The sequence below is a fragment of the Phaethon aethereus genome, assembly GCF_964289735.1.
Source record: "Phaethon aethereus genome assembly, chromosome: 16".
Taxonomy (NCBI): Eukaryota; Metazoa; Chordata; class Aves; order Phaethontiformes; family Phaethontidae; genus Phaethon; species Phaethon aethereus.
Window position 1 is genome coordinate 713,319 of NC_138592.1, and position 67,473 is coordinate 780,791.

The 67,473-nt window shown below is 61.0% G+C and overlaps 4 protein-coding genes across 4 annotated transcripts in view; 2 read left to right on the forward strand and 2 right to left on the reverse strand.

The window, feature by feature from the left end:
- Positions 1-6,561: 6,561 nt before the first annotated feature.
- KIAA1755 lies at positions 6,562-17,029 on the reverse strand (the record flags this gene model as incomplete). Its single annotated transcript, XM_082007128.1, has 13 exons — positions 6,562-7,572; positions 7,652-7,843; positions 8,569-8,691; positions 8,976-9,114; positions 10,130-10,278; positions 10,525-10,623; positions 11,356-11,472; positions 12,159-12,245; positions 13,369-13,462; positions 13,890-14,013; positions 14,672-14,839; positions 14,946-16,245; positions 16,778-17,029. 13 exons carry the CDS (start codon positions 17,027-17,029, stop codon positions 6,562-6,564), a joined length of 3,855 nt encoding a protein of 1,284 aa, XP_081863254.1.
- Positions 17,030-26,719: 9,690 nt separating this feature from the next.
- LOC309410759 (bactericidal permeability-increasing protein-like) lies at positions 26,720-36,259 on the forward strand (the record flags this gene model as incomplete). Its single annotated transcript, XM_082007205.1, has 15 exons — positions 26,720-26,904; positions 27,824-27,938; positions 28,527-28,655; positions 29,396-29,551; positions 30,034-30,097; positions 32,105-32,168; positions 32,663-32,754; positions 32,909-33,085; positions 33,313-33,372; positions 33,503-33,670; positions 34,084-34,151; positions 34,380-34,422; positions 34,803-34,866; positions 35,410-35,486; positions 36,206-36,259. The coding sequence occupies exons 1-15, from the start codon at positions 26,790-26,792 to the stop codon at positions 36,257-36,259; spliced, it is 1,446 nt and encodes a 481-aa protein (XP_081863331.1). The 5' UTR covers positions 26,720-26,789.
- Positions 36,260-36,957: 698 nt separating this feature from the next.
- Positions 36,958-43,805, forward strand: CDK5RAP1 (CDK5RAP1 mitochondrial tRNA methylthiotransferase; the record flags this gene model as incomplete). The annotated part of the gene is made up of 13 exons (XM_082007232.1): positions 36,958-37,183; positions 37,933-38,036; positions 38,601-38,635; positions 39,362-39,462; positions 39,649-39,859; positions 40,679-40,799; positions 41,095-41,325; positions 41,584-41,681; positions 41,795-41,850; positions 41,967-42,097; positions 42,858-43,007; positions 43,440-43,580; positions 43,725-43,805. 13 exons carry the CDS (start codon positions 36,958-36,960, stop codon positions 43,803-43,805), a joined length of 1,686 nt encoding a protein of 561 aa, XP_081863358.1.
- Positions 43,806-61,235: 17,430 nt separating this feature from the next.
- The window catches only part of LOC309410684 (uncharacterized protein), a gene marked incomplete at both ends in the record, with an annotated part of 12,242 nt that continues 6,004 nt past the window's right edge, over positions 61,236-67,473 (reverse strand). The window contains 7 exons of the mRNA XM_082007129.1: positions 61,236-61,411; positions 61,730-61,853; positions 65,228-65,910; positions 66,299-66,362; positions 66,997-67,039; positions 67,190-67,257; positions 67,396-67,473. The exon at positions 67,396-67,473 is cut by the window's right edge and continues 93 nt beyond it. Coding sequence (XP_081863255.1) covers positions 61,236-61,411; positions 61,730-61,853; positions 65,228-65,910; positions 66,299-66,362; positions 66,997-67,039; positions 67,190-67,257; positions 67,396-67,473 — 1,236 coding nt within the window. The remainder of the gene's footprint in view (positions 61,412-61,729; positions 61,854-65,227; positions 65,911-66,298; positions 66,363-66,996; positions 67,040-67,189; positions 67,258-67,395) is intronic.

The following is a 67,473-nucleotide window of genomic DNA, read 5'->3' on the forward strand; positions in this document are numbered from 1 at the left end:
CGGCGACGGGACCTGCCGGTGGGCGGCAGACACGTGTGCAGGGGAGACGGCTTCTCCAGCCGTGTCGAGGCTTTCCCAGGCAGCGGCCCTGGGACGAACACGAGGCTGGTCCCAGCCGCCGGCAGCGTCCCGTGGCGCGAGGGGGTGGGCTGCGGTGCCGCGTGGGACGGACACGTATCTGCTGCCGGGGGAGCCGTGAGCGGGGACACGGTGTTTTGCAACCTGAACTGGCTGAACCTGGTATGAGCTGAATTCCAGTCTCGCAGTGTCATTTCCCAGCAGTTTGCTGGAAACCCCCAGCCCTCCTGCCCGCAGGGTGCCTGCTCTGCCGAGGCGCCTGTCCCCCGGCCCCCCACCGCCTTCACCGCGGGCAGGCTCCGACCGGGCTTGTGGGAGGGGAACAAGAGGGGTCTGCGCTCCCCGGCCGCGGCTTCGGCGTGTAGCGTGCTTGCGCTCCTCCGTGAGCGCACGTGTCCAGGTTGAAGCGCCTGAAGCCGCGCGATCCCCCCGGACTCACGCGCGAGCGATGCGCTTCCCCACGCAGGGCTGGCCTGTGCCCGTCTGTCCCGCCAGCGGCTTCCTGGGGGTGGGCGTCCGCCGGGCCCCCGGGCAAGCACCGGCACACTCGCGTTTTCCAGCAGTCGCTCAGGACGGGGCACAGCTGGGATTTGGGCAAGCACAGCCTGGCTGGCATTGCCCCGGCCAGCTCAGACCAGACTGGAGTTAACGTTTGGCTCTCGGAGTCCAACCCATTACCTTTCACCCTTCCTCTTCTCCTTTGGTATCGCTTGTTTCTTTGCTTTTTCGTTTTTTTTATGGCCACCCTGCAGCTCCGCGGGGGCACCAGCCACCTCGGCTTGACGGCGGGTGAGACCCGAGTTTGCTCTGTTGGAGCAGGAGCTTGGAGGTAATGAAGCTGCTTTGGGACGCCTCTGCTTGCAGCCACTTCCCAAGCGCCCGCCGAGCCGAGGACGGTGCTGCATGGCTTTGTGTTGCCCTTCAGCTTCCTCTTGCGCTAAAGGCTCCCTCTGCGTGTGCCGGCGGAAAGCAGACCCGGCGCCGCGGTTGCCCCCGAGGAGGACAAATCCAGGCATGGCTGCGTTTCCGCTGCAGCGTGGGCCAAGTCCACATCCTGCGCTTCGAATCGCCTGCGGCCGTTGGCGGCCGAGCCCCACCGCCGGGGGCTGCCGTGACAGGAATGGGCTCGCAGCGGCAATGCTGGCACCAGAACTGCTGGGGGTCCCAGCCGGGGGGTTCGTGCTGTCCTGCTTGCGGTTACCCCTCTGCCTTTGCCTTGCCACCCGTCGTCCACGCTCTCCTCCGTGCCTGGGATGAGGGCACGGCCGCGGCTCTGGCCGGGAGCATTGCAGCCCTGGTGCCTCTTGCCCTGCCCATTTCTTCCCTCCCGCTCCCTCCGTCTCGCTGCGGTTGGGAACTCGGCATCGCTCCTGCCCCCGTGGTCTGCAGGACAGGGCTTGATGGGCACTTGGCAGCGAGGAGGAGGAGGGAGCTCCCTGCTTAGTCCCGATCCGGGTACCGGCTGCTCCGCTGGGGCAGGGAGTGAGGAGCCGTGGGGGGACGGCTGCCCCCGAGAGCTGCCGTGGAGAAAAGGAGGGCAGTCGGCCCCGGGGCTGGCATCCTTGCCTGACCCACGGCCCGTCTCTGTCTCCGGGCTGGCTTCGTCTTCTGCATTTCACATTTATTACTTTTTTTCCTTCAGGAAAAAGTATTTCTCTGGGCCCTGCGGGAGCTCCCTCCACGGGCTGGGCTGGCCGTGGTGCCCTGTGCCGCGGCACTGCCGGACCCCCGCCCGCCCGGCCCTGCCGGACACCCCCCGCCAGCCCGTGACAAATGATCTTGCCATTTCACGGGTGGGAAAGAGACGTTGATTAACTCCTGCACTTGCTTTTCTGGAAAGGTTATAGCTTAATTGGTCAGACTTGGAGTCATAAATCAGGTGCTGAAGGATCAGCAGAGATAAGAAAATTTTTGCAGAATGTTGCAAAAACAGTTTTTGGTAGGAGGTACCCAGCTGTGCCCACCCAGCTGTGGGGGCTGAGGGCACCGGGAGCACAGGGCTCCTCTGAGGAAACGATTCACCCTCCAGCGAGGGGCCGGAAATTCTCCCTTCTGTTATCAGTTATTCTCAGGATTTGCAAAATATGTGGGTTTTTTTTTTCTTTTGGAAAAACAACAGGAAAGTCATTGTTTGCTTTATTGAGAAGAATCTGAATCCCATCTGTTTTGGAAGATGGTTCTGTTTCTCCACGGGAAGTGCTATTCCCCCTAACCTAAAAACTAAAATTTAAAAAGTCCCAAATTTTTCCTAGCCAAGGAAGGCAGGGGAGGAGGGAGGAAACGGCTCTTCCCACCAGGGCAGAGGAGAGCGGACTGATGGCAGCACCGGGCATGCCGGCTGGTTCGGGCATCCCACCGCCTTGGGTGCTCCCGCACCGCGCGGGCCTGAGCGAAGGCGAACGCCGGCCAGTGCTGGCCGAGCCCGGAGGTCCCTGCTGCCCGGGAACCCCCCGTCCCCAGGGACCCGCCGGCGCTCCCGGCCAAGCGCTCGGAGCGGGCAGGGAACGGTGTCGCAGCTGTGAAGCATTTATTATTCGTGTCAGTAATGATTTCTTCCCCGATTCTCCCCAGCATTTTAGTGAGGAATTGGGATGTTAATCTGAGGAACCTCACAACCACGCTGCAGACATGCCTAGTACTGCCGCCGCGCCGCTGCTGCTCAAAACCCGCAAATTAGAAAATGGCCCCAACTCGCCGGGTTCGCCCCAGCCCCGGCTCGATGCCGTCAGACCCTCGTCTCGATGGGCAGCAAAAAAGGGGCTTGGTACGGCCTGAGCACCCGTCCTGCTGCGGGACTGGCGCCTCTCGGTCTTGTCGCGACTGTTCTCTTTTCTTCCCAGCCTCCAGGCTTTTGCTTTGCCCGAGTTTATTTCTTAAACCCCCCATCCAGGTCTCCCCGGATTTACCTCGGGCCCCCCCCCAGCCTTTGGGGCAGCCTGTGCCCCCCGGCGCGGCCCGGAGCCGAGACCCGGCTGCCGCGGGCAGGGCTGAGCCCAGCGAGCCCGGCAGCCCGCGGGGAGGGGGCGAGGCGCCGCGCCCCTGCGCAGCCTGCGCCCAGGTGCCGCAAGCTCTGCGGCGAGGTTGGGGGATGCCGAGACGCAGAGACGGGCTCCATCCACGTGTGACGGTGACAACGGAGAGCAGCACGGATTTGAGTGCCTTTTCAAAGGGCTCCCAGGACACTGGCTACTCAAAGACGGGTCAAATAAAGGAAAAATGGCGAGCACCTCTTTCACTGCAGTGTGGGAGCTAAAGCAGACATTGCTTGCCCCAGTTAAGAGGCAACTTCCCGGCACAGGGCCGTCAAGCCCAAGGCTCGGTCCCTGCCACTTCTCCCCTTCCCAGATTTGGGTCGTTTCAGCCCCTGACCTCGTATCACCGCTGGAGGTGGCGCAGGAGAGCAGCAAAGCATAACCCCGCTCTGGGGCGCTGGCGGTGTTATTCCTACACACAAGCAAAGCACCCCGGAATCAATACGAAGTTTTACTCGCGGCCACTAGCGAGGTTTCATCTCCTGAATTATGTGACGGGACAAATGAGGTCCCCGTCTGGCTGCCACCCCGCGTGCCCGCAGCTATCTGTTCACAGCCGGGCTGAACGGCTCCCAGAATTAATTAGAATAATCGATCCCCAAAATGACAAAAGTATCGATTAGCATTCTTGTCTCTCCACAGCCTGCCAGTGCTGTGACACCGGGAGCGCTGCGGAGCGGTAGAAAGCAGCCTGAGCCGTGGCCGGGGGATGCTCACCCAGCGACGCCGCATGACGGCGCAGCCGCGAGGGGTTTATACAGCAATGGCACCACCCAAACGCTTCCACGTGCTACTATTTCAGCAATAACATTCTCATCTCTCTTCCTTGCTCTTCTTTCGTTTAAAAAGCGGTTCATTTTTGATACCCGTCTATTTACTACTTTCCTGGACGTGGTAAGAAAGCAGGGGCGGCCGGGAGGGGACCCTCCACACCCGCTGGTGCCGGCTGGGCGATGCAGGCAGCTGCCCGGGTTTTGGGCAGCTCGGCCCCAGCAGACCCCAGGCCGGTCCCAGCCGTCCCTGCCGGCCGCCGCCGGGCGCGGAGCTGCCTTCCCTCGGCGCGGGTCCCCGCAGAGGCGTCCCTGCCGAGGAGCCGGCGTGCTGGCGGCGGTGAGGGCGTCGCAGCGCCCAGCGCCCGCACGCAGGCTGCCTTTCCCAAGGGAGGGGAGCAACGCGGACGGCGTCCGGCCCGCCAGGCACCGGCGCGGGCCCGGGGTGGGGCGCGCGTGCTGGGCTGGGCGCAGCGGGCTGAGCTCAGCCGCGCGTGGCCGCACGCTGATGACGAGGACTTGCGAAGCCACGAGCTTCCGTGAAATGGCGGGCAACACTTGGTATCCAAAGCGGAATTTGGGAGGCGTGCCGTTTCTCCAGCGCGCTGCAGAGGCAAGCGCAACACGGGGTGACACAACAAATCGTCCGTCGGTAAAGCAGAAAACTGAGTGAGGGAACTGCCAGGCCGGGCGTTAAATGCTTTTGGAGGTAGAAGAGGTTTTTGGCTCTCACGATGAGCTGGGCACCGTCCAGGCAGGCACGGCTTTTGCCAGCCGGGAGCGGGTGCGCGCGGCCGGCGCGGGGACAGCCAGCCCCGGGTGGCTCGCGGGGACGACGGGGCGGGGGAGGCGCGTCCATCTGCTCCTTCTCCGGATTTACGCACCCCCTCATCTCTGCAGCGCGGGCTTTTCTGAAGCCCTTCCAACGCGGTGCCGGGCCAGACGGGCGGGCACGGGCGAGCGTCCTTACACCAGGAGGTAGGAAAAGCGGCCTTGGGACGTGGCGTCAGAACGGAGCAAAGCGGCCGGGACCACCCGGGGCGCACCGCGCAGCCCTCCCGTGTCTGTGATACCACTCTTAAGCCACAAGCAGGGCGCTGGGCCTCGCCTCGCGGAGGGAGGTGCTGCTGGGGGAGCCAGCACCGCAGGCAGCCGCTGGAGCTCCAAAGAACTGCGAGCAGTGAGGAGCGGGACACGGGCAGACCGGGCAGGAGGCCCCAGGCAGCGCCTGGGGAGCAGGCCGGGATCGGCCTTCGTTAACGCTGCCATTAGTGACCAGGGCAGGAGGAGCGCGGCGCCGCGGGGGGCGGCTGGGACTGCCGCCTCCAGAGAGGAGCTCAGCGGGGCTCGGCTTGAGGATTTGGCAAAAACAAGGCTGAGGGGGGTATGAGCGACGCTCATGAACACTGGGATGGGCAAGTGCCCTTCGCCGAGGCGCAGCGAGGCGCGGGGCCGCGCGCCATGAGCGCACCGTGGCTGGGAGGGGGAGAGTGTTTTTCTGGAACAGCTCCTGCGTGAGATCTTGCTTTTTCTACGCTGTCTCGATTAGCTCACGGTGCGGCTGCCTGCGGTGCTGGGCGGCACAGCGCGCCGGCCCGGGCAGCCCGTCCCCCGCCTGGCGTCACCCGCTCCCGCGCGCCCAAAGAGGCGGTGCGGCCCAGTGGGACACGCCCGCGGGGACGGGATCCCCGGGGACCCCGGGCTGTTTCGGACAGCGATTGGCAAGGTCGCGCCCAGCTCAGCCGGATCCCCGAGGCTTTGGGACAGCGCGTTCCCAGCAAGCGGGGGGGCTGGGCGGGGTGACAGCACCCTCGCCCATGTACCAGGGAGGGGACAGGATGGGAGGGAGGACTGGAGACAGAGGCATTTCTTTTAACCCCGAAAGAAGGGAGAGGGACTCCTTCTGCAAAGGGCTGCAGCCCGGCAGCGGGGGCCAGCGGGGCAGGGCACAACAGGGACGGGCCAACAGTGGTTTGAGCGGGACCATCCTACCGGCAGCAGGGCGTTTGTGGGGCAGGAGAGCCAGGCTGCGGCCACAGCCCACGCAGGCGGCACGGGAGGCTCTCGCGGTGGCACCGGCTGCCCGGTAGCGCTGGGCTGGGGCAGCGGCAGGGAGCCCGGACGAGCAGCCCGGCACCTGGCTCTGGGCAGGACACGGCTCTTCGTTCTGCCCCACGCGGACCACGCTGGGCGCTTCTCTTCAGGTTTATTAACATTAATGACGTTAGTCCCATGTTAATGAGTGCATGTGAACAAAACGCCTGTCACCGTCACTCGGCCAGGGCTGCAGCAGCCGCGGCGCAGGGGACGGGAAAATCGCCGGGCAGAGAGGGGAGCACGGCAGAGCGGGCGGGCAGAAACGCCTCGGCTGTGGTTTGCGCTCCCATGGGATGCTCTGAGCGTGGCTGCTGATTGCAGGAAACCCTCCCCGCTGTCCTGAGGCAAACGTGGCGCTTGTAGGGGTAAAGGTGAGGATTGCTACACACCTAGCAGATTATTAACAAACCTCGTGAGGCTGGTGATGGCGTTACTGCCGCTCCACAGGCGGCGAGTGCTGGGCACGAGGAACTGAACAACTCTGGGACCGAGAGCTCAGCGACGGCTCCCAGTGTCCAACCTCCAGACACGGGACGTCCCATCCAGTCGGTGACTGAGACTTCCCCAACTGGAACAGACTGGTTTTACTTGGCATTTGCTTTAGCTGGACTGTCAGTGTGGTGGTTCTCCAGGTAAACAATGTGGGGAGGCTTTTCGGAGGGGCAAGGTGGTCTGGGACTCTGGAGGTCCAGGGGCAAAGCCAGGCTCGCTGCTGGGGCTTCTTCGGTGGAGTTCTGAGAGTCTGAGTCTTCAGAGGAGAAACTGCTCTGGCTGGAAACCTGGAAGTACTGGGCGGCTTCTGCCCGCTTTTCTGCAGGCAGACCTTGTGTGCTGGGGGCTGAGACAGTCCCGTGGGGCACAGCGGTGGGACACAAGGGGTCGGCCCCTGGAAAACGCACCCGGGGAAGCAGGGTGAAGGGATGCCGCTGAAGGGGCTGGCTGCGCTCCTGCGAGAGGTGTCCTGCAACTGCCAGGCAGGGTTCGCTCTCGGGTTTTTGGAGGGAGGTATCAGCAGAGACACAGCAGGGAAAGGCACGGTCGCCCTCCGGCGCCTGCCAGCAGCGGGGCTGTGGGGAGCGCGGCAGTGGGCAGGTGGCCGTGCTCAGCTCCGCACCCCGCGCGGGGCCGGGAACGCTGCTGGGCCGGGGCTGTCCTGGCCCCCGGGGCTGTCCTGGTCTCCGGCCGCTGGGCTCTGGCTGCTCTGCCGCACCCCGGCCCCCCGACACCGCTGGCTCGGGCCTGGTGATTGCTTCGCAGACCGGGGCTTCCTTGCAAGGGGCTGCAGACCCCGAGCCAGGAGAGCTGAAGGCATCTCCCTGCCCGTTGGCTTGTTCCCCCCAGGCCTCCTGCAGCTCTGCCAGCATCTCCCCCAGGATCTGCCGGCTCTCCCGATACCTGTGCCGTGCCTCAGTCCAGGCTGCCAGCCCTCGGCTGCTCTGCATCCTGCGCACCTGAGCCTTCATCTCCTGCAGCTTCTCTAGGGCGAACTCCACCGACAGCTTCTGGAAGGAGCTCTGCAGGCACTGCAGCGCCTGGCCCTCCCCGCGCTTCACCCGGGCTGAGCACTGCCTGCAGTCCAGCTTCAGCCCCGTGACCTAGAAAAGAAGGCACGAGTGGCCGCTTTTGTGGCTGCCCAGCCGGCACCTGGTCCTGCAGGAGAGCCCGTGCACCCACCTTGTTGGAGAGCCGGCCGAGCTCCTGCAGCAGCTCCCGCTCAGCCTGCCGCCGCTCCACCTGCCTGGAGAAGCTCAGCAGCTTCGTCCGGAAAAGGGCTGCAGCCACCTGGAAGGGGTCTGCCTCGGGGAACGCCGCATCTCGGACCTCAGCCGCCTCCTGACACAGGGCCAGGCCGTGCCGGTACTGAGCCTGCAGGGATGCCAATAAGGAACAAGCTCCGCACTCGGGGAATGGCGCTGACCTGCTGCGCCGGGACGCGTGCGCAGGATGAGGCTCTCTGCAGGGTAGCACTTGGCATTGCTACCACAACAATACGGGAAATATTTCTGGGCAAGTGAGAAGAAACAGAGAAGGGGGATTCTCCAACTCTCTGCTCTGTCCTGGCTCGGCTCAAAATGTGCAAAATGCATCGTCCTGTCCCGAGCGCAGTCACCTTGCCCTCCGTGCAGTGCACGGAATTAAAGGTCCTCCACACCTCGGGGTATGGGAGGAACAAATCCTTGTCACCACACGGTTTGTTGTCTGATGGACATCCAGGCTCTGCAGCCCAGCCCTGCGGGAGGGAGGGGGCTGAGAGGGACGGAGCGCAGCAGGGGTCGGGAGCGGCAGCCCCTGCCCAAAGCGCACCAAGGAGCGGCACAACCGCCCCCTCACTGGAGCAAGGCTGCCCAAAGACCCCGGCAAAGCTGGGCTTGAAAACTGGAGCTTGGCCCAGCCAGCCTGGGGACACCCAGTTTTGCACACAGAAGCCTCGTTCCAAACTTGGGGCAATTTGGCCTGATTTTATCAAACATTGATAATTTGGTGTTTTTGGTTTGTGCCGAGCGCCAGGCAGGGGCCAGAGCCACCAAACGGTGCTGCTGGCAGCGATACCCTAGGGATGCACGTTACAGAAAAGCCCCCTCCAAACATACTGCTGCCTGGATGAAGAACTCGTCAAACCGCTCAGCAGAGTCCTGGAAGCTGTCGGGGCTCCCGTCCTCGGCGCCCATCTCCTGCAGCCGCGCCGCTGCCTCCCCGTCCAGCCAGCACCCCAGCTGCAAGAGAGAGCGGGGCCAGGGGTCAGGCGGGACCGACTGTCGGCAGCGGCGCTTCCGCGGCACCTCCCTTTCCTTCCCCGGCCAGGGCATCCCATCCCAGGCGTGGTTATGCACAGTCACCCCGTAATGAAAATCAAAGCTCAGGCAATCCTGTTATTCTCTGCTTCCTTCATCATCAAAATCCGAGGAAAGGTGCCCAAAATGCTCAGCCATGGGAACACCACAGAGGACAACTTCCACTTGCTGCACTCAGAGCGGCGCCCCAGGGATGCCCAACTCACCTTGCCGAACTCGGCCTCGAGCTCCCGGACCTTTCGGAGGAACTCCAGGCGCTCCAGGCAGCTGTTGGACTGGGATACCAGGTCGTGAAGCTCTTCCTCCAGCTGGCTGTACAGCCGCTCGGCCACCTCCATGCTGGTCCTATGGGTGGGGGAGGAGAGGGGCCATCAGCACCGGGTGCTGCTGGGTGAGCTGCCAGCTCCTCCTGAAGATGCCGGCCGAGGCAGGAGCCTCCAGAGGGGCCAGCTCCCCATAAGTGGGCACTGGCGTGCGGCCACATGGGCAGCCAGGAGCCAAACGAGCGGATGGGCAGCAACTCAGCACTTGCGGCCGGCGAGAGCCCGGCAGGTGCCCAGGTCGGGAGCCGACCAAGAGACCTTCTCCCCACCCGCCTCGTGCATCCTCAGAGCACACCTGGGACGCGCCGGCACCCACACGAGGGCACCCACACGAGGGTGCGCTGGGCAGCGGGCTCCGGGCCCTGCACGCCAGGCATGCCGCAGCAGAGCACCCTGCACCTCCGACACCTCCCATCCCACACAGCAAGCTGGGTGTCAGGGACCACGGGACGGAGCGCTAGCCCAGCCCAGCCGAGGGGAGGGAGCAGAAGGGAGCGGTGGGATTAGTGCTGCATGTGTGCCTGGGCTGCTGGACGAGCGCAGCACCGCCAGGCACGTGCGGCATCGCCGGACGAGTGTGGCACTGCCAGGCACGTGCGGCATCGCCGGACGAGCGCAGCACCGCCAGACACGTGTGGCATCGCTGGACAAGTGCAGCGTCAGACATGTGCAGCATTGCCGGACGAGCGCGGCGGCGCCAGGGCTTGGCCCCATCTAGCGGCCTTGCCTGAGACCAGCCTGGAGGGCTCGCTGCAGGCCTTGCTGAGCAGCCCCATGTCCTGGACCCGGGGCAGGAGACCCTCCCAAGGCCCCGAGCACCTCACCCAGCCGGGATGACGGGAAATCCTGCAAAGGGCTGTCGAGACGCGAGCTCCAGGCTCGGCGGGGGCACGGCACCAGCACTGAGGCTTGCTGGAGAGAAGCTCGTGCTCGTGGGGACCGAGCTGTCCCCAGGGAGGTGGCTCTGCCAGCCAGCAAACGAGGCTGAGGGTCCCCAGCGTTGGCACCCCTCTCCCGGTGAAGCCGCCCCGTCCTACCTGACATCGGCTGAGGCGCTGAGCCGGGCGGCTTCCCTGCGCAGCCTGGCCAGCACGGCCCCCCCCTCGCGCTGCACAGGCACCAGCTGCGGGTCGCTCAGCACCCTCCGCATCAGCTCCTGGTGCCTCCCGATGCTCGCGGCCACGTCCTGCGGAGGGAGGGTCGGACGCGCATCTCACCTGGCAGCTCCCGGGCCAGCACAGGACGGGCACCCGGGGCTGCGCCCTGAGGGGCGAGCGGAGGGCACAGGGGACAGCCTGCGGCCAGGAGCGGCCAGCCCGGGAGCGATCGCACCGAGGCTTTGGGCAACCGGGGCGAAGCGCTGCTGTGTGCTGGACTGCAGACAGGCTCTTCGGAAACGCCTACAGCCCACGGAGCCGCAGCCCCCCGTTACCTGCGTCCCCGCCAGCGCGTCGGCGCTCCGCAGCTCCTGGATACAGCTCTGCAGCAGCTCCAACGCCCGCCTGAGGCCGGCTGTGAAGGGATGCAGCTTCTGTGGGTGGGACACGCAGCGTGTCAGTGGGGCCAGGGCGGCTGGGCAGGCAGTGGGGCAGAGGGGCAGGCAGCGGGGCAGGGGGGCAGGCAGTGGGGTGGGAGGGCAGGCAGTGGGGCAGGCAGGGGGGCAGGCAGTGGGGCACAGGGGCAGGCAGGGGGGCAGGCAGTGGGGCAGGGGGGTAGGCAGTGGGGCACAGGGGCAGGCAGGGGGGCAGGCAGGGGGGCAGGCAGTGGGGCGGGAGGGCAGGCAGGGGGGCAGGCAGGGGGGCAGGCAGGGGGGCAGGCAGTGGGGCAGGAGGGCAGGCAGTGGGGCAGGCAGGGGGGCAGGCAGTGGGGCACGAGGGCAGGCAGTGGGGCAGGCAGGGGGGCAGGCAGTGGGGCATGGGGGCAGGCAGGGGGGCAGGAGGGCAGGCAGTGGGGCGGGAGAGCAGCCTGCCCACACGGAGGAAGAGGAGGAGCAGCGCCAGGCCAGAGCAGGGAATACTGTGGGGCACCGGGTCAAAGCCGAGGAGGAAGGGAGCGTGGAGGTGGGTGGGCAGTTACAGGCAGGAGCAGTCCGAAGCAGGCAGGAGGGGGCTGCCCTCCTCGCTCAGAGCTCTCCCGTTCCTCCCCCTCTCCTGGGCCTTCCCGTCACTGTTCCAGGGATGTCAGTGAGATGCGGAAGCGGCGGTGGGGACGGAGGGGCACCGCGGGGAGGTGAGGCGGTGGCTAACGCCGTGGTAACAGACACCTGGAAGAATTGAACCCACTCGCCGTGGCAGTAGGGGAAGGCGCCGTCCAGCTCCTGCGTCAGCTGGGAGCTGTTGACGTAGCGGCCCAGAGCCTTCAGCGACGTCACGGTCTCCACCTGCGGGGCACAGGGCTCACGAGCACCTCGGGACCGTGCCAGGTCCCTCCCCAGAAGCACGCCCAGGGCCAGCCTGCGGCAAGGGCCATGTCCCCCTCCTCCCCTAAGCACCCTGCCCCGTTAACCCGCCCGGCGTGGCGGCCCCGGGAGCGCCACGTGCCGGCAGGGCCGAGCACGCCATGTGGCAGCTCCGCTCGGAGCATCTCCTGGCGGCTCCGTGGTGTTTGAATTCACAGGAGATTGCCGGGACTGCAATGATCTGCCATGACAGCCAAGCTAGGCGATCAAGCTCATTAATATTTCACATTATATTAATTAAACTGAGCAGCACTAATAAACAGAAATAAGGAGAACAATAAACCCTTTTGAGTTTAGATTTATTACCCCCGTGCCTGTGTCTGCCCACTGGAGGTAACTGGAAAAGCTCTTGGCTGCCCTTGGGCAGCTTTCGCCGCCTGCGCAGCCCAGCGGGCCCGAGGGCCTGACCCTGCACCCGGCGCGGGGGACCTGCCCCAGCGAGGCGCTGCGCTGCCCGGGGTCCCCGGGCAGGGGAACTGGGGTCTCCGAGCAAGGGGACGGAGGGTCCCCAAGGCGTGAGGCTCCTTTCACCCTGTCTCTGCTCTTCCCACAGGAGATGATGTGGGGACACGAGGAGGGGACAGGGACAGGGACAGGGATGGGCTCACCTGCACCCCGGGCAGCTTCTCGCGGTGGGTGACCAGCTCCCTCTCGGCCAGCAGCAGCACGGTGTGGATGCAGCCCGGCGAAACGCTCTGCGGAAGGCAGGGAAGACTCACCATGGCAAACCCAGCAGAGCAGCCCCTGGGTTACCCACGGTGATGCTGGGGCTCGGTTGCCTGAGTCAGCTGAGGCCGGTGAGCTCATTACAAAGGAAAAGGCTCCCGAGCTCACTGGCGTGGGAAATGGAAACAGGTCGCTCAGGCCACAACCCCGTCCCCATCCACCAGCGCCCTGGCAGAACGGACCCGCGGACAGAGCCTCCTGAGCAAACCCCTCTGCTCGCACCAGCGATGCTTCCCTGCGCAGGGAGCGCTGGGGTCGGCACAGGATTTATCGCGCAGGCTGCAGCCGAGCCCCGAGCAGGCAGAGGCACAGCGCGCTGCGGCGTGGGGGACCCCGCGGCCCCTGGGACGGTGCAGGGCACTCCCCTGGCACGGAAACCCTGCCAGGATGAATCGACCGTCGCTGCGGAGCCAATTTCAGCTGAGGTGAGCTCAGCTAGCGGCGTGCTGAAGGGGTTGGGGCCATGCCGCAGTGCCGGGCAGTAGTGGGGCTGCTGGAGGAGCCCCCGCAGTGGGGCAAGGACAGATCCTGTGGGGCTAGAAGAGACCTTTGGTCCCAAATTGCCGGTGCCTCACGGCTGGTGTTCGGGGAGCTGGAGAGATGCAAGCGCCTGGTATGAGCTCGGTTTAGGGGTGTGGGGAAACGGGGTCTCTGTGCCCTGTTGGGGGACAGTTTGTGCCACCAAAATTAGAGGTTTATCAGCAACATGGGGAACAAAGTGGCAGTTGTTTAAGCGCTGCCAGACCTACAGGGAGTCAGGGGCCAGGACCGGCCGCTGGGGAGGAAGTGGCAAGAGGGACATGGGTTTTCTAGATCAGTGCATCGCAGTGCAGCCGCAGGTAGCCGAGAGCTGCCTCGGTAAATTCGCACCGCGATGCTTACGGGTAAAATCTGCAAGCGAGATAAAAACAGTGACCCCAGGCGTGGCAGGGCTGGGGGCTGCTGGAGAAGCTGCTGCCAGCCGAGGGATCGCACCACGTGGTGGGTGCACAGGAGGCTCTGAGGGACCCCCAAAGAGCAGCAGCTCTCCCTCCCGGGCAGGGACCCCCGCCCCGGCACGTCCATGGCAGAGGCACGCGGAGCCCGGCATACCTGGACAGAGCGGAGGGCCGAGAACAGGACGGGAGCGGGCGGCTGCTTCCTGGCATCCACCACGACGGTCAGCCCGCCGTCCTTTGCTTCTCGCCTGGCCAAGGGGAGATACAGTGAGCAGGAGCCAGGCTGCACAGCTTAGAAGCGGCGCATGAAACGGGGGTCCCTCCCCTGAGGCAGGGCCCACGCGGAGGCCCCCGCTCGCGGCTCCGCACCCCCAGGCAGCAGGGTGAGGGCAGGCAGGAACCACCGGCACCGCAGGCGATGGCCTCCTCCCCGTGGGACGCCCCAGCCGAGGGCAGCCCAGACCTTCGGAAACGCGTGCCTTGGGCAGGGGCACGGCACAGGGTCCCCGGGGGTGGCTGCAGGCGGGACCGTGGACATGGTGGGGACATGCGGGACGTGCCCAAACCAGCATGTGCAGGATGCTGGGCATCCATCCCGGCTTGGCCCGGGGGCTGCCCGGGACCCCTGAGCTGGGAAGCAGCCGGGGGGGCCCAGCAGGTCCTCCTGGCCCTTACCTGGGGAGGGAGCAGAGGTAGAGGATGAGCCTGGCCAGCTCGGCGGCCGAGCACCACGCAGCCCCCCAGGCGCTGCCGCTGGTGGTCACCTGGAGGAGGGCCCTGCCCAGCCTGTCCGAGCTGCCTGCGGGGAACGGGGCGAGTGACCGCTCCAGCAGCCACCCGCCGGCTCCAAACTCCAGCCCCGAGCAACCCCCGAGAGGGGCCGGGGCTCCCATCGGCCTCGCTGCTGCTCGCCCAGCGGGCGCGGGCTCTGCCCCGGCGCGGGGCCTCAGCCCGCGTTAATGCTGCGTGGCCGTGGCGGCGCAGCAGCCGCCTCGGTGCAGCCTGCCCCGGCCCCTCCGGAGGGGCAGCGCCAGCCCGCGAGGGCTCGAGGGCTCTCGGCACGAACGCCGGCCCTGCAAATGCCAGGGCAGAGCTGCTGAGGACGTTTTTCCTGAAAAAAGATGTTTTTTGTCACTGTTTTTCAGCTCTTGGGAAAAGGAAGGAGCCAAATGTTTAGTGTTTGGCAGCTAAAAGCTGAACGGCTTCATTGGTGAGGAATGGTGTGGGAGGGCTCGCTGCAGCTGGGAGCCGGGGCAGCTGCTCGGAGCAGACTGCTTGTTTTTATGTTTTTAATTTTTTTGACCAGCTGAAAGGAAATTTTCCGCTTGGGAGCTTTCTGGCCTCCAGCAAAGCCCTGAAACCTGCCTCCAGAAAACCCTCTCCAGCAGCACGGGGCTCTCCCTCCAGAGCAGGCCTCTCCCAACATCCCCCCGCGGGTCTCGCGGTGCCGGCGGTACCTGGCAGGCACACGATGCCCGAGCGCAGCAGCCCAGCGTGCAGGTCCTGCCAGGTCGGCGGCTCCCGGTCAGGGCTGCCGGTGCCGGGCACCGAGGGACCGTTCTTGCAGCTGGTACTTTCCAGGGACCGTTCCTCCGCGGGGGGAGCTGCCGCCGCCGCATCTGTACCTGCCCGTGGGGACAGAGAGAGGAGCTGGTGACGCGTAACGAGGCGGAGAAATGCAAAAGCCCCCGCAGAGCCCGGGCAGGTGCCGCAGCCCCGCGCGGACGGTACCTTTCCCGGCTGGCTTGGCTCTGCCCATCCTGGGCGAGTAGATGGCAGACATCTTCTTCCAGGCCCCTTCGTGCTGGCTGGCGGCTCTTTCGTCCCCAGGGGCTGCCCCGAGCCGCGGGCCCTTCAGGAAGGAGAACTTGTGGCTGGAGCCCAGAGGCAGCCGGGGGCTGCCCTGCCGCGGCAATGCCTCTGCCTGCACCCTGGGACTCGCCCGGCGGGGACGGCGGGCGAGGAGCGTGGGGCTGCCAGCCCCGCTCCTGCGCTGCACGGGGGCCTCACATGGGGCAGCGGGGGGCAGCTGGGGGCCGTGGCCATCCGGCTCCTCCAGGATGGCTGCCATCAGCCCAGGGCCGAAGCTCACCGGGTTCTGCAGTGCGGCCAGGTAGGAGTCACGGTGGCGGCATCGTGGGCCGTGTGGCCCCAGCTCCCGGCTCAGCTTCCTCCCCAGGCATGGGGTGCAGGGACCCTCCCCCGAGCTCGCTGCCCCCCCGCAGGGCCAGGTCTCTGCCCCCGGCCCCCCGTTCACACAGGGGAGCGTTGCCTCGGCCCCGGCCCCCGTTGGCCCCGCTGGGCAGGAGGGCGGCAGGGACCTGGCCAGGAGGTCCAGCTGCTCCTGGGAGAGCTCCAGCAGGTCCACATACTCCCCCTCCAGGTTCTGGCTGACGATCTCAGAGAGGCTGGGCACGGCCAGCGTGGCCGGCTTCTTCTGCAGCCCAGCCTGGTCCACCTTGATCAGTCCCGGGTATCTTCCCTGGCTCGACTTCCGAGAGGTGACCTTGCAGCCCGGGATGGTGCCCGCAACGTTGCCGTAGGGCACCGGGACGTCCGCCGTGCCGCAGGGCACGGGCTCGCTGGGTGCTGCTGGCTCGGCTGCGATTTCAGGAGCGGGGCCGTGCCGGCCGCCCGCAGACGCGCTGTCGGCTCCAGCCTTGGGCTTGTCGATGAACTCCGGTGTGGCAATCTTGCTCCATGGCAATGGGGCGATGCCGTTCTCGGTGGCCACCAGGCAGGTGCGCAGTGGGGCTCCTGCCCGGTCACTGTTGATCTCCTCCAGCCACTCGTTGGTGAAGAGCAGCGCGTAGGCGGCCTCGGGGACGGGCGTCTCCTCCACTGTGCGCAGGTCGCGGGAGAGGTGCTTGACGGTGATGCGCGCCGAGTGCTCCTCGCAGGGCTCTGCTTGCAGGTAGAAGTCCCCGGGGCGCAGCAGGAGGGGGTTGAGCGGCGCGAGGTGGACGACCACTTTCTCGTGAAGACACAAGGGCCAGCCTTCATGGAGAAAGATGCAGTTAAAGTAGGGAGCCTGGGAGGGAGGAAGAACACAGAACGTGAGCAAGTGCCCCCGCCAGCTCCGTACCCTCCCGGTCGGCCCCGTGCGCTCTCGCTGCCCAGCTCTGCGCTTCCTACGATGGGCAACGAAGAGCCCGGTGACCTGGCGGGATGTCCCTGAACCAAGCCACAGCAGGGTCCTGCAAGCCCACCCAGAGCCCGCAGCCGTTCCTGGGCTGCCAAGTCCTCCCCACGTGCTAACAGAGGGGAAACCTCGACTTGGACCCTCTCCAGAGGCGAGTCAAAGCGACCCGGGAGTCCTCCTGCCCTTGTCACAGCGACCGCAGGTGCCAGGCTCTGTGCCGGAGCCGCCCCGGGGAGCTGGGCACACCGCGGTCCCCTCCGCAGGGAGGGGACGGGGACGGGGACGGGGAGGGCGACGTGCGGAGAGGGAGCCTGCAGCCCGGCGCAGGGCACGTCCCTGCAGGGTGTCATGCAATGGGGCAAACCCCGCACAGCCGGGAGTGGGGCACAGGGGCACCGTGGCGCGGGGGGCGCGGGCTTACGCAGGCCGCCTGGCGCACGTGCTCGAAGAGGCGCTTGGCCGGGATGAGGAACTGGAGCAGGCAGCAGAGCCCATCTCCCTGGTAGCTGGTCTCCAGCAGCCGGAACACCTGGCCCAGGACCGTGGGGGCCGTGGCTTCGAAGGGCGGGTAGAGGGCCTGGAGGGCACTCTGCACCGCCGCGTCCAGCGACCCGGCGTCCTGCGGGAGGAAAGCGTTGCCGCTGGGGTGAGCGGCCTCGCAATGGGACGCCATCACCCCCCGCGGAGCCTGTGCCCACCATCCCGCGCCGCACCGCGCCTCTGACGGGTCCCTGGTACGCCCACGCCGGCAACGCCGCCGAGCTCAGGGAACTCCAAACCTTCCCGGGCTGGAAACTGGGGAGGAACCAGGCGTAGAGCACACCAAGCACCGTGCAGCCGCGGTACGGCCGGCTCTGGTTCCCAGCGCTGGGCTGTGGTTTGCGGAGCCCGAGATGAGCCCTGAGCGCAGCCTGCCGCGCCGCTCGGGAACGCTGGCCTTGCGGAGGTGGAGGAGCCGCAGCAGCCAAGGGGTTAAGCCAAGCCAGACTCCGAGCGTGGGGATGTGCCGGGCTCAGCAGCTTGCTGCAGGAATGCAGCAGATGGGAGGAAGGACAAACATCTGAAGATGGATAGAGTGTTTTGGTTCAGACGCATCGCTGGATTTGCCGAACTCGAAATTAGTCCTCAGAGCGTTTTCTGGGAAGCGCTGTGCCGGGTTACGGCCCCCTCCCCTGCGCCGCTTCCAGACCGGGGCGAGGATGCCGGTTTATGCCGCACGTAAACTGGCGGTTCCGAGTTTGCTCTCCCAGCTTCGCAGGAGACGTCGGCTGCGCAGACCCGGCGGGCGCAGCGGGTACTCGCAGGGAAGCCATCGGACGGCTCCCGTTAACGCCCAGCTGCGTTCCAGGCAGCGCGGGGGTGACTACAGACATGGCTGCCAAAAGGTGCCCATGGGTGAGCGGGAGAGACAGAGGCTTCTCCAGCTCCTTGGGGGTATTTCTGCAGGAGAGGCTCAGACGAACAACAGATCAGGCTGGGGCTGGCGCCGGGGGGCGGGTGGGCGAACGGCACCTTTTCTGCTGGAAACGGTGCTGCTGCGGCAGAGCTGCAGGTTTCTGCGTGGCGCAGGCGCAGGCCCAGCCCGGCTGCTGGGGATCTGCCACTCCGCAGCGGGACGTCTCTCCTCCTCTTCCTCCTGCAGAGCGTGGCGTGTGCGGGCACCGGGGAGCCCCTAGCTCTGCCACCGGCTGCAGCCCACCGCAAAGCCAAGTCCATCCCCCAGGGCCGGGCTCCGGCTTTAACGGTGGAGGGACCCCCGCGCCGCAGGGGCGAGCCTGCTCCCCGCCGGCCGGGCAGCGCCAGGTCGTGCGCCTCAGGCAGCCACGGCTTGCCGTCGTCCCTGTGCTCCTGCACCGGTACCCGGGCACTCGGGTGGGATTATCCGAAGCTGGGATTATCTGAAGGTGGGTGTTAGTTTCAGGCGGCTAATCCCTGGCCTGGGAGCCCATACAGAGACAAAGTGGCTGCAGTCAATTCAGCTTAATTAGCTTCAATGCGCTTTAGCTAAAGCACTTTGCCGTCACGCTTCGGTTAATTCTTCTTGACTTTTTCTCCGTGTCTCCGCGCAGCGATCTCCCGCCCTTGGGCCTGGCAGGAGAAGCCGCGGGGCCTGGGCGGCGCAGGAGGACAGCAAGTCCCTTCTCAGCGCCCGGATGCGCAGGTGCGTTCCCCTGCCAGGCTTTCTGCCGCCGGACCACCGGGCTTCACGTGTTTTGTCTTGTTTTGCACACCGAGCGCGGCTCCTTCCCCGCCCCAGCACGGAGCTGAGGAGCCGCCACCGGTAGCAGCAAAGGGGGATCCTTCCAGCTCCTCACGCTGCCACGAGAGACGGGCCGGCACTGCCTGCCCTGCCGGCGCTTGCCAGAGCCCGCGACCCAGAGCCACCCTTGCACAGCCCTGGCACATCCCAAAAGCGGCTCTTTTGAAACCGAACTAAACTCTTACTGGCTGAGCTCATGCAGCACTGATAAAACAGCAAATGAAAACAGCAAGAGAAGCCAAGTCCCCCGAGCCCAGGGCTGCCACGGCTCCGCTCCGGGCAGGCTGCGTCGCAGGGCGACGAGCAGCCCCAAACCCGGCCGTTCCCCAGCTCGGCCGCGCTGCCGGGGAGGGCTCTGCGGGGCGGGGGGTGCAGCCCACGGCCCGACGGGGCCAAGGCGCGTGCTTCCAGCAGCCCCATCCCACCTCCACCGTCTGCCTCGACACCGTCCCCTCAAACCCGAGAGCAGCCTCCACCGGCCGCAGCAGACGCAGCCCGGCTCCCCGGCCCTGCCCCGTCCCGCACCTCGGCGGCCAGGGAGAAACGCTCGGAGTGCGGGTAAACCGGCTGGGATAATCTCGGGGTGTCTGGGCAGCCCTGCTGCAGGGGGAAAAAGGAAAATCTTCCAAATCACCACCAAAACCTCACAGCAAAGGGACGCCCCAGAGGATGGATCGACTGAATAAACAAAGCCGCTCCCCTGTCACTGGAATACGAACGCCCAGGACTTCATCCAGCAGCGGGGACTGCGTGAGCCAGCGTCGGGCGAGAACTACTGACTGACGGAGGCACGAGACGCAGCCTGCATTGTGCTGGGGACTGTTTTGGCCTGGAATGACCAAAACTGTGTTTGTTAAGTGTCACAAAGCACTTCATCACTGGGGGAGGTTTCGGGGTAACCACGCTGCAGTGGCTCCACGTTCGCGGGAGAAGCCGAGGCCAGGCCGGTTGGGGAGCCGTTAGAAATCCAAAAGCAACCAATTAGCCCACGTCCCTCGGCCAGCTGCGAGGGAGCGCAGAACCGAAACAAAAGGCATTAGGGAGCATAAGGAGATTTACATTTGCAAAGCTATTTCCATTTTAATAAGCCAAAGTGCTGTTAAATAGAGATTGATATTTCTCCCCAAATACCCATATTTTTTGAAGTGGTTTACACCAACAAGACGAGCTGGGCTTTGGTGTTTTGGTGCTGTAAAGTTGTTTAAGTCGTCCACAAAGCCACAAAGGGACATAGCTCCATCTCCTTTCTCCCTCCTGCTCAGGAAGAAGCGAGGTTTGAGCGCTGGGACCAGCCCTGAATAACAATTCCTCCCCTTCTTCTGCAGCTCTTGCTGTCAGCAAGTTTGGCAGGGCACGATGCACACGCTAACGAACAGCCCCAGCCTGGCAGGGTGGGAGGCCGGCGCTCGGCACAGCATTGCCCGGGAGCCCGGGGCGACGGCGCGTGCTGGCTGCGGTGACAAACGAGATGGCCGGCCTGGGGACCATCCGCCGAGCGCCCCGCACCTACATGCCAGGCACAGTTCACGCAGATGCACCCACTTGCTGCACCCCATCTCCCTCGCCAAACTTCGCAGGCAAGTTTGAGCATTGTGGGCTGCAGCCCTGCACGTGCCTGCCCAGCGGCTGACGGCTCCTTCGCTCCCACCTCCGCCGTCGCTCCCCACCTCCGCTTTCGCTCCCACCTCCGCTCCCCACCTCCACCTCCGCTCCCCACCTCCGCCTTCGCACCCACCTCCGCTCCCCACCTCCGCCTTCGCTCCCACCTCCGCTCCCCACCTCCACCTCCGCTCCTCACCTCCGCTTTCGCTCCCACCTCCGCTCCTCACCTCCGCTTTCGCTCCCACCTCCGCTCCCCACCTCCACCTCCGCTCCCCACCTCCGCCTTCGCACCCACCTCCGCTCCCCACCTCCGCCTTCGCTCCCCACCTCCGCCTCCGCTCCCCACCTCCGCTTTCGCTCCCACCTCCGCTCCCCACCTCCGCCTTCGCACCCACCTCCGCTCCCCACCTCCACCTCCGCTCCCCACCTCCACCTTCGCTCCCGCCGCCCACCCGTGCTCAGGAGGGCCGGGGGCCGGCAGGTGCTCGCGGGGGCCGGCGGCACGCGGGGAGGGGAGGGTCGGGAAAGGGTAGGAAAGCAGAAGGAATTACCATGTTTACCGGGAGGCGGCAGAGGGGCCGGGGGGGCCGCGGCACCAACCGTCCCTTCCCGCGTCCCTGCTGGGGCCGAGCGCTGCCCTGCCGCGCGCGCTGTCCCACCCGCGGCCGGTCCGCGGGCGGCTCTTCCACGGGCGGCTCGTCCCCGGGCGCCGGCGCGGCCCCGAGTTGCGGGCGGGGGCGGGCGGCCCCGGCCCCCCCGGCCCCCCGGCCCCGGCCCGGCTCCCTCCGCCCGCCGCGCCTCTTCTGGGGAAGAAAAAAAAGAAGGAAAAAGAAAGAAAAGGCGAAGGAAGAGCGAGCGCGGCGGGGCGGGCCGGGGGAGGGGGCTGGCGGCCGCCGCTCGGGGGGCGCCGCCGTGGGCTCCCGGGGCGGCGGCGGCGCCGGGGCGGCCCGCGCGGGGCTTGGAGGGGTTGGGGGGGGGGGGTGCAAGACCCCCGCAGAAAAAGGCCCCGCGGGGGGCTGCAGGAGGGCGGCAGCCCCGGGGATGCGGGTCCAGCCCCCCGAGATCTGCTCCCCGACCCACGGAGCAGCTCCGGGCGCGGGGCGGGGGGGGGGGGTCCTGCACAGCCCCGGGACACGCAACGCTGCGCGTGCACGCGTGTGCCTGTGTGTGCGGGATTGTGGCCGCTCTGTTCAAATCAAGGCAGGCCAGCGCTGGCCCGGGACTGGCCCGTGCCGGGAGCAGAGCTCTCGGCACAGCTCCGGGCGCCCCTTCCCCCGGCCTAAACGCACAGCAGGGGGAAAGTGTCGCTCGCGGCTCTTCGGGCTGCTTCAGCCATGGGAAGTACCGACTTGAAGGCAGAATTGTGTGATTTAGCAACCAGAAGTCATACAAAAACAACCGGTGTCAGAGCCAAAGCCACAGATTAGGTCTATCCTAACGCAAACCGCTGCTGCTCAGCACAGCTCTTCCATCCCCGGGCACGGCGTCCGGCACGCTCGGCCCCGCTGCTCCTCGCCCGGGCTGAAGGCCTGTTGCGTTCCGCTGTCGGGTTCGTGGGCTCAGGGCTGGGGCAGGGCTGGGCCGAGGCTCAGGACCAGGGGCGGGTGGGACGGCCACAGCGTGGGCTGCAAGCCGCCAGGGCAGTCTCGATAACGAACATTTGTCCAGGGATTAGCGAGCAGCCAAAGGACACTCTGTGAAAACAAGCCGAGACGGGAGGAGGTACAGCTGGGTTGCTGGCTTGTTTGGAGGGAGGACGGCGCCAGGGAGGGCTTTGCGTTTGCTTCCGATTTCCTTGGGAGCTAGCGAGAGCCCTTTGGTCACCCATACAGATCACGAGTGCTGCAAGGGCTCAGGCACCAGCGGTCATGCCGGGTAGGCAGAGGCTCGGCTGTGGGCAGCGGGGCTGGAGCACCCGGCTGCAGCCCACCGCACCGCTCTGGACCCACTGGCACTGCCACGGCTCGGTGCAGGGCTGGCCCTCGGCTCAAACCTGCTCCAAGCTGTCTGCCCAGGATGCCATGCAAATGGAGGCCCGCTGGGCCAGCTCCTCCCTTCCCCACCAGCGGCCAGTTGCTCCTTTCATTGCGTTAGTTCACATACGCTGCTTCAGCCGTTTTGTAGATTCCCTGAGCGTGAGGGGAGCATGAGCTCGTGCTCCCACCTTCTTTAATCGTGCGGTTACCTCTGAAACGAGCCCGAGAACTTGCTTGGGCTCAGGTACCTTCTGACAGGCCGTGGGGCTGGGCGAGGAGTCTGCGGGCGGGGAGGAAGGCAGGGGGTCCCGGCAGCGGCACTGGTGAGCAGGTGGGGAAGGTTGTGAAGCTCAGCCCAGGGGGACCCCACCACCCCAGCACCGTGGGGTGCCCGAGGGCGGCAGCTCCCTGCCTGGGCCCCAGGGTGCCCAGGTGTGTGCAGGGGGGCCACCCTGCAAATGCCCCCAGCGTGGCTGGATCCAGCCCTGCATCCCTGTGGCACCCCAGAGCAGCTCCCCGTGCCCTCCTGCTGCCCTGAGACGGCAAGGCTGGAGGTGGGGGTGGGCGTGCTGGGGACCAAGCCCACCCAGCAAAAGGCAGAGCTCCTGGGGACCTCCCGGGTGCCGCTGCCACCCCAGGGCCCCTGACCCCATGAGCTCACCCTCCTCTTTCGCTCCCTCTCTCCATGTCCTGTTTGTCCCGAGCAGCTGCTGGGACAAGCTGCATGTGGCCTCCTGCCCTGCCCCTCCGCCGGCACAGAGCCACCATTCAGATCCCCCCAGGCTCTGCCCGAGGTCACCATTCCTGCATTTTTATTTTTACTTTTCTGCAAAATCATCCCCCTCGGCTCTCTGCATCCCCTTTTGTCTCCCACGAGGCTCCCAGACCTCGTGTCACGAGCTGGCGTGCACAGGGAGGAGCCCGCCTGTCTGGGGCCGATGGCAGCTCTCAGCGGGTGGAGAAGATGCTCTGGCCGCGGTGCGGGTCCCAGGGGGGCCCCTGGGACGTCACCGGGATGTCGGGGCGGAGGGACGGCGAGGGTGGTGAGCCCGGCATCGGGGACGGGCTCTGGGGCTGGGCTCCCGCTGGGAGCCTTGTTGCTTCTAGCCGCGTCCCTGCAGCCAGGGTCCTCGTCCGGCGGGTGCAGCTGCTCGCCGCACCGCAGGGCTCCTGCTTTATTAGCTCTCGGGTCCCCGGCTGTGCCTGGCTGCCTGTTTCAGATGCAGCGGTCAGGGCTGGCATCAGCAGCGACCCTGCGCTGGCGGAGAGCCCTCCCGGCTCCAGGAACAGCCAGAGCCAGGTCACGCTGCTCCTGCAGCTGGGAAAACAACGGCGGAGGAGTCCCCACGTGTCCCCCCGGCTGTATTTTTAGATGCTGCTGGATCAAAGGTTGTCAGGGGCTTGCAGGTGACGGTGGGCAGTGTCAGGCTGGCAGCAACACGGGAGCAGGCAGGAGCGGCAGCTCCCCCACATCTCGATGCTGACAGTATTTTTGCCAAGCGCTGGGTGAAGTCCCTGCAGGTCTAGGGACAACCGTGGTGGCCACAGGTCCTTGTGAGAGCCCGGTCCTGTTGGTGGCAGTGAACTTGTCCTGGCTGGAAAGGGATACAGGGAGCTTTTATTTCTGGCCGTGGACTTCTCTTTTCCAAGTTCCCTCCAAAACCAGCCGGGTTGCTCTCTGTTTTCTTGCCGAGCCTCCCGGGTTTTCCCCTGCGTTTCCCCAGCGGCATGTTTGCCAGCCCACAGCTCTGCCCTGCAGCGGCGAGTGAAAGCCTGGTGAGCAGCAGCAGCGCTGCCCAGGCCCCGGGGAATTCCTGGGGCGGTTGTGGCACCGCAAGAAATGGATGCAGCCGGATTTCCTTGCGGAAGCCAAACGAGTCTGGGCGTCCTTGCTCGCAGCCCAAGGAGCAGCAGGACCTGCCATGCTGCCCTGCATCTGCCAGAGGCCCCCCCGGGGGCAGCTGGGGTGCAGCCAGCCCTTGCCGGGTGCTCGCCTGGGAAGGGGCTCGGTGTGGCAGCGAGCCCGGGGGACCCAGGCTGGTGGCTGCTGGGGATGGAGCGGAGCCACAGCCCGACCCCCGGGGAGCCCCAGCACGCAACGGCAGAGTGGTTTGGGCCATTGCATCACGCAAGAGCTGCGGAAAGAGCTGTGAGCAGGGTTGTGACCTGCCCGCACGTGCCGAGCGTGTGGAGCCAGAGGAAGCCCTGCCCTGGGAGCAGGGGCTGGCCTGGGGACGGCAGGGAGCGGGTCCTGGCTTGCAGCCCTGGGCAGGGGACAGCCGGCAGCACAGGAGAGGGACCTCCGGCAGCTCCCTGCCCTCCCAGCCTCTTGGCTCCCGTCGGACGATGGCCCTTTCCTGCACGTACAGCCCAGCAAACCGCAGCCCAGCTCCGGCAGCGCCGTGGGGACCAGTCTTTCCACAGCAGAGTAGCCCCCCGCCCTCCCGGGACTGGCAGAGCAGCCCGTCAGGCAAATCCTTTTCCCCTCCGACGGGTCAGGTCGGGCAGGGCAGGATTTCACGCTCAATTCCCTGCTGTCATCCCTCGCAAGAAGCGCTACCGGCACCAGCCCGTGGTGTCGGGTATTAGATGTGGTTTCAGCTGTTCCTTGCCAAACACAGGAGTGTTTGGTCAGGGTTTGTGCCGGTTGAAGGTTTTTTTCAGTTCAACTTTAAAATTTGCTCAAACCCAGAAGGAAGACTTTCTGGTTTTGCTTCCTCTCTGTGCTGCTCCCTATAAAATTTCATTTCTCCTCATGGAAGAGGTTCTGGTTCCTCCCTGCTTGTCCGGAATGTCTTAAATACTGTTTTGAAACAGCCCTGCTGAGATGTGGTGTCATGGACGGGAGGCTTTGGGGACCTTCTCCCCTGTACCGAGCAAGACCCAGCAAAGTGCTGATGACAGGCAGTGGCAAGGCCGTGGCACTGCAGAGGCTGCCCGTAGGGATTTGGCTTTAGCCCTCTCCTCTGCTCTTGGCTGCTTCTTTCTGGGCAAAAGGAGCTCTGCCCATGGGCTCCTGGCCCCCAGGGACGGACCGGGGCTGCCACTGACGGGGGGATCGCAGCCCCTGGGCGCTGTCTGGGTGCCCGTGAGACACAGCTCCTCCCCGGGCGGTTTGTCCCGCTCCGGCAGGCACCGTCAGCACCAGGCCTGCTGCATTGCTGTGCCCTTGCTCTCCTGCCCGGGGTCACAGAGCCGACAACGACTGCCGCTCTCCAAAGCCGTAGCCACGCGCGCAAGTCCGGCGGGCGTTTGCTGTGTGTCTGCCAGGCAGCGGCAAGTGCCCTCGTCCGAAACTCGGGGGAAGAAAGGATGAGTGGGACCAAGAGCTTCTCCATCCCCGGTCCGCCACACGCCAGGCTGCTCCAGCACAGACACCCAGGGCCCCGCTCGCCCCGTCCCTCGGGGCCTCCTGGGGCAGCAGCGCCGTGGGGCACGGCCACGCTGGCGGCAGTGCTTGAGCAATAGCTGCGTTTCACAAGCGCTTGGTGCAGGGATGTTGCCTTTGGCAACCAGGACTTCCCTGGATCCGGCAGGAGATCTGCCTGCATCAGCTGCCGCGGGTTTCCTGTGCCCGGTCCTGCCGCTTCCCTAACGGGAAACGAAAGTAACTTGAACCATTTCTCCTTCCCTCACCTCGGTCCAGCCTGCGGCGAGGGTCCGGCCAGCCCCGCTCGCCCCGCTGGGGGCCACAGGGGTGCTCCCCCTCACCCCTGCCTGGCTGCACCCAGTTCCCGCACCCGTCTCCAGCCATCGTGAGCCCAAGAGCTGTCAGGGCCCCAGAAGTTTCGCCTTCAGGGCTTGTTCCCGGTGCACTGGACGTGTTCTCCCGCGCGTGGCTGCCCTGTGGCAGAGCCGGTGCCAGGGGCTGGTGTGGGGCACACTGCTGATTTAGTTGTCCCCTGGGCCCTGGTGCAGCCACCCAGCCCGGGCAGGTGCCCTGCTGGGTGCGGGGGGCTCCGGGGTCTGCTGGCACGGGGTGAGAAACCGTAACTTGCTTTCTTTAGCCCTTGCTGTGCCCCGAGGCCGCTCTGGCTACAGGCGGTGCCTTCGGCAGGTCTGGGTTGCGATAGCGTCGGCTAAGGCCCAGGAGCGCGGAGCAGACCGGAGCTCCGAGGCACAGGGGTGGGGGCAGCCGGGCCGGGCTGTTCGCAGCCTTGGCTCGGCGCAGGCAGAGCACGCCGCGAACGCACAGCCCCGTGGAACGCCGCCAGCGGAGCCGACCCTGTGCCCGCAGCAGGTTTGCTGCACCGGGCACCGGCTGCCGCTGCAGGCGGGGGCTGCTCGCGCCTGAGGGAGAGCTGGGAACTGAGCTGTTGGCCCTGGTTTTCGCTAGCCCGTCCCTGCCTGCCAGGAGAGGCAGCGGGTGTGCCGCCAGGCACGGGTGTGCCGCGCCGTAGGCGCAGGTGCCGCCGGTGCAGAGGAGTGGGGTGGTGGCCGAGCAGGAAGCCCTGGGGCTCTGGGGGCCGCCCCGCGCGGGCTGCGGCAGCGGCTCTGCACGCCTCCCTTGCCCACAGTTCCCATTTTGGCGCGGATATAAACGCGGCGTGGGCCGGGAGAGCCAAGCAGCCGCGCGGCACCGCAGGGCAGCCAGGATGGGAGCGCAGAGCCTGGCAGTGGCTTGTGGGGCGCTGACTTTGTGCCTGGCCCTCACCGGGGCCACCGACCCCGGCTTCATGGTGAGGATCACCCAGGCTGGCTTGGACTATGGTGGGTTCGGCTTCTGATTTCCCTCCTTGTGGGTGTGCTGGTGGCCGAGGTGCGGAGTCGGGCGCGCGCTCGGAGAGCGTGGGGTCCTGGGGCAGGACGGGCGAGCCTCGGCCGCGGGTGCTGAACGCGCCATCGCCCGGGGCTTCCCACTGACGCACCCGTCTGTCCCCCCCCATGGTGCCCCAGCAGAGGGGCGGGGGTCCCCGGCCCCGCGGGGGTCTCGGCGGGCTGCACCCAGGCAGTGTCGGGGGAGACGCAGGGCTGGCAGGGTTGAGGGTCCTGCTCTCATGGCACGTGTCCGGGCAGCCGGGCCGTGAGCCCTGGAGGAGCGAGCTGCAGAGGAGAGGAGGTGGGGAGATGCGGGGGGGGCAGTGACGGAGATGGATGGGCCCCACGCTGGTTTTATTGAGGCAGGCAGGGCCCCGGCTCCAGCAGAGCCCTGTTATGGATTGAAATACACTGTGTGAGAAACAGCTCATTTACCCGGCAGCTCTGCCAGCCGTGTGGGAGATGAGGACGTGACGCCCCTTCCCAGATGGATGCAGGGATGCAGCACCCACTCACGCCGTGCTGCTCCCTGGGACCTGTGCTCCATCCAGCTGTGCCCAGCGGCACGGCGCCCGGGACCGGCCACACTCCTCGCCCAGCCAGCGAGGACTGGGACCTCTCCCCGCGCCCCGTGCCTGGCCACCGCCTTCCCCGGGGGCTTGCGAGCCCGCAGCGGTTGCCCACGTGCTCAAGGGCTCCGTGCACCAAGGGCTCGGTGAACCGAGATTAGCTTTGAAGATAGCCCGGGAGGTGGAAAGCAGCCAGGGCATCGCCTGGATGTTTCTTTTAACCCTTTCGCTGTGCGCCTGATGCATGCTCCCAGCTCCCACGGGAAGCGTGTGGCCCTGACGCTCTCCCTCTGCTCCTGCAGCCCATCAGCAGGCGATCGCGGTCCTGGAGAAGGAGCTGGCCCAGCTGAAGATGCCGGACATCTCGGGTGACTTTCGCGTCTGGCACGTGGGGAAGGTGCACTATGAGTTCTCCAGGTGAGCCCTGCCGGTGCCCCGGCGTGGCTCAGTGCCCCCCGGCCCACACCAGGGACAGGAGGGGTGGGGGAGGACAGGGAGCCGCTGGAGCAGCGAGGATCGTCCTGTCCCCTCCACAGCTCCCCGAGATGTCGGCTCTGTCCTCGGTGCAGGCAGAGACACTCCTGCTTCGCCCTCCTGCCTGGAGGGGAAAAAGGGAACCGGGGCGACGGCACTCTGGGCGCGGGGGGTTTTGTGCAACCGAAGCCCCGGCGGCGGGTGGCCTTGCCCGCGGGAGCTGGGCACCGTCCCCCACACGGAGCAGGAGCCCAGCCCCTGCGGAGATCCCAGCTCCTCGCTGCCCCGGCGCACCTCTCCGCTCCCGCTGCGCGGGGTTTCGAGCCGCTGAGCGGCCGCAGGGACCACGTTTCCAAAGGCACCACTTTGCTCTGCGCGTCCCTGCCGGGCATCGCTTTGCCATGGCAGGACGGGAGCTGGGGATGTTGCCAGCAAGGTGGCCCCGCTCCCTCCCTCCCCAGCCATGTGCCCCGTGGCAAGGCACCCCTGTGATGTGACTTTTCTCTTTATTTTTTATTTATTTATTTTTAGACTGGACCTTCGCAGTTTCCACTTGCCATACTCGCGGATTTCCCTGGTCCCCGATGTGGGCCTGCAGGTCTCCATCTCCAACGCCTTCGCCGAGGTGGACGGGAACTGGCGAGTGAAGTTACACTTCATGTGCGTGCCCAGCTGCCCCTCTCCCTGCTTGGGTGCTTCGCTTTGCATCTCCCTCTCTGGGTCTGGACAGGTTTTTTCTCCTCTCCGCTGTGTCTGAGCTCCTTTGCTCTCTCCAGATGTGCTGACTCGTCGTTGCCGCAGCCGGGCTGCAGCCGCTGCGTTCCCGATGCACGCTGGGGAGTCCCTCGCCCTGGGGGAGCCCAGACGGGTCTCCCTCCACGCTGAGAGCCCTCGGAGCTGGCCAGGCAGCGTTTATCCTGCTTGCAAGTGGTTGGGGAGACAATGTGAAAGCCATCTCCCCTCTTGCGGCACCTGGGGTGTGCGGGACGGTCCCTCCTACTTGCTTGCACTGGGGGCACCTTCCGGAGCACCCGCAGGGACAGAGCTGAGCTGGGACAGGGGTGGGCAGAGGTCACTGCCGCTTGTACAGCCACTGAGATGGATGAAACCAAGCGGGAGGCAAGAGCAAGGTGGACGATGGAGGAGCTGTGCATGAACTCTCCCGTCTCTTCCATCTCCCCTACTTGCTCTTGGTCTTCTCTATTTAAAGGTTACCTCTCCTAGTTTGTATTCCAGTGAAATTTGGTTTCCCTGAGTTTAAAAACTTTCCTGGTCTCCTCTGGATGCTCAGTACAAGGGAGAGTCTGAGCTAGATAGATCTGTCCCGGAGCTGATTTGGAGTCCCTTCACCAGGACTTGGCATTGAGAAATGTCCCTTTCCCGTCCTCCTCTCCCTGCAGCCGGGACCACGGTTCGTTTGACCTGACGGTGGAGAATGTCTATATCAAAATCAACCTGAAGCTGGGCAGCAACACCTCCGGGAAACCCACCATTGACACCTCTGACTGCAGCACCCGCATCTCCAAAGTCCGAGTACACTTTTCGGGCAAGTTTGGGTACGTAACTTCACTGTGAGGTCTGGAAACGCCCTGTGTTAGCCTGCCTGCCATGGGAACGTGGCTTCCAGGCCCTGGTGCAAGGAGTGAGATGTTAGCGTATCTGCAGTCCCTTGGAGGCCGCCTGGGCTGCCTGCAGGCTGCCTGCACTGGCACGCCACTAGTCAGCTGCCTCTGGACTCTTGCGATAACACTTCTCATCCAGATGTGCAGCTGAATGAACTTAAATCTGCCCTGAATTTATCCTGCTGTGGCTGCCCATTTAGGGGAGATTTAAGGCAGTCGCTAGACTTGCGCGCACGTGATTTACAAGCAGGTCTGTTTGCAAATGTAAACCCTGAGGCAAAGCCAGATGCCAAATCGTTTTGGGAATGACGTTCCCCAATGTCCCACATCTCTACTGTCTCCCTTTCCTGGGCAAATACTTCGGCAGCAGCCTCTGAGCTAGAGAAAGAAGGACTGCTCTCTGTTTCTCTCCGCAGGTGGCTTTACAACCTCTTCCGTAGAGTTATTGAGCCCAGATTCCGGAAGATCTTGGAGAGCAAGGTACGTGAGCGAAGGAGGGCAGAGCTCCGGCTTCTCCGGGTGGTCTTTAGCCCTCACTTGCAACTGGTGTGCTCGAAGGATCGGAGCACGCGTTGGGCTTTAACTGGAGCCAGAGCACGTGGGCGTGTTGCCAGTTTGGTGAAAACCGAGGGAATGGGCATTGCTAACTGTGCTCTCCGTAGTGTTGGGTGGCTCAGGCTGAATTCGAAACCTGCAGCCTTTGCCAAAGCCCGCTGTAATTGGTTCCTATGTAACAAAGACTTTTCTTTCCATGTGGTCAGTTAATTAGATTTTATGCCTCAGCCAAACTCACGGTAACAGAGGAAACCTGATCAGAGCTCTCCTTTAACCGGCCACTCTCCGGTGGGCTTTGGGGAGCAATGGGGTAGAAATTTTCATCTCTGGGTTTCAGACACTTGCCGTCTTGTTTCAACGGGGCGCATCCGGGAGGCCCCGGTACCGTCTGCCCGGTGCAAAAGCCTACATGCAGGAGACCTGCAACAAGACACAGAAACAAGCTGTTAGCAGTAATTACTACAAGGCTAACTGGCACAAGTTACAACCTCCCTGGATGTGACCCTTGCTCAGGAAGGAGGCAGTTGGAGAACAGGCAAATCCCACTCACGCAGCAGATCCCATCCTGCCCGGGCGCTATTCCCGATGCCGTGTAGTGGCTTTGCCAAGGTCCCCGGGAGCCGGGGCAGCAGATGGGCTGGCAGCAGCAGCGAAGCCAGGGCTCCAAGGCCTTTTCTACTGTTTTGCCTCTAGGAAGGAAGGCAGCTCTGGGACACCGAGGGGACCTCGGCTGCCCTCTGCGCCTCCTGCGAGCCCTTTGCCCAACGCACCTTCCTCAGCGTCCTTCTCCGTGCGTGAGCTGGCGCGAGAGGCGATGGGCAGGAGAGGGCAGGGGCTGGGAGTGCGCTGCACCGGGACGCCGAGGCACAGCCCGACCCAGCCCCAGCGCTGGCAGCCCACCTCTGCCCCCTCCTCCGGCTGCGCGTGCGTGGGCAGTCCTCGTGCGCCCAGTGCCGGGGGACCCGGCCACTGCGAGATCCCGGTCACTGGGATCAGGGCTGCGTTTGCCCATCTGCAGCTCCATCCTCCCAGGCAGTGTTGGGGTGTTTCCAGACAGACAGACAGACAGACAGACAGACAAATATGGGCTGGGCACAGGGAAGAGCAGCCACCCTCTGTCGGTAAGGCCATGCCCAAGGCTCTGCCCTCCTCTTCCTCCCCAGTGCCGCACAGCCAGCGGCTGCGTTGCTGTCCGCGTGGTCGCTGCCGCTGCACAGCTCCGCACCTTGCTATCAGCTCTGCCGGCTGGGCGCCTGGTCAGGCAGACGATGGCCTGATCCTGCCTGGCGGTCCCTGTGCCGCTATGGGGAGAGCGTTGGAAGAAGAGCTTGTGCAGCTTATCTCAGCTGTCTGCAGGACTGTGCCCTGCAGCACATTTCCTGGGTCAGTGTTTCGCCTGCAATTAAATCCGCCACTAAAGCCGAGGCTTCTCACCCGTGGATGACAGCGACAGAGGGATCTGCTCCTCTGCTCCGGCAGCACAGAGCTGCAGGAACTCAGGATGGCTCCGCTCTGTGGGTGCACTTCGTGCTCCTGCGCCTGCAGGGGCGGGTTAACTCCTTCAGTTGCTCTGCTGCAGCCAAGACTTGGCTGCTCAGCTCAGTTCGTTCCGGCATGGGGTGCAGGAACAGTCCGAGGGCACACGAGATCCCTTCCAAGGGCCTCGATGCAGCTGAACTGCATGTGGGGAGCTTGCTGTAAGCAGGTATTTGCAGGTATAAACCTTGCTTGGACACTCAATGAATGTGCTGTCTGATGAGGAGAGACAAACGTCACTGTGTGTGCTTCTATTTAAGCAGGCTTCTGCAAGGAATAAAACCGGCACCGGGCAGCAAAGCAGAGAGAGCGGCTGAGGTGTTGAGCCGGGGGATGTCAACCGGCCGCCCCGGCGCAGCTGCCCTTGCCCAGCTGCGCTGCCTTTCTCGCCCGCAGGTCTGCGAGAGCGTGGTCAGGTCGGTGCGCAGCGAGCTCCAGCCTTACCTCCAGACCCTGCCAGGTACCAGGGGCGGCTGCACGGGGTTTTAGGAGCAGTTCTTCCTCACATTTCCCAGCCATGAGGACAGTGTTGTGCCTTGTGCCACGCATTCCCTTGTATTTCTGCGCCCAAGCTGGGAGCTGGGGAACACCGTATCAGCAGAGACTTGTCACTGTGCACCCCGTCCAGCTGCGGAGACTGCTCGTCTGCACGCAGCCTCCAACAAACCGTGCCGCAGCGCTGGCGGGGACACAGGCTGCCGTAGCCAGGGGACCCGGACCATTCCTCGGGTCCAGGAGTTAGTCTGCGTGGCTGAGAAACAGAGCCAGGAGGGAAATGTGATTTTTTTTTTTTTTTTTGCTTCTAAACAGAAGCAAGCACACATGAAGCTGGTACTGAGCTGTTGCACCGGGAAGCCCGGGCACAGTACTGCCTGGGTGTCAGCAGAGGCAATCTGCTCCCAGCTTTCCCGTGCCATCTCCCTCTCGCTCATCCATCTGTCCTGTGCTTTACAGTCACAGCCAGAATAGATGCCATGGCTGGGATCGATTACTCCTTGGTGGCACCCCCAATCGCTACCGCCCGGTCCCTGGACGTGGAACTGAAGGTGAGAGGCTGCCCTGGGGAAGCTTGGTTTGGCTGATGCCCCAGGCTGGGAAACCAGGTTTAGGTACCTCCTGCAAGTGCTGTTTCCAGCTCAGGTCAGCAGGTGAGTCCCACCACCCTCTGCTCTCCTGCTTCGCGTCTCTCCCCCCTCCCAGGGCGAATTCTTCTCCTTGGCCCGCCGCTCCACCGTCCCCTTCCCTCCACTGGCACTGGCCTTCCCCCCGGATCACGACCGCATGGTTTATTTTGGGGCCTCCAGCTACTTCTTCAACACAGCCAGCTTCGCCTACCACACAGCCGGGGCACTGGTCTTCGAAATCACAGACTCCATGGTGAGCAGTGGAGGTGGGACGGGGGCTGTCCCTGCGCCTCCGGGCAGCGGGCTCGATTTGCAGAGGAGCTCCAGCGAGGGTCTCCGGCGAGCTGCCCGAGGCTGAGCTGAGGGCCGTGGGATGGGGCCGGGGCTGTCGGACACAGCAGCGCGCGGCGGTGGGAGATCTGATCTCACCGTGGGCTTGGCCGTGCTGCATCGCCCCGGTGTGACTGTCCTCCCCCGCAGATCCCAAAGGACGTTGATTTCCACCTGAACACCTCCACCTTCTCAGCCTTCATTCCCCAGGTGAGTGGTCCAGCCCTGCCTCCCTGGAGCTCCTGCTGCGCGCAGCCGGGGGTTTGTTCTGTGCAAGCTGGTCTCCCCCAGGAGCAGGGGTTTGTGCCGCTGCCCCTACCCTCTCCCTGCTCCTCTGCAGCTTGAGAAGATGTACCCAGGCATGCTGATGAAGCTCAGGCTGTCCGCCCCCTCCGCCCCGTTCCTGAACATCGGACCAGGGGGGCTCTTGCTCAAGCCTGTCGTGGATATCCAGGCTTACGCCATCCTTCCCAACTCCAGCCTGGCTCCTCTCTTCCTCCTCAGCCTGGTGAGTTTGGGCACAGCCCGCAGTGGTGACTCTGGTCCTGGCTGGGCAGCTCCCGGCGCGGCTCTGGCTGACGCGGTGTGGTCAGTGTGCGCTCGCCTGCATCTCAGCAGGGCAAAGATGGGAGTTTCAGCTGTGCACCGTCCTCCTGCTGCATTCAGCAATGCTGAGCCATTGCTACCAAGCTGCTGCCAGGAGAGGTGCCGGACAGTGTCCGAAACCAGCCCAGTCCTGGTGCAGTGGGGGTGTCCCCAACAGAAAAATACCCAAGCTGACAAATGCCAGGTTTAACACTACATGCAAACACACCCCTGGACGGGCAGCAGTCCCGCTGCGTTTTGGCTGGTCAGAGCCGTTCCCCCGGGTTCCCTCACCGGTGGGGTGAGCACTGCCGGAGCTCTGCACTCTCTCCCCAGACAGGCAATGTGTCTGCCGTCATCGACATAAAATCTGGCCACATAGTTGGGAGCCTGACGGTGGGCAGGTACGGCGGGGGAGCAGTGCAGGGGGGTGGCTGGGGTGGGTGCTTCTGTTCTGGGCTCCTGGGGACAGAGGTGAGGTGGGGAGGTCCTAGGGATGTGGACCCAGTGAGGAGGGGATGAGCTGGGCTGGAGGGAGCGGGAACTGCACGGCCATCGATGGGCAGCACCAAGGTGGGAGCTGCTCCCTCCATCGTGACAGCCTTCACAGCACCACTTCTGTCTCTGTGTAGGATGAAGCTCTCTGTGAAGCATTCAGATGTTGGTACTTTCCAGGTAAGCGTATCCCTTGACTGTGACCAGAGCCCCCAGCATGGAGGTGAGAGCATGATGGGGGCCAAGGAGAGGGCTCATTCCCTCCTGCACCCCAACATGGGACCTGGGGGTGCACCCAGGGCCCCACACTGACCCCATGGATGCCTCCTGTCTCAGCCTGAGAGACTGGGAGAGGACGCAGAGCCAGCTGCCATTGCCTCTCTCACCCCTACACTTCCTACCCTGCCAGCGTGGCCAGACAAAGCCGCTGGTCTCTGGTGAAGTGTGTGCCCATCCCAGCTCCTTGTCTCTCTTTCTTTTCCTAATTATCCTCCACTGCCTGGTCACCGTCCCTCCCGCAAGCTAAAGCTCTTTTCCTTCCCCCTCCCTCTGCTCCCCAGGTGCGAATGCTGCAGTCCATAATGAACATCTTTGCTTCCAGTCTCCTGCTCCCACGTCTTAATGGTGAGAACCTGCTGGGGGGAATGGGGGTGCTGGAGTAGTTGCCAGCCAGGACGCTCTGTCCGAGCAGGCCCAGCTCACTAATTAAATCCCCATTGCCAAGCCTGATCGGTGGGTAAAGCCTGCAGCGAGTGCAGGAGACAGCAGTAAAAGCGCCTGGTGGAGGCAGGCTGCGGGCAGCGGCGTGCGGGAGCCACTCGGTGCTGTGATGTGCATCCAGCAGTGAACACAATGGAAAAAATGAGCACGACGCACATCCTAATGCTTTCCAGACCCTCTCCCCTGCTCGCTGCTTCTCATGACTCCCCAGCAATTGGGGCCAGAGCAGGGCTGGTGGCTGCCAGGGGCCTGGGGGGCTGGCAGAGCACAACATGCAGCCCCCAGCCCCTTCTGTGGAGCTTGGGAGGAATTTCCTCTGCCTACCCCGGGAGCAGCGCGGGCAAAGAAAGGGCCGGGGAGAGGAGGTGGCTGCCTGCTTTGCACGGCCTGTGCTCCCTCTTGCTCCAATTCTCATCCCAACACGGCCACGTGTGTTGTCTTTTCCAGCCAGGTTAGATCAGGGTTTCCCTCTGCCACTGCCGGACAGAATACAGCTCTCCAACATCCTCGTGAGGTTTCACCAGGTGAGTGAGGGGGAGCACCCGGCCCCAGCTGGAGCCCATCCTGCCGCCTCTGAGCCCCCCGCCTGCCCACACGGCGTGCAGAGCTGGTTCCCCGACCCGTGCTGGGAGGTGCCAGGCAGGAGGGTGCGCTCGGCCGGGATCCCAGCAGCACAGCTGCAACCCCGAGCCCCACTTTTCCTGTCTGCAGGGGAGGGGGTCTGGGCTCTGTGTCCCTAGGGCAGCACCGCATCATTCTCCAGTTCTTAAACCCGGGGCCTAACTTTCCCATGACGTTTTTATAGCATGCGCAGCTCTGCGGCAGCATTAGCCCTGAGCCCCCACCGTCCCCGGCCGGCGGTGCCTGCGGGATGCTGTGTGTGAGCGCAGAGCAGCTGCCGCTGGCCACATCTGCCCGTGGTGGGACAAGCAGCGCCTGCCAGGCTCGGTGGAAGGAGCCCTGCCGGGTCTGGGGGAGTGGAGACAGCCGCTCTTGTGGGAGGCCTTGGGGAAGCCCAGAGGGGTGCCACAATGGGGATGCTGGGCAGTTACTGTGAGGCGTGGCTGTGAAATGTCTTCAGTGCCCTTCCAGGGCTAAAATTAGGTGCAGGGGCTGGCAGGACCACACGCGCCCATCCATCCTCCCTCCCGAGATGCAGTAGGTGCTGGGGAGCATGGCAGCCCACAACGGAAAGCGGCTGCCAGGGCCTGTCGCAGCCCCACGCTTTCTCTCTTTCTCCCAGAATTTCCTGCTGCTGGGAGCAGACGTTCGCTATCAGCCCCGCGGATGGAGATAAGGCGACCAGGGGGACCTCGAGCACCAGTGCTGCGGCTTCGCCCCTTCCCTCCTCCTGGCCCCGCTGCCGGCGCTGAAAATCGCCGGGTCTGCCGCAGCGTCCCGCACCGCCCGCCTCGGCCCAGGCCGCGGCCGGGGGCAAAAGCACCCCCGGGGGCTGAGCCCCACGTCCCCAGCCGGGGCCTGCCCCGGCGCTACCCAGAGCTGGGGGGCCTGGCCCCCGCCCCCTTCCCTCCCACTTCCTCCCCGGCGGCAATAAAGGCGGCCGGCGCTGGGGTGGCGGCTGTGGTGGTGCTTCACCCGCGGTACCTTCCCCGGACCCTTCGCACCGGGCTGGCTCGGGGGCGGCCGTGGGACTGCCGTGAGCCCCCCGGAGGAGGGCGGTCCCGCGGGAATGCCCGTTTCGGCTATTTTTATCGCTGCGGCCGTGGCGGAGCACCACGGAGCACCAACGTTTCATCGGTATTTCACTTTTCCGCCGCGGGGCCGTGCCCGGCAGCCCGCAGGAGTCCCGGCAGCGGGGCGGGCCCGCCGGAACCGCGGCGGCGCGGAACGTAGTGCCGAGGGGCGCGGGTGCGGCGGGGACCGCTTTGGCGGCGCACGGCGGGCCCTTCCCCCTTCGCGCCCCTTCCCGCCCCGTCCTTCCCTCGCCGGCCGTCGCTGGGGCAACGCGGCCTGGCCCCGGGGCCTGGCGCGACCATGCTGCTCTCGAGGCGAGCGCTGCGGGCGTCGGGGCTCCTCCGCTCGGCTGCCGCCTCCCGCCCTGGGGCCGCCCGCCGAGCGCGCTGCGCGACGGGCCGCCCGCCGGTGGGGCGCGGGGCCGCGCTGCCCGCGGGGCCGGACCTGCGGCACTTCCTGAGAGGGGCCGCGGTGGGGGAGCCGCGGCCCGAGCCGCAGCCGAGCTCTGTCCCCGTCACCGGGAAAGGTCTGTGGTGCCGCCGTCCCCGCGCCGTCCCCTGTCAGCGGGCGCTGCTGACCGTTGCGCGGCGGCCCGGGGGCCGTGGCGTGGCGGGGGCCGGGGCTAGGCCGGCCCCGAGGGCCGGTGGGGCTAGCCGTGCCCGTGGCCCCGCCGCTGCTGCCAGGCCAAGGCCAGCCGTGAGGGCTGGTGTGGTCAGTGGTGCCCTGCAGCCGGAGCAGAGGGTCACTGCAGTGTGCACGGGGGAAACGAGTTGTTTGGGTGCTTTTGGGGCCTGGGAGGTTATTTTGATGTTGGGAGAAGTCCAGCTCGTTGGCCACGTGCCCACTGGTGTGTCTCCCCACGCCATGAAAATGCATTGGGGAGGGGGTTGCCCCGGTGCCTCTCTGCAGTCCATGTGCTGGGCTGTCAGCCATGGCCATGGCAGAGCTTTTGGGCTGTGACAGTCTCGGGAGGGGGCTTTTCATTGCACTAAACATTATATATTGGTAACAACACAGCTTCTGCTTCTCTGCAGGCCACCATCCAGACCTGTAGTGTTGGAGTGATATGCTCTGAGGCACTTGGGTTTCCCAGTCTGTCTTTGGTTTTGGCTTATCCTTTCTGTATGGGCTGCAAGTGAAGTTAGCTTTTATGCTGTTTGCCTGAGTCTCTCCGGTGGTGGGACTGAAGGTTCCTTCCTATGGCAAAGGTCATAGAAACAGGTTGTAGATGAGAGCGCCCAGGCAGGCTTCTGCGTCACGCCACCTTTGTTGCAGTGTACCTGGAGACATACGGCTGCCAGATGAATGTCAATGACACGGAGATTGCCTGGGCCATCCTGCAGAAGAGTGGCTACACAAGGACAAAGGACCTGGATGAGGTAAGGTACCTTGGTGGCTCTCTGGTATCACAGAATCATTAAGGTTGGAAAAGACCTTTAAAATCGAGTCCAGCCATCACTCCAACACCACCATACCCATTAAATCATGTCCTGGAGCGCCTGTCCACGTAGGCGTCATGCTACTGCTGTGCCTGCGAGTCCCAGGTTTTGTCTGGAGTGCAGTCCCGCAGGATGTTGTGACTTTTGTGGTCTAAGTTCTGTGGAGTAAAGGAAGCTACTTAACAAGCGTGCTAGAAAGCTGCGAGTTGGGTTTTTTGTTTAAACTGCTGGGCTTCCTCTCAGTCAGAGAGTGATTGGACACAGCGGGATGCTCCTGACTCATCTTTGTCCAGGTTTGCTTCTACCATTTAGTGGAAGACTCTGCTTGTCTTCTGTTAGCTTCTTGCACCTTTGTTTGTTGAAACCCACCGTGTACTTGGGCAGATCTTTTTCACTGCGTTAAGTGAGTTTTATAGTCTGCCTCTTCAGGTTACCTGTGCAGGTCATGAGTACTTACCATTTGGCTTTTACAAGTTGTTCTTCTTTTTGTTGTTTTCAATTTAGGCAGATGTGATTCTTCTTGTCACCTGTTCCGTGAGGTAAGGTAACTTTTATCACTGCTGGTTTTGGACAGTTTTTTAGGAACTACCATTTGAAAACCAAGACAATAAATCTTGTGTGCGGAAAAGAGAATGCAAATGTGAAACTACCTGTTTAGTTGAGGGTAGAGCTACTTGATGCTACAATGTGTAACACTAATTGTGCTGTGAATTGCTTTTCGATACAGTGTGAAGAAGCTCTTTGGTAGTGTTAAGTTCTGTGTATGTGTCATGGGCCGTTAGAGACCACCACAGATTTGTGCTTCAATGATTTTTAATTTTTTTTTTTAATTCTGTCTTCTCTTGAACTGACTGTCTCTCTAATACAGAGTCTGTACTTTAAAAAATTGGGAAATAGGTTTAGGGGAAATTTGGATATAAATATATAGGGAACTTTGCTTGTTTTTTCTGAATACAGAAGATATCAAATGCTCATTGTCACTTGCAAGGTAGCTCATAGTGGCCAGCTAAGGCAGACTTTTTCTCTGCCAGAGCTTAGTCCCCGAGTTATTTCTGCAGTGCAGATGCTCCCAAGCGAGGAAAATTATAGTAGATAAGATAAAGTCAAGACGTAATCCACACACCACAAACGACGTGCTATCAGATCCATCAGGTGCATGATTCCCTGTCTTTATTTGAATTCTCTCAAAGCGCTTGGACTGCTTCACGCTGGGGGACTATTAAAGTGCAGCAATCAGAATAACCACTGTTTTCCTGGCTTCCCAGGGAGAAGGCAGAGCAGGCTATCTGGAATCGCCTGCGGCACCTCAAGGTGCTGAAAGCCCGGCGGCAGCAGGCTCGCTTACCTCTCCGCGTCGGGATTCTAGGTACCTGGAGGAACGTGCAGCAGCGGTAGCTCGCGCTGTTGTGCCACATCCCTTTGTGCTGCGTTTCCTTTTCCCCTCTGGTGGCACCAAGCCTTTTCTGCGGGGTGAAAGCAGCTAGTGAAGGGGTGTGGAGGTGTAACGGAGGGTGGGCGCTTCCTCACAAGGACCCTTCTCCTTTGGCGGCAGGATGCATGGCTGAGAGGCTTAAGGAAGAGATTCTGCACAGGGAGAAGCTAGTCGATATTGTGGCAGGCCCTGATGCATATCGTGACCTTCCCCGGCTGCTGGCCGTGGCAGAGTCTGGCCAGCAAGCTGCTAATGTACTGCTATCGCTAGATGAGACTTATGCAGATATTCTGCCTGTCCAGACTAGTGAAGGTGGCACAACAGCATTTGTGTAAGTACCTTTTTTTCCTGCATATGTTTCTGTGGTTCTGGTTTGGAAATATTGCTGTGCAGAACAGACGTGTCAGTGACAGCAGCTACCCAAGAGATGCAATGCCTGGTTGCACTCGCTCCGGCAGCCCGGAGGCATGAGTCTACCAGACTGCGTGTTTGCTGCTTCTTCACTGTCTGACTGAGCCCTGGAGAGACTGCTTTGTGCTCTGGCTGTCTGTGAGCTTCTCTTACTCTCCTTTGAGAATGCTGATTGTCTAAGCTTGGTGCTGCACCAAGTGATTTCTGTCCCACTGACGTCTGTGCCTCTCTCATTTGCTGCCTTCTGCTATGTCCTGCCCCAGGTTCTCCTATTTAATTCTTCTAATCCTCCAGGAATTATAATGTCTGTTGGTTTTCTTTCCATTTGTTTAGTTCTGATGATAAGATTCCCTAACATGAAATCAGACTCTGCTCAGTGTGGCCATAGAGTGCACAAGGACAGTTATCACTCTCTGTAGGAATAGGATACAGAAGGATCTTTCATCACTGCCAGATTGCAGTGCAAGTCTGTGCCTTGTTAGTTGCTTTCCAAGTTTATTGGCAATGTGCATGAAAAATTAGGATGTGCTAGCTAGGGGCAAGCAGGAGCCAGCTCTGGCTGGAATGGTGTGTAAGGGGAAGGTGTAGAGCTGTATTCGGAGCTGGTGCTGTGTGTGCTGCAGGCCAAGGGAGTTGGCTGAAGGCAGCAGTGCTGAGACAGGTCAAAGCAGGGTAGGAGGCAACATGGATGATTCTGCCAGAGCGATCATAGTATGGCCTGTACTTTACCTCTTGGCAGATCTATCATGCGGGGCTGTGACAACATGTGTAGCTATTGCATCGTGCCCTTCACCCGTGGCCGTGAAAGGAGCCGCCCCATCGCATCCATCCTGCAGGAAGTGAGGATGCTCTCGGATCAGGTGAGGCAGAGCCTCCTTACCACCTGTCCCGAACCATGGGAGGAAGGATGGTTCTCAGTGAAAGTGTTCTCAGTGGTACCTTTGACTGATGATACTGCTTTTATCTGTGGAGATGAGGTTATCATAGGGTTTCACCAGTGGCTTTTTGGTTGCCCTTGTAATAACCTGAGACAGACAGGGAAGGGAGGGCTTCCCTTGGAGAGTCCTCCTTGAAGTAAGAGTAAAACCATGGCTGCCCTTGCAGTTTAGCTATCCTGACCAAGTTGTGTTTTTTCTTCTCTCTTTATTTTTGTAGGGAGTGAAAGAAGTGACCCTTTTGGGTCAGAACGTCAACAGCTTTCGAGACATGTCTGAGGTGCAGTTTCACTCAGCTGCTGCCCCAGTCCTCAGTCGTGGCTTTAGCACAGTCTACAAAGCTAAACCAGGAGGCTTGCGCTTTGCACATCTTCTAGACCAGGTGTCTAGAATTGATCCAGAAATGAGGATCCGTTTCACCTCTCCACATCCCAAGGATTTTCCTGATGAGGCAAGTACAAAATAAACCACCTGGACCTCTGCTGTCAGGCAGGCAGGCAGCTCTGAACTGCTAGATGTGGGCTGTGCTCCCTTCCCAAAGGGAGCACAGAATCACAGAATGGGAACAGCAGCTCCTGGGAGGAGGAGTGTTTGTGCTAAAGCTGGCAGGTTTACAATTTGCTGGCTTTTACCCAGGGAAGACTCTTCCCCTTGGCATCCTGGTAGAGTTGAGCTGTCTATGATGTTGTCTCCTGATTGCCCATCACAGGTCCTGCAGCTTATCCAGGAGAGACACAACATCTGCAAACAGCTTCACCTCCCAGCCCAGAGTGGAAGCACACGAGTCCTGGAGGCCATGCGACGAGGGTGAGTGATTGCCATGGGGTGTTCTGTGCCCTGCCCTCATATTTAGGGTTCTGGTTTCTTCTCAGCAATGTCCTTGTTTTCTGATTAGCAAATCCATGTGGTGTTCATTGCAGATACACAAGAGAAGCGTATTTAGAGCTTGTACACCATGTGCGTGAGTCCATTCCAGGTAGGTGTTCCCTTTAGCTTGGTCTGAGCTCAGCACAGTTGTATCTTACTGTCCGTTCTTGGGTGAAGTGTTCCTCTCTCCCTTGAGGGAAGTGTAAAGCTGCACCTCTGTAACAGGAGTGAGTTTAAGCAGCGATTTCATTGCCGGCTTCTGCGGAGAGACGGATGAAGATCACCAGCAGACTGTATCCTTGTTACGGGAAGTCCGCTACAATGTAGGATTCCTGTTTGCCTACAGCATGAGAGAGGTGAGTGCAGGACTTGATGGAGAAGACTCTTGTCTCTAGGTATCTCACCTAATTCCTGAGTGCTGTTTCTCACAATAAGACACAAAAAAAAAAGCTATTGAAAATAATACCTAAAGACTTGGTATATTGGCAGATTTTTTTTTGCCTGCATGCAGCACTTCCACGGTATGTGGTTCTGCAAGGGCTGTGTTTGTACCTGAAAGGCTTCCAGCTCCCTTGTGTGAGCATCAGGGTTGATTACTGATTGGGTGACCTGGTTCTGCAGATGCTCTAGAGTGGTTGCAGTGAAGCAGCCATGTCTGCAGAGACCTGTCTGCAGGTGTATTTTTCCTTGCTGATGAGAAATTGTGCTGATGTAGCTGGGCTCCAGCCCAGCTCTAGACACTCTGTCAGTTGAGTCTGGAGAGAATTGGTGAATTTTCAGGAGGTATTTCCATGAGAAGGATGGATAGTTGACAAGTCTCCATTAGAATGCTCTCCAAGTGTAAGATGCTAATTGGGAAAGAGGACAGGAGGTTGGGAAACATAAGGAAGCAAAGGAGTACTTCAAACCTTCTACCAAAAAGGTGGTGCAGAAAGAATGTGAGGAATTCAAGGATGTTGCTGGTGCTGAAAAACAATTCCTTGAGATTGTAAATACAAACTGTAATGTATGGAAAGCTGTTGCTTGAAGAGCAGCCAGGCTAGTTGGGGTCAGATGTGGTTCTGATCTCAGACCGTCTGGTTACTGAGGGGCCACACTTGCTTTGCCTGTTTACAGAAAACCCGGGCATATCACCGTCTGCCAGATGATGTGCCTGCAGACATAAAACAGAGGCGGCTGGAGGAGCTCATTACTGTTTTTCGAGAAGAGGCTACAAGGGCAAACGAGGTGATGGTGGGCCAGTCTCAGCTGGTGCTGGTGGAAGGGGTGAGTGTGCCTGGAACAGAGTTGTCCGCTCTTGCTGGCCAAGAGGCCTTTGGGCTGTACACAGCAGTTATCACTTCTGCCTTCCCTTCTCACTTGGCCTGCACAATCCTAGGACTCCAAGACCGTGTCTTCACACTAAAGCAGACAGCCTGAGTTTTCCAGAGCACTGAGCTGAGCACAAGGGGATGGGATGGGTTAGAGACGTGTCTCTGGCCAAGCACTGAATTAGTGCAGACTTTGAAATGTTGGCTGTGGTGTGTGGGTGTCGACACAGCAGCTTTGGCCACAGGACTTTGTTACATGGCATGCTTAGTGGTGTGGAACATGGATTTTAATACTGGCAATAGTGCTCAATTAATTCCTGAGGCAATAAAGCCCAGCAGTGAATCAGAGCTATTGCCATGCAGGTAATGTTCCCTGTCCTCCTTTTAGCCCAGCAAGCGCTCTGCCTCGGAGTTGTGTGGGAGGAATGACGGCAACATCAAGGTGATCTTCCCTGATGCCGCGACAGAGGATGCTGCGGGCTGCGGGGCTCTGGTTAGAGCCCAGCCAGGGGACTACGTGTTGGTGAAGGTGACCTGTCCGCAGTGCTTTCCTTGGGCTCTTTTTCTTGCACAGTGCTGTTCTCGAGAGAAGCTGCTGCCAAGAGAGCCTAAAATTAGAATGGATCCTCCTCAGCCTTTCTGTTCCTGAGGACTGTTGTGCTGTTTCTTTCAGATAACCTCTGCCAGCTCTCAGACCTTGAAAGGAGTTCTGCTCTGTCGTACTACCCTCTCCCGCTCTGCGGCTTGTCATTGAGGTATCCCTGCTGCCAGCGGACAGAAGTAGCACATTTTCTCCAGGGAGAAACAAGGGTGTTTGGTCAGGTGGAGATGGGGTAGAAACAGGGAGATATATGTATATTAATAAATATATAAAAAATTAATAATATATATTTTGGTTTTGGCAACAACCTATACCCCATAGATATGTACAAGTTTGTAGGCAAAAGGGATGAAAGCTGTGTATGGACTTGCCGAACCCAAGTACTGTGTGATCTTCTGTTTTCACTTGCTGTCAGGCTTGGCCCACCCTTGCAGTGCTGCAGGTCTGTCTTCTGACTTTGATCACATCCTCTTCTGCAGCCCAGCCTGAGAAATATGTGTCTGCAGAGCAGGTCATTCCACTAGCTCAGTTGAATTTAGGAGCTGCAAAAACTGGTAGTGCCTACAAAATCCAGTTCCAGTAACTGCTGGAGAATGGCAGGAGTACTGCCAAAGGGAACAAAAAAAATGAAAGAACAGCAGAAGATTGTGATTAATTGTTTCCAAATATTGGTAACTTCCTTAGCTCCAAAATGCTTGGAAGGGGGAAGCGGGAACCTGCACCATGCCTGTATGATGGAATGTGGCACTGAACTGTGGAATATAAAATGGTGTTTAACGTTGCATGAGTGATGCTTAGTCTGTTGTATCTGAGGCTGAGGGAATGCAGCCTTGCATTCCCTCGTGTGGGGATGTTTGGATCCAGGTTAGAGAGGATTTCCCCATCTCGAGGCCTAAGGGGATGCATGGTAAGGGCTGGCCGCCAGCCGAGGATTATCTCTAGCCTGCTATATCTTTAGGTGCAGCTTTGCAATCCAAACGTCTGTGGATGTCCTTCTCTGCTCACTAGAGGAGAGAAATGGCTGTACTGATTTAAATGGCCAGTAAGTTCTTTAAATGCATCTTACAATACCTTGTTTTTGTCAGTGTGCAGCTAATCCTGGCTGCATTGTGTCATTTTCCAGCCTGGTCTGCTAAATTCAAACAAGTACCTGTAACCTGCACGTGTAAGTAAACTCTCTCTTACGAGGTGTAAGAAAGAACCACCCCTTTTAATATAGATAATCATGTTATTAAAAGAAATCACTGTAAAAGGCTACATGCAGTGACAAATTTTGAGGGAACAGCTGATAAACTCTTTAATAGAGCAGTCACTACATGAAATTGCAGAATTTTTAAATAAACATGAAAGGGTTTTGCTAGAAAGCCTGCTCTCCTGCTCAGCTCTTTCCAGGATATAATTGTATCTCTTTGAAAACAGCATGGCTCACTGAATATTCATTAGACCTTAGTTTAAGAAACAAATACATTTTGCTTGTTATCTCAGAGCTGATTCTCTTTTCATAGAAGTGAATCTGCACAATCAGCACTAGCCAGTGTGGGTTCTGAGGTGCTAACGAATACACAGCGCCGTTCTGCTCTTCTGCCTCTAAATGGGCAAGTGTCTTAGGCCCAAATTCACAAACCAGTTCTTAGACGTCTGCTGCCTAGTAAGCCTTTGGCCAGCAAGGTTTTAAGGGGCAGTGAGAAGCTGTTTGGTTTGAAATGCTAAAGGAAGCAGCGGGATGTATAAGCATCATCCCTCAAAAGTGACAGGCACTGAAGCCAACATGTGCTTGGTAATTAAAACAACCGGGTAAGTGGCCCAGTTTTAACTGCCCTGCAGCATCTCTTTCAGCTCGTTTTTCCCATGCACCTTGAAACTGTGGTCCAAGCCAGCACCCCCTGAAAAGGGCTGATGCCCACCTCCCGCTGCTCCTTTTGACCTTCTCCCCACAAGCACCTCCTCCCACGTGAGGAATGCGGAGCGCAGTGTGCCCTCGCCGTGCCATCCAGCTTTGAGGCCAGCTGCGGTTGTTTTACAATCATTATTTTAAGAGCAAGAGACTAATGAGGAGGAGACCTGGGTTTTACATTTTGATGAGAAGGTGATAATACTCACTGCACAGACTCCCCAAGGAGCCATAGTGCTTACCATTTGCCTCGCCTCCTTAGTTTTTATAGGCCTCGGGAATGAAGGCTGAGGTATTAAGGCAGCAAAGCATCCATTAAGAAGCGCTTACAGTGACCTTGGAGGCCACGTTAGTCATTCGGCACCGCCTGAAAGCAGGAATGGTTTTTTTTCTCAGGGGCTAGAGGTGGGATGTGGTTTCTGTATCGCTTGTCAGAAGATTTGCACCTTGAATTTGGCTGTTGGGAGAGATGAACTTGTTTCTTGTGCTCATTCTTGCACGTTTCTTTTCCCAGCCTGAGCAGGGATGAGAGTCCTGAACTCCACAGGATTTTAAATCTCCCACGATGATTTATACCTGTGCCTTCTGCAATTGGAAGCTGAAGTGTTGCAGTATTTCAGTATACCTCAGGGATGGAAGGGATTTGTTTTGCTGGAGTTGCTGCTCTAAGACAGCTATGGGTCCAAAGCAAAATACTGGTTAATGGAAACATGCACTGTGTCTCTGCTCTGTAGAGAAGCAGGGATCCAGGAATCAGTACCCAGACTTGGTAGGAACATGACTATCTGGCATTTGTTACCAGCAAAGAGGTCTGCTAGGTTTTTATTATCCAGAGCACAGTGTTTAAAAGTCTTAATTTTAACCAATTTTTTAAGTGTCCTCATGAGGTATGTTTTGTAACAAAGCTCAGTCCTCACCTCTAGTATCTCACTCTCAGAACAAGTTCTGGTGTGTTCCTGAGGGGCCCCAGGAGACAGCAGCCCTGTTATAATTTGAAAGCTAGATCCTAGTCTTGTTTTTTTGGAAAAGAGCTGCAATTAGCCCGTGCCAGGCTCCGCGTGCTTCTGGGCACAGGAGGAGATGTTCTTCAGAGGCAAAACAGTACTGGTGGGGTGCTGGGTAGTATTTTGTTTTAGGGATGACCCGAGAGTCTTCCTCGGATCAGACCCACAACTCTAAATCCCTCCTCACTGTTGTTCTGTGCACTCAGCCCTCTGTATCCACTCACTTGGGGTGGGAACCACTGGCAATAACGACACCAGACCAGAAGTCACCAGCCTCAGGAAGCAAAAAACCAAAAAGCAGGGTAAAAAAAGCACACGTTAGAGCAATGAAAGTGTTTATTCACATGGTTTTGGGGTTATCTGCTTGCTCTTTCTGCTCTTTATATTCCTATGGTTCCAGGTTTATATTGGCATTATTGGGCAGAGTGGATTTCCCAAGTCAAGGAGACCAACCACCTTTTAACCGTGCCCTGAACCATTCCCACAAAATGCTGTGTTGAGGACACACCCTGGAAAAGGTACAGAAAAAGTCACAGCAGCCATCTATGCCCAGGTCCCTTGGGGAGGCAGATTCTTCGGGCAAGAGCCAGGGCGTTAACGAGGCGCATGTGAAATGTACGGAGCACGGGCATAAAACGCCTTCAGCGAAGAGCCCAAGAGCCGTACTTGCTACGTGCAAAGCTAGACCACGCTCGCGAGGAGCCTGTGGCCGAGGTGGTGGATCCTCACTCGCCATCCGCAGGGGCAGGCGGCGAGGGCGCTGCAGGGGGAGGCGGCAGCTCATCGGCCAACCTACCTGCCAGAAAAACAGATTGAACTCCATCTGCTCAGAAAAAAGGCAGGCAGCCTCCGGCCTGCGTGAGCCTCTGGGGACTTCAGTGGGATGCGTAAGCAAGACACAGAACAGCCCCCGGCACGCTCCTGCTGACTTATGCTGCGCCGGGCACAGGCTGCAGCACCGCCGGGAGGGCTCCCGGGTCGGGTTGCTGCTGCAGCCGTGTCGGTAAAGCCCCTGCGCCTGGGGACATCACCGCTGCAGCTCCAGCCTGGTCCGCCATTACCGATATGTCGTGATAAAAATTGGGGTTTAGTGCTGCTGAGAACAGGTCTGTGCTGTCCTCTGTGCCCAGGCCAGCTGGCTGCAGCGACGGTGAGCATTCCTGCCTCGGGCGCAGGACGGCGCTGCCGGGCTCTGCCGGGCTCTGCAGCCCTGCCCTGTAACATCAGCCACTCGGTTTGTTTTAATCTAGGTTCTGATTAAAGTGGAGTCTCATTCTGAGTGCAACCTCTGCTGCCAGAGCAAAGAAGCTCCGGGGACACATTCTCCTTCACACCTCTCTGACTCTCCGGCTCCCTCGCGTCCCTCCTGATTTACAGCAGGATGGGGCCCGGCTCACAGGTAAGTGTTAGACAAATCTTGGCGTTACACAGCAACTCACAACGCTGGTAATGGCAGCACCAGCTCTGCCCTGTCACGCAGCCTCTCGCATGAGCGAGGAGGCACGTTAGTCGCTCCAGCCTGTCCCACCGCTGCGAAGCGTCAGGATTTACGCGGTGTCCGTCCCTTGTGCTGCACGGGCTGAGCTGCACAGGAGGATGGGCTGGCCTGTGGTTCCGTCGGCATCCCGAGGGTTCAGCTGGTCCTTTCAGGGGTGAGCAGAGCCCTGCCGAGCCGAACCTCTCCAACAGCTCCCTCCTTCCCAGGCAGTTGTCCCGGGGTCCCTCTGGAGAACACACAAAATTTTTTTTTTTGCTTCCGGCCGGCCGGTCGTGCCCCAGTTACACCCGTGGGCAAACACCTAACAAGGCATTTGGCAGATCAGTTTTCTGAGCACAAACCTCAAGTGCTGGGATGACATTTACTTTCAAGTGTTAGCTGTTCCCTGAGGCATCTGACACCGGGATTTCGCAACACGCAACCTGCATGCTTTCCTTTTCTGCTTGCAGCATGTGTTGAGTGAGGCTGGACATCACCGCGAACACACAAATAACTTCACGTGGTAGAAAGGTCGCTGTCGCAGAGAACAAGAGCCCCTTTGTTCTCCAGCCCCCATCGCACAGCCCTAAAGAGTGAACCTGCTTGTCCTCAGGTCTCGGCTGTGCTTACAGGGAGGAGGGACAGACGGCAGCGGGTGCTCAGAGCCAGCGTTCGTCTTCTTGTCATTGCCATTTATCAGCCTAAGGACAATCTCAAAATAGATGCCTAGTGTTGCCTATGCTGCCCATAGCCAGCCTTGCTCCCTCTCCGAGACGCTCTGAGCAGCTCAGGCAGAGCAGTTGGGTTCTTCCCAGCGCCAGAGCTGGCTGTGGTGTGTCACGTCCTTCCCCAGAACCCCCAGCGGTCTGCAATCTGTTTTCCCTCTGAATATCAATGAAGTTGGAGGGAAAGATTGACATTTTCCCTGACGGCAGCTTGTAAGCACAGTTTGCTTTAGGTCAGCGGAAGACCTCCGCTCTGCCAAAGTGGTGGCAGGTGATGAGATGTGTTGCCTCTGAGTGATGTGCTGGGCTGCGCCGCGGGTGAAACGCTTTCCTTTCCTCCTCTCCTGGGTTTTCACTTCAGCTGACAGGCTTCATACGCTTGCCAGCGCTTTTTCCCCAGGCCGCCTCCTCCCTCCACCAGTACTGCTGTGGGCTGGAGGTCCACGGGGGTTTCCTTCGGTGGCTTTTCATCACCGTTGCTGGAGCTCGCTCTTTGTGTAAAGCTTAGGGATTTAATGCAGCATAAAGAAGTCTAAAAAAATGTCTTCCACTTCTAAAATCAGTTACATCTTTAGTTTGCTCCTTTCTGGAACCGGCTGTGGTCGGGTTCCAGCAGGAGGGTTACGCCTGCTCCTAAAGCCTCTTCCGCTGCTGGTGGCGAACTCTGCCACGCTGGAAACGCAACAGGCTCTCCATGGCCCTTGCCTGCCCGCCTGCCCCGCGTCCCCCCACTGGCGTCCCCCCAGGACAGCCCCAAGCGGCTCTGCAGCCCACCCAGCGCCTGCTGCTGCCGGCAGCGCCGGGGTTGGCGTTTCCATCTGTCCCCAGCCCCTGCCCAGAGCAATGCGCCTTCCCGGAGCGATTCGGGGCTGTGAACTGCACACCGAGGGCAGAGGCGCTGATGGTGAATGGCAGCTCCGATTTTTCAGGGTTTTGTGAATTCAGTGTGTATCTTATGAATCTGCCACAGTAACTGCTGTTCTGTGGGGCTTGGGAGTCCTGTGGCTTTCCCTCCTCTCTTGTGAGCCATTTATTTCCTTTACTGACAGCTAGCTATTGACTTCCCATTCTCCTGAAGGTGAGATGTCCTGTCTCATCAGGTTTAAATTAGTTTTATCTTTAGACTTTCCTATTAATAAGCTCTCATCATGGTGTCATTACTTGATATCTGTTTTCTGATGGATTTCATTAATGGCTCTGTATCTTCCAGATATTTTTTCAAGTATTTTTTTTTTTCCTCAGCAGGCTCAGTTATTTAATAGTCGGGCATGGATCAGGGATGTGAAGATGGCCAGATGCCGGTCAGAGGCCCTCACGGAGTGGCCCAGCACCCACGGGCTGGCTGCACGTGCAGGGAAGGGCAACAGGGCTGGCAGGGACGGCCACGCGCTCCCTCGCTGTGTCTCGCCGCATCCCTCTGATCCCCGGCTGAGCTCTGCCACGCCGGGTGCTCTCAAGAGCATGAGTCAGAGTAATTGAAATGTTTCCCATGGGTGGTGCGATTCGTTTGGACAGCTGTATTGGACGATCTCTGGGTAAAACAGAGCGGGACATTCTGTGCCCCCTCCCGCAGGCTCCCTCCCCCCGGCGCTCCCTGTGTCCCCACTCCTGCACCTGGGCAGCGGCTCCGGCCCTTGGGCAATAGCCCCAGGGCTAGAGGCACCTCTCAGCTCTAATTTCCTGTACAAATCCTCCTTCCCGCTCTGAAGTCTCCCCTGGGTCGTGCCCTGGGGCTGCACTGCATGTTCAGGACATCCTGGCTGCGGTGCCCCGGGGCGCGCTGCGACCCGAGCGGGGATGGGGACCGGGCAGGGTGGCTCTGGGCTGTGGGGAGAGCTGGAGCAGCAGCAAACCGTGGGAACATGGGCTGAGCGGAGCGTCTGCTTGTGATCCACGATACATGTTCAGCATGGAGGTTAAAAGGAACGTTGATGTTTTACCTGGAGAACTCGCAATGTCAAACAATAAAGTAGGACTCAAAACAGCATTTTACATAAAAGGTCAGCATTTCAGAGAGTGCAGCAGCCCTCAGTTGGGAGGTGGCCTCTCTCAGCCGTGTGCTGCAGGATGGACTCGGAGAGGAGACGACAGCGCGCTGGAAGCAGAGCACCACACATGGTAATGCGGCGGACCCGACGTTAGGTGCTGACTGGCAGAGGCGAAATCCCAGCGTGGCCAAAGCTGACGCCATCCATGCCGGCAGCCGGAGCCCTTGGTCTGAGGGCTGCGCAGCGGACCCATGCGTCTGGCGTATCGTGATGTGGCAGCCGCAGGGCGATGGTGCGGCGCTTCACGTGCCGGGCAGGCTCTCGGCCCCAAGCGCAGAACTTCCTCTAGGAACTTGGAAGTGAAAGGGAATTATTTCCTGTTATTCCAAGGGGGCCCGTGGCCGGGGTCTCTGTTCCTGCTGGGTCGGAGCCACCTTCTGCAGCAGCCGGGCCACTGGGAGCTGCTGCCGCGGGGAGCGGGGGGCTGAGCAGGGCTGCCCGCCCGGCCAAGTGCCTTTGCCTGGAGCGATTTTCTCATTGTACCTTCAACGAAGCCCATCGGTGTTAAAAACACCCAAATCTCCTAAGTCTCCTTAAGATCAGGAAAATGCATTCCCTGGGTTTCCTTTCCAGGTCCTGCACGCGTGGGGCAAGGCAGAGCAGAGCAGGGCTGGGAAGCGGGACCAGCTCGGCCACGTGGGGAGAGGATTAATGCAAGAATGAGCCTCATTTCCCACCGTGTACTTCTCACATTAACGAGGAGGAGAAAGGTGCCTGATTGCTTGAAAGGAAACCCTGGAATGACAGCGGCATTTCTAATAGAGCTATCAGGGCGCTTCAGGGACGCTCCTCGTCAGCGGTGTGTCTGCTATCTGCAAAGTCAGGTCACAGAGGAGAATCAGCTTGCCCAGCCCCTGCTGCTGGCTTGCATGCAAAAATCACCCAGCAAACTACGACCAGCTGCAGAACAGGTAATTTGCAGCAGTGCCTACAGCACCGGGTTGAGGCTCGTTAACATTCAGCGCACTGCTGTGGAAATGAAAAGCCAGACAGAATCGTCCTCCTCCCCTTTCTGCGCCCGTGAAGATGCCAAGGGTAACGGCTGAGGCACACGAACAGAAGCGAGATTCACTTTTGGTCAAGCTGATCCAGGGTATTTGAGCCTAAGCAAGGCGTTCCATTCTCTTTGGGTTATTTAGCCGCATCTTTTAACCTGTTTCTTCTTTTTTTTTCTTTTAAAGTTGTCCTTCTGTTATTTAATTACAGGAAGTTTGAAAAAGTATAGTCGGAGGCTTTCTTTGAAGCTATTGGAACAAAACAGTAGGCATTTCAAAAAAGAGTTTCCCTTTAAAAAAGGTAAACTTTCCGACATTTGAAAAAAAGATTCTTCCCATGACTTTTGATCAAAACTCCATTTTGAAAAGCCCTTTTATTGCTGCTGGGAAAACTTTCCCCATCCCATGCTCAGAGGAAAGCACGGCACAGGCCTGCCCGGAGCAACGGTACCCGCTGGCAGAGACCCGGCATCCTCCGGGCAGCAGGAAGATGCGCCGAGGCTCGGGGGACAAACCAGACACCCGCAGCAGGCTGGCGTCCTCGGCGCTCATCCTGCCCCGCCGCTTCCCCTTGCCAGGCACCTTGCGGGGCCGCGGCTGAGGGGCTTCTCTCCGTCCTCCCGGGACTCTTTCCTCCCCTCGTTGGGTGGCAAAGCCTGGGAGACGCCCGAAGCTGCCGGTCCTGCTGCCCCACCCGCGTTCGCTTCGCTGAGGGAGGGCTGGGTGCTCGCGGGCAGCGGAGCAGCTTGCGAAAGAGGGAAGCAGAGACGCCGTAGAGGCCGCGGCTGCTGTTTGCCTTCAGGCTTTGGTTTTTGCGTTTACATGGGCCAAAGTAAACCCTCACCCGGCAGTCCCAGACCTCATCTGCCGCTGCTGCGCGAGCAGGTGGGAGCGGGGCAGCGCTGCCGGAGCAAACCCCGCGAAGGCAAACGCAGACGAGCTGGCACCGCTCAGCACCGTGCTCGGTCGGCACCGCCGGCCTGGGGCCAGGCTCTGGCCAAGGGGCTCTGCCACGTGTCCGCGGAACCCCCCATCCCGCCGGCAGCCACCGCGAAGGACGGGCCACGCGACCCAGCGGCCGCGGGGAGAACCAGCGGGGTGAGAGGAGCCTCTGGGTGCCCCTGACCCCTCCGTGACGCCCCGGGCACAGGCTGGGAGACCGCACAGAACCATGTCAGTGCCTTCGCAGATGGGGGTTGCAGGGGTCTGAGCTGTCCCAGAGCCACCCACCCTCGCACACCGGGGCCAGGCGGTGCCGGCGGCAGGGCCATCCCTTGTGGCACCATTTTACATTAATATCGGTGCGTCAAACCGGCACGGGCTGGCGAGGCGGGTGCTGCCGCTGGCTCCGCGGCGCTCGTGGCTGCCGATGGCTGCCCACCCCTTGCTCTGCAGGAGCGGAGTTGGGAACCGCCCCGACGGCACCACACCACCTGAAAGGATTTGGCTTTTTTGGCCTTTTGGTTCAAGGATTACTGAGGAAATCTTTACGCCTGTCTTGGCAATTATTCACAACCGGTGAGCCCGAGCTGGGACCTGGCACTTTCTTCCATCCTGCTCCCTCTGTTTCCTCAGGAACTGGCAACCGAGGGTGCCCGGCGAGCTGTTACGTACTAGACAGCTTGGGCGATGCCGTCCATCCCCTCGCAGCTCTGCCGCTGCCGTCGAAGGACACCCGCCCTTCTGCGCTTCACCTTTGGCTGCTGAGCACACATTCGGCGCGATGTTCGATTTCCCGGAGCGCGTCGGCGCGCGTCACAGCCGGCGCGAGAGGCGGCAGGGACGCGCCGGCTGCAGCCCAGCGGTGCCTAACGACCACGTCTCGATAGCGTCGTTGCCTCCGCACTTAAGTGGCAGGGCGGGGGTGGCATCCTGCCCCCCCGCCCAGGTGGGGCTGCTCGGGGCATCGCTCGCCCGCAGGCTGCCGCGGCCGGGTGAGAGGAGCAAGGAGCAGCGGCAGAGGCTGGGCCGGAGCCCCCGGGCATCGGGGGCACCTCGGTCACCCCGCTGGCTTGTGAAAAGGGCAGCGGGAAACCGGGGGTGTCTAGAGAAACATGTAGACCCCTGATGGCATTTAGACTTGTGAACGCTCAGCCATGGCGTGCAGGAGCTGCAGGTTAGGCTGCAGGAAAACGGTCTTTCCCCAATGAAAGTTTTGTTGTTCATGAAAAATGAAAAAAGAAAACTGAAAGCTTTTGCTCACAAATCAATTCTGTGGGGAACTTGAGCTGAAGTACTTGATTTTTGGATCAGCTGCACAAGAGCTCTTCACTCCTCCAGTTGAGCTTTCCCCCCGCCGAGCCGCTGCTGCGCGGCAGAGCCGTGGTTTCTGCACGGAGCCACTGCAATACGGAAAACACAAAACCGGTTCAGCGTGAAGTTCCAGAACAGCACTAGTGCCGGCTGCAGGGGCCAGGGACGTGCCGGCCAGCAGCTCTTGGCAGCCCCGGGCCGGATGGGATCGGATCAGGGTTTTGAGGACAAGGAGACAGCACAGGGGAGGGTGGCGGGGGGGGAGCCACAGCCGAGGAGCAGTGGTGCGGGCTGGGGTCTGCTCTGGAAATGCTCACCCTGCGCTGGCACCACGGCTCCTGGCTGCATGTGCTGCTCTTTCTGGCTACCAGCTGCTGGTACCCACCCGTTCCCACTTCCCAACATCTTCGGCCGTTCTGCTTCTCTTCACCTTTCTTTTTGCATGCGCTTTGTTAGGAAGAGGCGACCCCCGGGGCCGGGGCCGGTGCGGCGCGGCGGCATGCGCGCTGCGGGACGCTGCCAGCGGCAGGCGCGTCGCCGGCTGGAACGACAAGCTGCGAGGTCGAGAGCAAATGTCAGGTGAGAAGCAGGTCCCGTCCCCTGGCCAAGGCATCGAGGCGTGGGCAGCGGCCCTGGCCGGGGGCGCGGGGGAAGACGCTGTCTGCAAACCCGCGGCTCACGGGGCTGGGTCCCTCCTGCGCCCGCGGGACAGGGTGCAGGGGTGCGGGGCAGGAGCAGAGGGAGGGGTGATGGGCAGAGGCAGGGGAGGGTGTTGGTGCATCCCAGCAGGGATGCCCGGCACAGCCACCGTGGGCGCTGGGAAGCGCCTGGTGGCACATGGTGCCGCGCCGGCGGCTCTGCAGGCTGCAGGGCTCATGGATCTGGCACCGGCCCCAGCAGCTCTCGCCGTGTAGCCGTTCTCTGCAGGGGCCGTGGCACAGCCGACCCCAGGACACGTTTTGATGCAGGGAGCGGTCGCCTCTCCTGCGCCCGGGAGCTCGCCGGCCATCGCCGCCCACTGACCCCCGGGGGTCCCGGCCCCAGCCCATGGGGGGCTGCCCGGCAGGGCACCAGGGATGTGTTTGTTCCTGTCAAACAGCTCCCAGCCTGCTGGCAACAAGCGGGGAGCAGGAACAGAGAATAAAAGAATCAGCAGCTCAGGGACAAGGGCAGAATAAATCTGCATAAATATGAATGAGGGGAGTATTTATTTCTCGCGTTGACCGCATTTCTGTAGCTCCTTTAAATTGTGAGAGGGGCCCGGGTCTGCCGGGGCTGCCCAGGGCTCGGGCTCGGCTCCAGGGCTGCGGCTCGTCGTGGTTCCCCACCTTTCCAGCAGACTAATCTATTAAATAGAATTTGCATGTGAGTTACTTCTGTGGCTGATAGGAGAGAGAAATAACAAAACCCTTGCAAATGCAAAAATCCTTTGGCAGTTTGAAAAGAAACCAAATCACGTGCTGAATGCAGATGAAGAAAAATCCTCTTTATTGTAAGGAGTAACAGAAGGGATGAGAATCCGCCGCACCCACAATGCAACGCACCCAAATGCACTTGGAGATACAAGACAGGGTAGTATTTACTCTGATCCGTTCAAAGCACAACTGGTTGGGAACAAATCAGCTGAGTATATGTCTGGATTAGACTGTAGGCCTTTTTTGCCTTCTTTTTAACAGTATGAAATCACTGGAAACAGCCAAATTTCCTTTTGAAGTGGTAAACTAATCAAGAAGCAGAAGGAGAGCAAAGACAAAACGTTTACGTTTCGTCAGCGTTTGTCCCTTTTCTCACTTCCCTTCACGGGAATTTGGTGCAGTTGGTGCAAACTCACACAGTTCCCGGGGGGCGGCTGCATGGGACCAGGTCGCTGCCGCCAGCTGGGCTGTCTCGGTCCAGCACCGGCAAAGCCTCCTCTGTGCCGAGCAATTACCTGGCCCAAACCACGGCCCCCGCCCAGGGGTGCGTGAGGGAGCACTGGGGGGTCAGCGCAGCACCTTTGTCAGCGATTGCCGCAACGATGTCAACGATGGCTTATGGCCGTGGCAGCTGGGAGGGCATGCGGGCATGACCCGGGGCTCCCGCCTCTGGCTCTGCTGCCAGCAGTGCCGTCAGCACAGCTAACCATTGGCATGGGTAACCACCAGCACGGCTAACCATCGGCACGGCTAACCATGGGCGGCACGGCTAACCATCAGCACAGCTAACCATGGGCATGGCTGCCCCTGGGCTGGACGGAGACACCAAAGTCTGGTAAGGCTGAAATGTAATGCAGAAGAAATAGTGTATTTTCTCAGTTGGGTTTCTCCATTTTCATGTCTATTCTCTGTGTATCAAGTCATCTTCCTCCCTTCCCTCCTCCTCCTCGGGGCGGAGCAGCGGGAATCGCCTGCGGGGACACCTGGGGGGATGCTGGAGCTGAGGTTTCGAGCAGCGCGGGAGCTCGGAGCGGCAGCTCCGTGCTTTCCCCGTCAGCCCCCGCTGCCAGGCGGCAGGGTCAGCCCTGGTGGGCTCGTCTCACCCAGCCCAGGCACCGGCACCGGCACCAGCACCAGCACATCCGAGGCAGAGCCCTGAGCCAGGTCCCCAGCCAGCAAATCGTCCTTACCCCACGGCGCTGCCGGGCCCGCAGCTACGGAATGCTCCCGGGATCGACGCCTGCGGCTGCGGAAGAGGGACCCAGGTCAGAGCGTTCCGGCCCCCTCGGCCCCCCTGAGCCCCGGCAGCCCCCGCCCGCAGGGCCGGGCTCCACGGTGCCCGACGTGCCGGCGGCCTGAGAGCCCCCAGCTTTATGGGCAGGGATGATTTAGTGCCCTGAGGAATACGCCTCCGGGGAAGCTGGGACAGCTTCCAACTCTTCCTTCCCCCCTCTATATATTAACTTTGCATGCATACGAAGCTGGAAGCTCTTCCAATCACCTCTGCAAATATTAATTAATCCTCACAGCATCCTGAGGACCATTATTCACTCCTGTTAAGTAAATATTATTAAATCCTTTTATGAGAGGTGCAGTGACTGTGCAGGGCATTAGCAGGAGCGCAGAGACTTTGTCTCACGACCGTATGCCCGGCACTGCCGAGTGCGGCGAAGCCAGGGCCCCCGACCGCCCCACAGCACCGCTGCGCTCGGCGGGGTAGAAGCTCTTTGTGGGGCCACCGCGAGACGCATGGGCACCCCGTGGCTCCGGCTGCACCCTGCGGCCATGGGGACCCGCTCCCCGCCCTTGGCCCCCGCCCCGCGCCAGGGCTGCTGCCCCTTTCTGGCTCACAGACACCCGCGGGGATCCCCGTCGTGGCACCGGGGCCAGACTTACTCTGAAGGAGCCAGTCGACAAAGGCGCTTGGGAACGGGGAATTCTGCGAAAGACGAGGGGGTGTTAAAGCGCGTGGCTGCGGGGGCTGCGGCAGCCCGAGGGCAGGCAGCGCGGCGGGGGCCGGGGCCGGGACACGGCGTACCTGCAAATCCAGCTCCACGAACTGCCCGGACGCCACCGGCAAACCGGAGAGGGCAGAGTGGATTTTCCCCAGGAGCCCAAAGGAGACACCTGGGGAGGGGGAGAGGCCTCAGGGCTGGGCAGAGCCGGCTGCCCGGCGAGCGGCGCATCCGGCGCAGGCTGCGGGAGCAAAGTCCCTGCCCAGCAGCATCCCAGCCCCAGGGGAGGAAAAGCCCTCATCTCTCCGGCAGGTCTCAAGCCTCCCGGGGCTCAAAGCTCCCGCGGAAGCCGCCGTCCTGGCGCACGTCTCGTCGCGTGGGAAACGCTTGGGGCAAATGGCGGCAGCGCTGCGTGCAACGAAGCAGCGGCTGCGTCTGTGCAGGACTCGAAGTGAACAGAGCTGGGGAGGAGAAACCCACCGGCTCTGTGGGGCTGCAAACCTGGGGGTCCCGGCAGAGCTGCCTCTCTTGCGGCAGCTCGGGTCTGGCCCCGGGGGGAAACCAACAGTGAGAACAGCCGGATGGCGAAACTTTGGTGCCGTCCGGCAGCGGGGAGGCGAGCCAGGCCTGTGCCACCCCCGGCGACTTTGCTGGCGGAGCCGAGCTGCTCCTGCTCCCGCGGCTCCGGCTCCCCTGAGGATGCTGGCTGCCTGGGGAGGTGGCCAGACACGCGAAACTCAAGCGTCACGCTGAAAATTAATATAGAAAAGTTAACAACTTACGGTTGAGGAACTGTAGCTTGATATTGATGATGCTGACCCAGATATTCACTAACGGGCAAAGCTGCAACGGTAACAAGTGGCACAACCTTGGTGAGAATATCGTGGGTGTCGCGATGCGTTTCCCTAACTTCGTTCGAGTTTCACAGACTTTAAATCGAGATGGAACAATCAGCTCCTAGAGCGTAGTTTCCTCCATGGAAAAAGAGCAATATAAATTGCTCGTCCCTCTTCTCAAAATGGCACCAATTCTGTTTAACAGAATAAAAGATTTTCTAACAAGCCCCGTTTTCCTAAGTGAGGCTGTCACTTCCGCTTCCCGCACCGCCTCGGGACCGGGAGGCACTTGACGAAGCAGTTGGCTACAAATTAGCCTGTAACGTCGCATGATGGAATTTTAATTACTTCTAACAAATATATCCTGACTGCAAGAAAGATCAAGGAAGTTTGCAGAATTCACTTATGGGATGTGAGCGTGTGCCTGTGCGTGCACGCACACATATATATGTACGTATATGTAAATCTGTTACACAATTACGGCACGAGAACTAATTTCAGTTAAAGTGCAGCTTCTCACAGCAAAGGACTTTCCGGAACTCACCAGTGCGGGTAAGAGAGACCGAAGAGAAGAGTTCAGCAAACTGCTCACCAGATTGGTGAGGAAGCTGGAAAGGAACGCAGACAGACGCAAATTACCTGGGAAGTTGTCAAAACCCGGGACTCGGCATCAAGACAACCCTGAACTCCCCTGCTGCCCTGCGGGCACCGAAGGGTGCGCCCGGTCTCTCTCTTCTCTCCAGCATTAAAAGATGCTGCAAGCCCACAGCTCCCCCCGGCTTTAGCAGGAATTACAGATGCTCAGGACTTTGTTTTCTGCTTCTCAAAATCCGATTGCTAACGTGTAAATCTGTGCCGATTTGAGACCCAAATTCTGCCCCGCTGCAAACTTGCAAAGAGCTGACCCGTGGCTAGTCCTGCCCGTTATTTTAACTACTTCCATGTGCACGTACCAACATCCCACCTGCTTGCAGGTTTCTCAAAAAAAAAAAAAAAAAAAAAAATTGGCTTTTCTATGAGAGAAACCCGTGGGCTCCTCCTGGCTGGATCATGGAGCTGCTGTGTGCTCTGGATGCTGCCCTGAGATTTTCACTGAATTAACCTTCTCTGTGAAGGGCTGGGTGGTCTCAAGTCGAAACCGGCGCCCGGCTGGGCAGCTCGGGAGGGAGAAACCAGCCTCCGGCGTGAAATGCAGCCCTACGCCGGGGGCCGAGCCCCAGGCAAGCCCGGGGGGGTCGGGCTCAGCCCCTGCGCGCGGTGGGTCCGTCTTTGCAAACCACCTCGGGGCTTCTCGGAGCGGCCGCTCGGCGTGCGACACGCGCCCGGTGGTGGCGAGCGCTCCCACACTCACCCCTTCCGCAGGTGGACATTAAAGCCACCGAGCAGGTTGCTGCAGTCCTTAATCACTAACTTGAGGTCACCGGGGGTGTCTTGGGTCAGGGCGATGTGTGACGTGATGTTCGTTTCTACCGAGGATCCGCTCAGAAAGTGAAAAATCCTGAAAAATAAGGAGGTAACTGTTGTGCTTGGAGCGTTATGGAGGAGACCAAAGCAGCACAGAAGAGCGGCGTCTGTGGCTGAGCTGCAAGCCTGGGCTCGGCTGGGGTGATGTTTTAGTGTCGGGACTTCCATCAGGCTCCTGGTCCTGTTAGCAGCTCATCACTGACGTCCCGGTGTGCAAACGGGCACCGAGTGGTTTCCAGGAAGGTTCTGACTTCAGGGGGAGGGAGGACAAGTTGGCACGAAGGAGCACGGAGCCCTCTTGGCACTTTGCTTCCAGCACCTTGTCACTGCCTCTGCTGGCCGTCGCAGACTGAGACCATGCCTTTGGAGTGAGGACAGCTGGAAATGTCCCTAGGGAGAGGCAGCAGCACAGCGCAGACCTTTCCTCACCAGCCCCTTGCTCAGCGTTTGGGGACGTTTCTCCAGCACCAGGGAACAGCCCGTCCTCCCCAGCACCCTCAGGCCCCCATGGCCTTGCTCTGCTGTCTCACCCACCAGTCCTGCTCACCCTGGAAAGCGCAGCACCAGGTTTGAGTAGAGGTTCAGCACAAGCTCGCCCCCACGGAGGACCTGCCACGACACTCGGACGTTCTCGAGGTTCAGCACCTTCAACCTGGGGGTGAACACCGAAGCAAACCTGCCTTGAGATGGCAGGATCCGCAGAAGCAGACCCTACAGTCCCATCTCTTGACCTGTTACCTACATGGATATTCTCAGCTAAAAGTGAAGGTAGGGAAGGGCCAACCCCACTCCAAGACGACCCAACTTCAGAGCAGGGTCAGGTTGCTCAGGGCTGTGTCCTGCTGAGTCTCGACCATCTCCAAGGGTGGAGCTTCCCCCACCTCTCAGGGTGCCCATCGCAGTGTCACATCAGTCCCATGGGGAAGACTGTTCCCATCCCTGGTTGGAATTTCCCCCGTCACAACTCCTCACGTGAGCTGCAAGCCCAGGAGTGGTGGTTTGTGTAACAGGAAGGTTCTGGTCCCCCGGAGCACCCCTTTAGGGCAACCCTTCCTCTGGACATTATTTGTTACCCTGCAGCAAGCACCACAGCTGTGCCACAACTTACCACGCGAAGCGTGTTGATTTCTGAGGGACTCCTTCACCCAGCAGTCCTCCTTCACCCAGCAGTCCTCCTTCACCCAGCAGCCCTCCTTCACCCAGCAGCCCTCCTTCACCCAGAAGACCATCAAGACCAAGGAGACTTCCATTGCTTAGGAGACCTCCTTTTCCAAGCAGCCCTGTGCCAAGCAGACCTTTCTCTCCAAGAAGACTTTTATTGCCGATGAGGCCATTGCCAAGGAGGCCATTGCCGAGGAGACCATTGCCAAGGCCTTCCCCACCGAGGATGCCTGTGCCAAGCAGACCACTGCTGCCGGGCTGTCCTCCTGCAACAGTGAGACCTCCATTACCATTCTGGTTTTCATTGCCAAGAAATCCCCCTCTCCCAAGCGCACCCATACCAAGTAGACCTCCCTCACCTAGGAGGCCTGTGCCGAGGACCCCAGATCTACTGGATTCATTTCCTGCGTCGAGGGGACCTCCACTTTCTTCTCCACTTGGACTTCCTCTGCCAAGGAGGCCTGTACCAAGTACCCCACCTTCACCAAGAAGGCCTGTGCCAAGCAATCCACCTTTTCTGCTGACGAGACCTTCGCTGCCAAGAAGACCAGTACCAAGCAGACCTGTACCAAGGAAGTCAGAGACTTCGGCTGTTGGCAAGATTTCATCGATAAGAAGGGTTGTTCAGCTACGTTAGGTGGACATGCTCGTGAGGTCTCATGGGGTCCCCTGAGCACCCTTGCACAAAGTTGGGTTCCCCATGGAGCTGAGCCTGCCAGGAAGCAGGTCCCTGATGAGCAGAGGGACACTTCATGAGCCTGATGTGGCACAGGACACACTGGGACCGAGGTGGGTGTGCGGCCACCTGTGCCACGACATTCCCCTGGGAAACATGGAAAACCTCTGAGCTCACCGTCTTTGCGTTGTGCTGGGCTCAGCCCAAGGACACTGCCCAGGTTGAGGAGGCCCTGGGAGAGGGGCAGGAGGCCCCCAAGGAGGACGAGACACCAGAAAGACAGCATCTTTGGTCCCAGCACCTGCGGAGAGACCCACATCAGCCCAAGCACGAGCCCCACCGTGAGGGAATCGTCAGCCTGAGCACCAGTCCGGCCTCCATCCTTCACATGCACCACCCCAGGGCGGTGGGGCAGGACCCCCCTGGACACGTAGCCCCCAGGCACCATCCCCCAGCCCCAAGAACCAGCCTGGACCCACAGCACCCTTTTCACACCCAAAAAGTTCCAACTGCTTCTGGTTATCAGAGAGTAACAGGAACATGGTGACGTGCTCCTCCAGAGTCATTGATGTCTCCGTGCCCGGCTGGGCTACCCCACTGCAGACCTGGGTGCCTAACGTCGCAGGAAAGCTTGGAGGGCGAAAATGCCATTTTAAAGAGAGAAAGGGTGGCGGAGATGAGGCAGGAGGACCTTGCGCCGAGCGAGACGGATGGCTTCCAAGCGCTCTGAAATGGCCCAGAAAGAAGAATGCTCAAAGGGGCACAGCCGGATAAAAAACAGTGTGTGTCAAAGTCACGTCCTTCTCCTTGTTCTGAAGAACACCTTTCATTGTTAAAGCTCAAAGTGCAGCCAAAATCGGACTCACTTTTCCGTGGGCAGGTTGTTTATTTTTCTCATCTTGCTCCATCCAGGCTATGAAAAGAGCCCACTTTCCCTGTGTTTGATCTGCCTCCAGTCAAAAGAAAGCACCTTCAAGGACCTCATGTTCCCGCATGAGCTGGACTTCTGGGGGTTGCAACCAACACTGTGGAGTGTTTGTTTATGCACAGAAAGGTGCTTGCAAAGAAATGAAAAAAGGGACCCCCTGAAGCACTGCCATAGCTCCCAGTTTCAGGGAGCACCCGCCTGCACAGCCCATGTCCCGGGCCGGACACCCCGGCTTGTCTCTTCTGAGAAAAAAAGTGTGCTGGCTGCAGATCTGAGGGCAGCACTGGGAAATAACTTTATTTAGGTCAGACTGAACAACTTCTTTATCTGTTCCAGATACCTAAAAAAAAAAAAATCCCTCTATGACAGTTCTTGGCACAATTAAGTTAGACTTTAATTCACTAGACTGTCTTTTACATTTTCCCTTTGATCAGTACGTAATGATGCACAGCTCCTGTAGCTGTGATTATTGAACAGGAGAGGAAGAGGCTTGCGCAGCTTCCATTGAAAATCCTGTCAAATAAAATCACTGGGATTTGTTGGAGGGTCTCCGCAAGACGTGCGTAGCATTGTAAAAGGATGACAAAACGGTTTTTGGGTCCATTCGTTAGAAGAGCTCTTAGAGAGAATACGTGACAAAGCATGCAACTATCTCTGCAGTTATTAATGGTATCTATGGGGCTGGTACCTCCTTGGCCACATGCATTTAAGCGAGCTGGACATCTTGCACGTGCAAAAGGCATGTATGGCTTTGCAGATAAATGCTTATTTTATACCAGCTGCAAGATCCTGAAAAAAATCCTACTAATTTCTGCTAGCTTAGTCATCATAACAAATTTAACAACGACAAAAATTTGACAAGCGAGAGCTCTACTAGCTTTAAAAATTAATTTTCATAAATGATTAAATGCTGCTACAGAAATCAAAGGAGAACATCATTAAAATTCTTGCTTTAAAGCCGCGTGACGCTTTGCTGTAGGTCGCCTAACGGGAACGGGAGCTCTGCGGCCACGGTACCTCAGTGCTACTCACCCGGAGCCCTTGGACGTCGCGGTGCAGCTGCCCACGGCCTCTCGGCGGCCGCCGGCCGGAGCGGCTCTTAAATGCCCGACCCGCAGGAGCGAGGAAAGCCCGGGGGAGGATGGAGCAGGAACAGTTCCTCTTCGCCGGCCGTGAAGTGTGACCCCGAACGCTCACGCAGCGGCGCCGGACGGTGCCAGCAGCACCCACCCAGCCCGTCGCCGCCTGCCCCGCGGGCGGGGTGCGGTGCCCCGCAGCTCGCCCGGCCGGCCGCGGCGCCAGCCCGCTCCCCGGCCTTGTCCCCTCCCGCCCCCTCTCACTGGCCAGACTGCGCGTGCCAGGGGCAGCCGTGCGGGTCCGGGGGCCCAGCACGGCAGCCCCCCGCAGCCCGCGGGTGCTGGGGCAGGGGCTCGCGTCCCCGGGCAGGGGACGCCCCGGATCGGGTCCCACCCAGCCCAGCGCCACGCGGCTCCTTGCGCGTGGCCCAGCGAGGCCGGCCACGGCCACGGCCACGGCCACAGCCACAGCAGGGCCGCGGGCCGCGGCACAGGCGGCTGTTGCCGCTCACGGCTACCCGGCGTCTCTCTTGCCTCGCTCTCCCGAAGCGGCCCAGAGCGGAGCCGCAGGGTGCGGGCACCCGCCAGCCCGCGGCTGCAAGTCTTCCCCGCGCGCCTGGCGCCGCCGCCAGCCCCAGCCCCCACCACGAGGGCCGTCACCACGACCCTGCGTCTGCGTTGCAGCCGGCGGCGGGTTCCAGCTCGCAGCCGCGGCCGCGGCCGGCGCCGGGCAGCCCTCGCTCCGAATTCCCGTGGGACACGCCGGCCCCAGCCCATCCCCCGAACATCGCCTACGAGACAACCTCAGAGCAGCCAGGGCAAAGGGGGGTGCCACGGGGGCTGGGGTGCTCCCAGGTCTCCGGCCGAGCAGGGGGTCCCGGGGACGGTTTGGGGCAGCTCCTCGCCAGGGGATGCTCCGTCGTATTGGGCAGAGCACAAGGGTCTGAGGGCAGTGAGAGGTGAGCAATTACCTCCCAACAAGCTAATTAAGTACGGAAACAGCACGAGGCTGATTAAGAAGAAGGTTATCGCGACCTGCAGGGTGTGTGGGTTTACGGCACGCCAGCTGCGCCGCGCAAACCGCCCGTCACCCAGAGGTACGCGGGGGATGGCCTGCGCCTCCACGAACCTCGGCAGCTTCAAAGAGGCTTGAGAGACAACAAATAAAAGAGAATGGGGAAATAAATGCAGCAAGGAAGGGAAAAGGAGCATGAACGATGCCAGGAAAGCCTGAGCCTGAGGTGCCGGGTGTTCTCCCGGCGGATCCGACCGGGCGGGGGCAGGACGGTGTCAAAGGCAGCCATAGCACCGCTGCCCCGGCTGCTGCCTTTCGCCCCCGCAGCCGTCGGCGGCTCTAGAGCCTTAAATTAGCAAAAGCCTCGTTGCTTCAACAGGCACCTGAACCGCAGGGAAGAGCCCGTGCCTAACCAAAGCGTGCGGTGCACGCAGGGTTGACGGGCGTCGGTGGGCGAACGACCCCGGCCACGCGGCACGACAGCTCAGGCCCCGCTCGCAGCGCCGGGGAGCTCGCCGGGCGCCCCGAGCGTGCCCGGGACGAAGCCCCGATGAAGCCCGGGGCTGGTGGTGGCGTGAGGGGTCCTCAAGATAACCAAGACACCCCACAGCTTTGGGTCCCGGCCCTGAAAAGGGGCCGACAGGTCTGGGTCTAACGCGGCGTTTGCCGGCAGACGGCTCTCTGCCTGCCCTGAGCTGCTGTCGGGTGGGCACAGCCGGGGCTGGGCAACCGGGCAGGGGGGTGCAGCCCTCCCACCCGCCGCAGCCGGGGTCCCCGGCTGTCCTGAGCCCCTGGGGTTCACCGGAGCCGGCCATCCCCACAGGCTCGAGCACCCACTGCGGCTGCGGGGAGGGCTGGACTTTATTAAACCCAAGCACAAGAATGCGAAATACACCCGTGTCCTCCCAAGCATCCACAGAAGAGCCCAAAACACAACGTTCGGAGGCAAAAACCACCCGTGTTTCTTCTGTTCCAAGCAATGCAGGCGGGATGCGACACTTGCAAGGAAAAGGCCGAGCTGCCGTTTTTGCCGGCAGGCTGGACTCCCGTCCCGCCGGGGCGCACGGGGAAAACCGGGGTCCCTCGCCAGCTCGGGGTCCCGGGCTCAGGCTGACAGCACGAGGAGATCCTGGGGAAGCGCAGAGGTTACCCTCCCGCCCCGACCATCCTCCGCACACGCGCCGGGCGCCGGCTTTGCTCCGGAGCGGAGCTGAGGTGCGGGTGGGAGAACCCCCGGGCACGGCCCCAGCACTTACTTCGACGACGTCGACGTCGGCGCCGGTGAAGTCGAGGTTCAGCAGCCTGGGGAGGGGAACGCCCGCGCCCAGCACGCCTGCGGGTCACAAGCCAGCACAGCTGGGTGCTGTGGGAGGGGGCCCACTTCTGCCCGGAGCTCGGTCCCCCCGCCCCGCGTGCGAAGCCTCCCCTCCACGCGCGCAGGGCGCTCTGAAGGGCTCTGTGCCGGGGGACTGCGCGCTTCAGCAAAACACGCCGTCGTTGCTCCTGCCCGCGCGAGCAGAAGCGGCAGGCGAGGCAGGACCCCTGCGGGGCCCCTGTTCCCCCCCCGGCAAAACGCTGCCACCCGAAACAAGCCCTCCCCGTCCGCGCGGGTCGGTCCCACCGGCTCCTGTGCTGTGCGGCGGGGGGAGTTACGCCTGCATAGACCCCCGTGCAGCGCGCGGTCTAGCGCACGCGGGTGCACGGACGAGGCAGAAAAGCTTCCTTACTGTTCACTGCAGGCAGGAAGGCAACATCGAAAATCTGGCCGACGAGCATCTCCAGGAGCGAGACCTGCAACGGGGAGCGGGGCCGCTTAGTGCTGCGCGGGTCCCGGTCCGTGGTCAGCCCAGCCGCGGGCACATGGGGATGCTCCGCTTCGCGCCCGCTAAACCCAGCCTCAACCCTTGGTGCTCCAGCTCCACACCCATCACCTAACGCGAGCTCCCGATGTCGCAGAAGTTGGGCTTTAACCATTCTGTGGTCAATTTTTAGTCCTAACCCAGTGCTGCTCCCGCTGGCATAGAGGCTGCCTGCAGTAACCACCTCTGGAACCCGACCGTGCTCTCTGCGGGCCCCCCGTGGCAGGAGAGCCCAGGGTTCCTCCCAACTTTTGCCGTCGTCCCCTGTGAGGCGCGGGGGTGAGCCCCTCCAGGCGCACCCCGCGGGGACGCCGTGGGCACGTGCGGCATGTCCTGCAGTTCACTGAGGAGCCCCAAACCTCCCCCTCTCAGTGAGGGTTTTCTCTGAAAATTGCTCATGAATCACACATTAAAAAAACCCTCTCCAGAGCTGAAAGAAAGGTGCCGTTAAAAACACGACACAGCTGTTACAGCGTAATTGGCCCTTATTTCTCCTGGGGCAATCTGGCAGCGCTTTGCTCTCTGCAAGGGGTTTCGCCCGTTGCTGAGGCTGCTCGTGCTCTTACATCAAAACCGCCAACGGATGAAGACGCCAAGGAGAGGTCAGCCCTGCAGGAGGAAGCAGAGGTGAGTGCAGTCCAAGCAGTTCCGCTGATGACCCAGTCCTACCGGTGCCCTCATCCTCGTGCAGCCCAGGAGGTCCCATGGCCACCACTGGCCACCCCTGGCCACCCCCCGCGATGAAGACCAGTGTCCTACTTCTCCAGGCTGACACCGATCTTCAGTTTGTTGTCCTCGACTGAAAACTGGGCCAGCAAGCAGGCATCCTGCGGTCAAACGGAGAAGTCGGGGCGGGGGCGGTTCCTCCAGCCCTTGCCCAAGCCCGCAGCGCAGCCGCCACGTCGGGCGCAGGTCCCATCTACCTGCACCCCTGCGCCCACCAGCAAAACCGGCTCCATACATACGATATTCAGGAGGCAGAGAGACTTCCGGACGTCATCTGGGGGGATCACCACCACCTCTGCTGTAGCCGTGAGCTGGAT